General features: G+C 36.9%; 1 protein-coding gene, 1 long non-coding RNA gene and 1 pseudogene across 3 annotated transcripts; 2 read left to right on the top strand and 1 right to left on the bottom strand.

Moving 5' to 3' along the window:
• Nucleotides 1-15,942: 15,942 nt before the first annotated feature.
• LOC140806560 (ATP-dependent zinc metalloprotease FTSH 8, mitochondrial-like) lies at nt 15,943-21,190 on the bottom strand. Of its 2 annotated transcripts, none has more exons than XM_073163110.1 (4): nt 21,176-21,190; nt 21,040-21,094; nt 16,972-17,194; nt 15,943-16,856 (listed from the first exon to the last, which is right to left on the bottom strand). In XM_073163110.1, the coding sequence occupies exon 4, from the start codon at nt 16,633-16,635 to the stop codon at nt 16,186-16,188; it is 450 nt and encodes a 149-aa protein (XP_073019211.1). In that variant the 5' UTR covers nt 16,636-16,856; nt 16,972-17,194; nt 21,040-21,094; nt 21,176-21,190; the 3' UTR covers nt 15,943-16,185. The 2 variants fall into 2 exon arrangements, with proteins under 2 accessions (XP_073019211.1, XP_073019210.1); XM_073163109.1 differs by having other exon boundaries at nt 16,972-17,071.
• Nucleotides 21,191-21,537: 347 nt separating this feature from the next.
• LOC140808232 (uncharacterized) lies at nt 21,538-25,732 on the top strand. The gene is made up of 3 exons (XR_012112837.1): nt 21,538-21,802; nt 21,954-22,073; nt 25,530-25,732. It is a non-coding gene; the product is annotated as an uncharacterized lncRNA (long non-coding RNA).
• A 326-nt stretch (nt 25,733-26,058) lies between these two features.
• LOC140806675 (uncharacterized) lies at nt 26,059-46,117 on the top strand (annotated as a pseudogene).
• Nucleotides 46,118-72,089: the final 25,972 nt, after the last annotated feature.

The raw sequence follows: 72,089 nt of genomic DNA, 5'->3' as shown, positions 1-72,089 counted from the left end.
GGTATATCGTATCCTTAGATACCTCAAAGCTGATCCAGGGAAAGGCCTCATGTTTACAAGTCACCTAACAGATCTATAGAGGTATATACTGACGCTGATTGGGCCGGTTCACCAAGTGACCGAAAATCTACTTCAAGGATTTGTTCATTTGTTTGGGGCAACCTTGTTACTTGGCAAAGCAAGAAGCAACACGTGGTTGCTAGAAGTAGCGCGGAATCTGAATTCCGTGCTTTAGCTCAAGGGATATGTGAAGGAATGTGGTTGGATCGTCTCCTAAAGGAGCTGAAAATCTCAACATCAGGCCCTATTCATCTAATGTGCGATAACCAATCAGCCATTGCTATAGCCAAAAATCATGTTCATCACGACAGGACAAAGCATGTCGAGATTGACAGCACTTCATCAGTGAGAAGATCGAGAGTAATGTGATAAGATTGGTTTATGTTCCCTCACGACAGCAAGTTGCCGACATCCTTACAAAGGCTCTATTTCGTCCCAACTTTATCGAGCTAATGATAAAACTTGGTTTTACAAGCATTTATCGGCTAGTTTGAGTGGGAGTGTTGTTAGTCAAATTAGTGTATATCTTATTGTGTATTTTTTTTTTGTATCAGTCTTTATCATTTATTAGAATATATTTTTATGGAATCTTGTTGTATCAATTCCTATTCTTTAGGAATTAGCTGTACACTAATGTGTATTTATGTACTGTGTTCCTCTATCGTGAATAATACGATTAGAATTATTCTCTCTCAAAACTTCAATTTTCCTTTGTTCATGTCCAGTTTTTGCTGAGTGTCACTGGTGGAAGTTTCATCTTGGTTGCTGAACCCTAAACCAGTTTTATCAGTAACTAATTTTTGTTTATCTTTTATTTCAGCTAATGCAACAGATGATTTGTTACATGCTTTAGTAACTTAGTTTGCTTTGAATTTTCAAGCATCAACTGCTGAATAATTGATTGATTCTTGCTTCTTTTAGTATTGAGCTCAGCAATCTCTCTTTTAAGACTCAATAGATCAATGATTCATCAGTTTGAGTTTTATTGTCTTTGGAATCAGTTTGCTTAAATATGGCCTTCTCAAAAAATAGGGCAAGCTTGTGATACTCATTCACCATGTCGTGAAGTGTAGAAATGAGTTCATCTCGTGTGAAATCATTTGAGCTAAAGGAAAATACCTATTGATTAGTTGAATCCAGTTCTGTGTCATCAGCCATTAGACACTTAACTTCTTCATCATCATCACTGGAGCAGCTCAAGCTTTCAGATTCTGAATCATCACTGTCAGATTCTGCCCATTTTGACTTGCTTTCCTCAGCTAGAAGCACCTCATGCTTCTTTTTGTAAGATTTCTTATCATCTTTTGATCTTCTCTTGTACTCATAGGATTTCTTTCCTTTTTCAGTTGAGCCTCGACTGTCCTTCTTAGGCTTGGGACAGAAAGCAATGAAACGACCAGTTTTGTCGCACTTGTATTAAGCATTAGATTATTCTTTGGAGTGATTTTTCTAATATTTTATTTGAAAATTTCCTTGATTTCTTCTCATGAATCTTTCAAAAAATTTGACGCATAATGACATAGCGTCATTACTTAACTGATCAGCAGATTTGTCAACTAAACCAGTTGGTTCCGATTTGACAACAGTTAAGGCAGTTGTAGCAGCTGATGTGAAAGGTTCCTCTTCTCTGGTTTGCAACTCAAACTCGTAGGCTTTTAAGTTAGCAACTAAATCATGAAGTTCGACCTTGTTCAGATCCTTCGATTCTCGCATTGCCATGGTCTTAACGTCTCATTCCTTAGGAAGACCTCTGACAACTTTCAGTGTCACCTCTTTATTTGAATACAGTTTTCCGAGTGCATTCAGTTTGTTTACTATGCTGCTGATTCTCTCGTCATACTCATGCATGGATTCTCTACTCTTTATCTTGATATTGTTAAACTTTTGAACAACAACATATATCTTGTTCTCTTTGGCTTGCTCATTGCCTTCGCAGAGCTGAATCAGCTTCTCCCAAATTTCCTTGGCAGTTTTACACATTTTTATCTTTCTGAAAAGACTTTATCCAGCGTTTTGTATAAGATGTCTTTAGCCACGTTGTCCAAGTTGGCTTATCTCTTTTCTTCAGTTGTCCACTCATCTCGAGGTTGTTTAATACGATGTGGTACCCCGTCAGTTATGACAACAGTTGTGTTTGCTTTCATATCTTCATGGGTCCATATGTGATAACATACCACATGTCATCGTCTTGTGTAGCTAGATGAGCATGCATTCTAATTTTCCAAACATCAAAATCTTCTTTGGAGAACATTGGAATTTTGTTGAATGAAGACATATTGATCAGTTTATATATAGAAATATTCAGGAACAAGATTTAACTGCTCTGATACCACTTGATATGATCGGTTAAAGGTGGAAAAGTTTTTAAAAGGAGGGATTGAATAAACACTTACGATTTTCAAAACCTTTTCGACTGATGAGTCAGTTTAGTAATAAACTGATACTCCCGAATCTTGTAAGTCAATATCAATCCATTAACAAATAGTGTGCGGAAACAAACTGACTGATAGATAGAATATAAACTCAAATACGAGGACACAAGATTTTATGGATGTTCGGAGATTTCAGATACTCCTACGTCACCCATTCTATCTCAAGGATATGATATATACTAAAAGACTTTGATCGATACATTCAGTTGTACAGACCCACTTCACTTTTGGACTTAACAATGACAAACTGAAACTCTTAATAACAAACTGGTTTGTAGTACACCAAAGAACTGAAATAATCTAACACAATTGATCTCTTCAAGATCGAGTAATACAGTTTGTGTTTGAAAGCTCGAGGTATAGCCTGAAAGTTATGAATGTATACAATAAGCGTGAGTTTTGATGTTTGTAAGGATTTCAGCAGAGTAACCGAATCGTAAATCGATAGTTGTTCAAAAGTTCAAGAGTTTCAATAGTTTCTTCAGCTGCTCTTCTCTGATATTTATTGGCTTCCCTTCAACGGTAATATTAAATACAATTTGAACCTTTATATATGTTGCTTGCCACGTCAACATGCTTCTGACAGTCGTACACTGCAGCTTTTCTTAGCTTCTCCGATCCCACTACTTGTTGCAGTTAGCTTTTGTCGGTTGAATGTCTTAACTGGTGACGTGTACAGCTGAGGGAACGGCTGATTGATTGTAGTCGATAAACTCACAACTGTTTGTAGTAACTGATCAGTTCCAACTGATCAGTCAGCTATCTGCATAATTCAATTTAGTTGCTGGTTCAGTTGCCTTCCGATAGTTGCATATATTAGATCCGTTTCTATCATTCTTTTAAATCAGTTAGATGCTCAGTTTGTCAAACATCCGAAATTCAGTTGATCTACTAGCTCAACTGGTACCAGGATTACTGCCAAGATCTATATAAGTCCAGGAGGTCTTGGATTCTAATCCTGGGGAAGGCAAAAGCTCCGGTGCCTGGGCTGGAGAAGTTCTATGAGTAATGGGTAATGGGATAACTGTGAGGGGACTTAAGCCCAATCGGGAACAGCCCATGTGAATTACAATTTCTCAGCTGTCTGCACAACCAAATCTGAAGTTCAAAAATTGTAAAGATAATACCAGATTTTAGACTCCTAATTATAATGTTTGACTTGTGAAAATTATCTTGAGAGAGATTTTGTTATTTTTTATTCGAGAAATAGATATAGCATAGAGTTTTATTCCATAAAAACTCTATAATACTTTTTTGTAGTTTGAACACTAGGTTTTCTTTAATTGGTGGGCTTCTTTCCTTGACCTAACAAGCATACACATGTGAAGAAGTAGGGAGGCGCACAAACCAAGAAAAATAGATATCTCTCATCTCTCTCTACCCCTTCAACGTGAAACACAAGGAGACGTATGAATTTTTCATCTTTTCTCAAGAATTATAGGCTAAGTTTTTATTTTTCATTTAAGGAATATTTCTATTATTTCAATTTATCATTGTGAGAATTTTTGCACTTCAATTTAATATTCTTGTTTGTTCAAGTATTTGTTAGTTTATTATATATTTATATGAAATTTGTAAGTTGATTAATCCGAAAATTTAATTCGATATATAATTTTTTATTGTTATCCATGAATTCAGTAATCCGTAATTCTCATGAACGATTGGTACATGAATAGTGATATATTAGGTTTGTTGTACTATCATAGCATATTTAATATAAATAAATCGACGAAACAAAATTTATCAATTGCAGCTATCTCGGTTATTAGATTTTAGGATTAATTGTTTTCACAAAACGAAAATGCGATCTTTAATTAATATGAAACGCTATCGTGTACAGTTAGTTTTAACTAGATGTTGGTCAATTAAATTAAAAAAAACATAATGATTTTAGCGATTATCCCTATAATTCTAAATTTAATTAATTGTAACTGCATGAATAAATAATATGTTAGCCGATGAACAACGATACAATTGAATAGTGGAAACCTCTTGAATCACAACTCAGTAAGATTGAATTTTCTCATTCATCAATAATTTATTGCTGTTATTTAATTCTCGTTTAGATTTATTATTTTTATTGTTTTTTAATTTTAGTTTTACATTTTTATTTTGTTCTTATCAAACAAAATCCCCTTTTAATTGTCTTTTCTCGAAATACTAAATCTTCCATTCCATGTGGATTCGACCTTATTCCCTACTACACTAATTTAATTTAGATAGTCGAAATTCAAGTTTGGTGGCTCAACAACAGCACAATACTGTGTAAAAAAAAATGGTCCAACCCATGTGGGGTGCCAGACGCTATCATTACTCTTTTCATTTTTTATATTCGGACAATAATATTATCAATCAAATTTTAAAGTTATTATTATTTCAAATTTTAGATTAAATCTTTCGGTATTTGTTTTAGAAATAATGTCACTTTCAATAATAATGGTTCGAGGTAGTTTTTGTTAGAGCAGATGCCCTGTAAGCCAACGGTTGGCTAGAGAATTTATTGACTCAAGTGTAATAGACAATCTTTATTTTAATAAAATTAACTTTTTATGGTTTCATTTTACTTTATCTGTATACCCATGCAATCAACATAAATAAAGTCCTTGATTATACTTTAATACAAATGAATCGTAATTCGGTCTTGAAACTCATTTGTAAACACTGTATGTTCTAAATCTGTTCCTAGTCGATTCAGCCGCCTGAAAATAAGGATAAAGGCCACTTGAGCTTGAGACTAGCATATGTGACGTTGTGTACCATGTTTCATGGTAAGGACATAGAGATGTCCAAAAATACAGATGAGTAATCATACAATGCCAGTACCAGGATTGCTGCCAAGATCTATATAAGTCCAGGAGGTCTTGGGTTCTAATCCTGGGGAAGGCAAAAGCTCCAGTTCCTGGGCTGGAGAAGTTCTATGAGTAATGGGTAATGGGACAACCGAGAGGGATACAGCCCAATCGGGAACAGCCCATGTGCATTAACACACACACAATAACACACACCACACCCATAAGTCACACATACTTCATTTGCACATACACATTCTTCATTTTCATCTTTTCAAGAAAGGGGTAGGGTTCTTGGAGAGTAGCAGCCACCACCCTTTCTCCTTCATCATTTCAGCAATTCTCGATCATTTTTGTTGAAAGAAAAGCGCCGCAAGTCGTTCCGGATCGGCCTCGCATCCTCGCCGCGTTGATATCGTCGTTTCAGTATTTTTAAAGATCAAGGCACGTATATTCTGTTCTTTCTGCATCGATCTTGTCATATTATGTGTTGTGTTATTTTTATGCGTAAAAATTCATGTGTGACATTCGTCGTTTGAGCGGAAAATGGTTTGAATGCGTTTTGAAATACTTTTTAGATCTGAAATCTCGTAACTTACTGTTCTGTTGAAAACTGAGATTTTTCTGTCGGGATTTTGAGAAAACTTTCAATTAGAAAATTGTATAACTTTTCGATGCCTTCGATTTGATATAAAATTCGAGATTTTTGGACGAAAATTGAGTGAGTTATGATGATTTTCGTGGAACTTCTCAAACTGCGACTTTTACGAAAATTGTGTTCTTGAAGTTTTTGTGTTGCAGGATTCGTTTGAAATCGATGGGTGATCGCTGCTGCGTATAGGTACTTTGTTTATGATGTTGGGATGGTTATTAACGTGTGGGTTTGCGTCGTTAGGCACCAAGTTGAATTAAGCGTCGTAGGAAGAAAGTTGGTGTCGAAATCCGAATCATGTTGTTGGTTGTGGATTGTTACTCTTGGGGTTATTTTTAATGTTCACTTGGGTTTGACATAATGCCTTAGTGTTCTAAGAAGTGTCTCGTGGTGTCTATTCGTAGTCCGTACGATTGAGTTAGGTGTTAAGCATATCAGGTTCAGAATTTTCACATGTTGGCACGTCCCGTAGGTACACGGACCCGGGGACGGACCCTGACACGGGGTCCGTGCCTTTGTTCTTCCGAAGTGTCTTTTTACAGAGTCTAGACGGACCCTCAGACGGACCCTGACACGGGGTCTGTGTCCACCCTTTCTTTCGAGCCTTCTCACCTGAGTCTACACGGACCCCTACACGGAGGTAGGCACGGGGTCCGTGTCCTTCATATTTGGGAAAAATATTATAATATGTTTGAGGTTTGATGTCATGGTTTAGTGCAAGGATTATCAAGGTCGTGCCATGGGAAATTTTAGAATGTCCTAAGTAGTGACCGAACTCGAGAGTAAGTATGATTTCTACGTTAAGTTATGCAAGTTACGTATGCAAATTCATGTTAGTATGTGCAGCAACGCCCCAGTTGAAGTCCAACGAATCTCTCAACGCCAAGTAAGTATGTGGACGTGCAAAAGAAAATATTCTAAGTTTTTGAGGTATGCTAATTGTCTCGTGACCAAATTATGAATGGGTTTGGAAGTTGGTGAACGTGGCCGAGGACCTCTCCACCCCGTTAAATTATGAACGGGTTAGATCGTGGTTGGAAAGCGTTAAATTATGAACGGGGACCAACCAGCCCGTTAAATTATGAACGGGGATCTCATGAATGTGGCAGTGGATACGTCCCTGTCAGCCCAGTACTGTGGTTTGTCTGATCAGGCGTTTATTATGTATGGGTCACTTGCTTTGAAACATCCTCTGCGCAAAATGATGAAGTTATGTATGTTCAAGTATGCAGCATGCTTAAGAAAAATTTATGTTGATGGCACGTCTAAGTATGTATGTACGTATGTTCAAGTTTTAATACGCAAGTCAAGTTTTAAGTATGTATGTCCTATTTTAAAGTTGCATGTGATTTTATTATGTACTACTCGTTACTACCAGTTTATACGTGTTGAGTCTTTAGACTCACTAGACTTGATAGATGCAGGTGAGTATGTTGATGAGGAGACAGGAGGTGGTGACCAAGGGGCAGGCTTGGACTGAGCGAGAGGCTAACCCGAGGACCACAATGTTTATGTTTTTATGCAAATGTTAATCTACTCTGACTTTATGTTTTGAGGGAAACACTTTGAGAAAAACTTTTGTGAGCAAATTTTATTGTAGTAATTTGAACCGCCATGTCTTATGGGGGACTTGGTTGGGATATTTTTATGGCAAACTTTGAATGTTATTTTATGTTTAAGAAAATTTTTAATTTTTCCGCAAATTTTGAGTATGAAAAGTACGGTACGTTACACTTTCCAAGTGGTTATCATTCATCGAGAGGAAAAGTCTGTGGTTGTGATTGTACATGATAAGTCCTTACGACCCGAGACAACACTGAGGCTCTACATACTAGGATTGTGCTTTGACTCGTTTACCGACTCCGCGAGGGTCGCAAGGTGGCGAGGTTGGGTGCAATAGCAAAATGTGTAGGAGCCAGTACATTGTAGTCGGGGATTCACCGCTCACCTACGAGTGTGGATATCCTATGTGATCTAATGAAATAATAGTGCACGAAATCTCTGGCCAGAGTGTGAGATGTACATTAGGAAAAGAGTTCCCTAGATGTGTATGCGATGACACTATGAATATTTCATGATTGTATTTGTAACGTCCGAAAAACCAACCTACGTAAACCACATGCATGCAAAATTATTTTAATTGCTTAATTGTTTTATGTAATTGTTTCTAAATGTTTGCATGATATTTATAATATGATTAAAAGTATGATTGTATGATTAAATTGTAATACGACACAATTTCATGAAATTAAGGATTTTACTCGAATATTCGATAATAGGCAGGGAAAAAGAGACCGGGGACGACCAAGACAAGAACATTTATTTTTCTTTAGGCAAGGCTTCCTAATATGATTTAATTTTCCTAAAAATGTTGGAGTTCGAATTATTTTACGAGTCGAGCTCGATTTTTCTCGAGAAGCCGATTTTGGGCAAACAAGGAGTTTTAAAATATCAAAAAATATTATTTTATGGAAAGTTATTTTATAAACTTTTATCATTTAATTAATTAAGTGTTATTGGGCCCAATTTAATTAATTTAAGTAGGCTCAATTACCCTTAATCATGCAAGCCTAAAACCAAAGCCTATTTAACTTGCAAATTAAATTATAAATAAGACTCTAGGTCTTTTATCACCACAATTCCTTCATCAATCAGCCGCGCAACACCTCACACACACACATACAATTTTTGAATTTAAGGGAAGGAGAAAAGGATAGGAGTTTTCGTCGGTCATCCAACGTCGCTAGGGGCTGGTTTGAGCGAGCTAGGGGATGGTTCTTTGGGCTGGGCTTGGTCAGTAGGGTCCCTAGGTGGGTTTTCTAGGGATTGGCTTGACGTGGCTCGAGCGTGGCTCGAGTATTTTGGGAGATGGCTCGGTGTGTTCGATTATGTGTCAATTTCGAAAATTAAAGAACTAAAATTGAATCCATGGGTCCACGAGTGTGGCTCATGACTTGGAAGGGTAGAATAAATACTAAAAATTTTATATTTAAAATTTGGGATCAAAATAACGAGTTTTGGAATTATCCGGGATTTAATCGTCTCACGAAACGCTAATTAAAGAATAAATTGAAAAGTATAGTTTTATGCTTCATAAAATAAGGGAAAAAAAGGTTTAAGCTTAAATAATTATTAAAAGTCTAAGTTTTAAATTTGGGAATTTTATATTAAGGTTTGGTTTAATTCGGGATTAAAACGCGTTAATATGTCTTATTTAAAGATTTATTTAAAAGCCATCGATTTATGCCAAATAAAAATATGAGAAACTTCATGTAAGCTTAAATAATTATTTATAATAATTCCATGTCATTAAAAGTGAGAACAAGATAAATTCGAGAATTTTTACGTCCAGGGGCAAAATGGTAATTTTACACTTAAGAAAATACGAAAACGCTTGGCAGCATCCCGAAGGATCATAACACATGTTAAATGATATTATATGATTTAAATTGATGATTTTTATGACAATATGTATTTTTATGATTTATGTTAAAGATGTGTAATTTATACTGTCTAAAATGTTTTTTGGAAAGTTATGCTATTTTATGACTTTAAAAGAAAACAAAAAATATTTTGAGGGATGTGAATTGACTGTGACAAAAGATATAATTTATGATATATGATTTTATGAGATGTTGTGAGGGGAAAAGGCCCAGAGGGAACCCATTTGTGGGAAAAGGCCCCCAAGGGAACCCGTCTATGGGAAAAGGCCCCCGAGGGAACCCGACGATCGTATTTCCTTGATGGAGCCTAGTGCACACTCCCATGGATCATGTGGAGCTAAGACTGCAGTCGACCAAAGGATAAACGCTAGTCACTTTCAAGTATCAAACTTCACCCAAAATGATATATGATTGAAAGTTTATGATTAAAATGATTTTATGATATATGATTTATGATGATGAATAAAGCTATTTTTAAAAGATTTATGCTTAAAGTTATTTTAAAATGATTTTACGATTTATGGTTTAATTATGCTAAAATGATTTTTAATGGTTTATTTATGTTCAAAAGATTATTTTAAATAAAAATATGATTTTTAAATGCATGTGATTGTATATGTATTATTTGCTATCCATGTTGAGAACGTGCTGAGTCTTTCGACTCACTAGGTTTGTATGATGCGGGATTTGATGTTTTATGGGAGGTGCTGACGATTGAGTGGATCGAGTGTAGCAGTACACACCCGAGGGCCTTTATGTTTCCGCACTAGCTAGATAGATTAAAATTTAAAGATTAATTTAATGATTTTTATTAGAGATATTTTTATGCTTAATTTTATTGTTAGCTGATCTTTTAAAGTTCGATTTATGAATTTTGGTTAGTGGATGATTTAGGATTTTATTTTATGCACTTGAGATTTAAATTGCTAAATTATTATGATTCATGATTATGTTAAATTATTTTATTTAGTAATTTAGAATTTATGATTAAAGATTAGAAAAAAAATCGAGGTCGTTTCAGTATTACATAGCTATCGAATATAATAGGCAACCCTCGATAAACCAATGGTTGCAGATTCGATTGAGATATATGAGATGAAGGGACCGTACTGTACGTTAATCATAACCGACCGGTTCTTGCAGGCACTATCAGTGATACCTAGGGAATCATGGGGCGATGCTACTAGACGCTCTTACCATGATTAGATGGGTTTAATCAGAAAATGTTTCTGACATTCTCCTGATCAAATGTTGGTGCATGGAATGTTGGCAAATTAGGGTAAGCCCGAATAAAGAAAATTGTCCTGAATCACAAAAAGTTGTGAACTCATGGCTAGCTGTATCTCTGAACCATTGAGGGTCACACAAACACTGATTTACTTGTTCACGTTGAGATAATAAATTCAATGAGTTGAATTTATAAAAAAAAAAAAAATAAGTTTGATATGATCAATTCATTAGCTTATAAATAAAGTTTATTAAAGCTTATAGAAATTTTGAGAGCATGACTGCTAAAACAGTCATAGAGGGTGCACCTGCCTTATTTAGACATTGACGATCTCGAAATTAAAATGTGCATCATAATAACAAACAAGTTGAAATTTTCATATCGATGATATTTGATCTGCGTCGGGATTATGATGAGATTAATGCAATGAGAGCATGGATCATAGACTTGTAAGATTATGAGCCCATCATGCTAATTTATTTAAAGTTCAAATGAGCTTTAATAATCAAATTATATTTTAATTGAGTTAAAATATAGCTCATTAAGTTTTTTTAATATAAAATATGATATTGATTTATGTAATATGAAAATATTCATGATATCATAATTTTATAAAACTTGCACACAAAGCAAAATAATATTAATTCATGATATTCTCATAAATATATGTATTAAAAGAAAATCGAGATTGGCAAAAAAAGTTGGCATGATTTTAGAATCTCTAATTAATTTAATTAATTAGATTAATTAAGTAAATGAAGGATTATAAATAATAATAAGATTTTTTCTTCTTATTGACAAAACAGCATCCGAAAGCTTTTGAAAAGAAAAAGATTTTTCGGCTCTTTTTCGGCTCTTCCCAAAAAAATTTCGTGGGTTGCTCTCGAAATCCCAATTTCTGCAAGAAAAATTAGATTTATAGTATTGAGTCGATTTCTTTTTTATGTTTCATCTCTATACAAAATATTTTCTAATTCTCTAGTGCAAGTTAGAAGAGCAACAAGTAATCCGGTCGTGGACCTTATTCGGAGATCGAAGAAAGAGATTCGAAAAAAGTTCGTACTGATTTACAACAAGAGTTACTCCGCTAACACAGAAGTAGTTGGTGCTGAATGGATTATTCACTAAGATATATTTACCAATTCCCTATGAATGTTTATTGCATTTAAATCATTCGAGTGTCCAAAGAAAATTTTGAATGTCAAAATAAAATTTAAAACTTCCGCTGCTTTTTAGACACGAGAAAAACGGTACCCAACAGTTTTAGCTATTAATGAATTATAGGTTTCTTGTAAAATTGTTTCACATATTTATATTTAGGAGACGAGTCAACTCAATTTTTATCTACAACGAGAAACATAATTTTGGCATAAAATATAATTTTTTAAACTTCCACCAACTTCAACATTCTAGCCATTACTACATTGTCACAATCAATTTAAACAAAAGAGGTACTAAAGTTTTACTGAAAAGACTGCAATCGCTTGTTCGTTGTTGGGCAATAAAAGAAAAGGCTTTTTCAATGTGCCCGAAGGAAGTTCCGATGATATTTTGGAAAAAAAAAATCATGATTATCTATGTAAGACATAAAATTTGATCTTAATTTAGGAAAATTCCACACGTAAATTTTGGTTCACATTGGAATTGAAATTACAAAATTATTCATGTTTTTTATTTGCATTTTTTTTAGAAAAATCATTTATGATAATTGTTTGTAATTTCAAATATAATGTGCAACTAATGTATGTTTTTGTCTTGATTATTATTTAAGAAAAGAACAAACGAATGGTACTGTTGTACTTAAAAGAGAAATGTTTCTATTTCAGTACAAGTTTGTTGTGTTGTGTAACAAAAAAGTGGTCCAACCCATTTGAGAGGCCGGAACCTATCATTACTGATCTTTTCATTTTTATATTCGGCCAATTTCATTATCCATCACACACATTTTATAGTTATTATTATTTCGAATTTTGGATTAAATGGAAAAAATATTAAACTTAATTTTTGATGTAGAAATAATGGAATTTTCAATAGTAATAAATGATAGTTTTCTTGTAAGATTGTTTCACACTTTTATATTTGTGAGATGAGTCAACTCGATTTTTATCCACAACAAAAAATAATAATTTTGACATAAAACATAATTTTTTAAACTTCCACTTACTTTAATGTTCTAGCCATTACTCCATTGTCACAATCAAGTTCCACAAAATAGGTACTAAATTTGTACTGAAAAGCTGTTTTCATTTTTTATATTCGGACACTACCTTTATTTATCACATTTGAAAATTATTATTATTTCAAATTTTGGATTAAATGGAAAAATAAGAAATTGAATTTTTCATTTAGAAATAATGGAATTTTCAATAATAATGGCATCCGATGGTTGTAGCTATTAATGAAGGATATGTTTCTAATGAGATACATTTATATTTGTGAAACAGGTCAATTCGATTTTTATCTAAAATGAAAGTAATAAATTTAGCATAAAAAATAATATTTTTCAACGTATTAATTGAATAATATTTAATAACAGATCAAATATATTTATCACAAAATTGATTCGTAAAACTATTTCATACGAGTTTAAATGTATTAATTGAAGTTTTTATAGATACATACAACCTCCACCAATGTAAGAAATTTTTTTTATTGGATTATAAATCTGTTATTTAAAAAATATTCATGAAAGTTTCATATATGTGATCGAATATATATGCTTGAATTTAACATGTTCTCCATCTCAATCCTATTAAGACATTTAAAGCATTATGCATATTTTAGTTAATCGGAAACTGCAGATAACCATTTATGTTGTTATCTTCTCAGTTAATGCAAGCAGACATTTTCAGAGGAAAAAAAGTAATTCTTTTCACTATCATTTCTTATTTTTCCGTCCTGTAAATTGTCATTGTTTATATATATTGAAGGGAGGGCCTGGCCTATTTTTGGGATCTCTGAAAGAAACAGCAAGAAAGGCAGAGAAAAGATGCATACTTCTGTGATTAAGGAAAATGGAAACAAATTTAATTTCTAAATTGCTTTTATAGTATTTTGGAAGATGAAAAAATCTCATTGAATTATAATGTCTTTTATTATTTTCCAATCTGGTAACTGATAATAGCTCAAAATCAAACTTATTTAAGAGTGGATCTGGAAATAAATTTGTCCACAGATTGCTGCAAACTGTGGACCGCCCACCAGGAATAAAAACTCGGAGCCCCAAAAGTTTATTTTTCTTCATATATATATATATATATATATATATATATATATATATATATATATATATATATATATATAAAAGTGATTTTTGATATGATAAATAATTTTCTTGCTATTTAAACTTTAAATATGTTTATATTTAAATATAACGAATTTGTAAAACCATTCGCAATAAATTAAAATTCTCAAATATAAATCGGAAGCAATGCGTTGCTTTCAAGTCCTCCCATGAGGTAAATTTATGTTAACCGACGTATTGATGTCAATATATACTATTCTTAGTCTTTTTCTATATATAATAATTATATTCCATGTTCAAATTATCTTACATGTTATATGAACAAAATTAATATGATATCGTTGATGTAACGTCCAAAATATACAAAGAGGGACGGGGCTAGGGGAAGTGGTTTGCGCGTGCGGGTTTTCGTCTATGACAAATATGAGAAATTAATTTTAAGCTTATACAATGGTTTGGGATAGGCTTGAGTCGATAAAAGTACAAGAACGTCAAAATCGGTAATTTTTTATCCCAAGGACAAAATGATCATTTTACGTCTCGGGTAGTACGAAAAATTTGGCAATGTCCCGAAGAATCATAATACATGCTAAATGATATTTTAAAACGTTTATGATGAAAATATGAGATTATGATTTAGGATAAAGCTGTGCAATTTTTATTGTTTAAATACTATTTTACGAATTTGGAAAGGACACGATATTTTATGAAAATAAAGGAAAAAATATTTTGAAGGATGTGAATTGACTGTGACAAATATGATATGATATATGATGATCGGTAATATCGTGAGAGGGAAGGCCCCAGAGGGAGCCCGTTTACTGGAGAAGACCCCAGAGAGAGCCTGACGATCATATTTCCATTTACGGTATTGCCTAGTGCCCGTCCCCATGCGCAATGGTGAGCTAAGACTGATCAGCCGACCACATGATACAGCTAGTCACTTTCAAGGATCAAATTTCACCTAAAATGATATATTATGAAGGAAAGTTTTACGATTAAATGATTTATGATTTATTTATGATTACAAGCTTATTTTAAATAAAAGTATGATTTTAATGCTTGTGCCTGTATGTGTATTATTTGTTACATATGGTTAGAACGTGCTGAGTCATTAGACTCACTAGGTTTGGATGGCTGCAGGTGAGGTTGATATTGAAGGAAGCGCTGACGCTTGAGTGGATCCGAGTCCGACAGTACACTCCCGAGGGACATTTATTTTCCGCATTAGCTTGCTAGTTGAAGTTTTGAAATAAAGATTTTGAGAATGATTTATTTAGATATTTTTATGCTTTATTTTGAAGTTAGTTTCGATAATGTTAAAGGTTGACGTATGATTTTTGTTAATTGACGGCTTAGGGATTTTTATGCACTTAAAAATTTTAAATTTAAATGTTAAATTAAATAAATTTTTGGATGTTGGAAATGTTGAGTTATTTAGTATGCAAGTTTCGAATTTTACAAAAAAATAAATAAATAAAATTAGTAGAATTTTTAAGTTAAAAAGTATTAGACGTTTCAGTTGATGAGTTGTAATTCATTTAATACTAATTTTTTTTAATTTAAGATGAAGTATTTAGTTTGGGTGTACAGTGCTCCTCAACTCAAAAATAAAAAATAAAAAAAATAGCAATTTTCCATAATAATTAAATGTTTAGAAAGGGTTTGGAACATGTTATTTTTTATTTTTGAAAATGTTTGGAACATATTATTAGAGGATAATACCCATTTTCGTCCTTATTGTTTACCGCTTTTCCCATTTCAGTCCCTCTTCATTTTTGACTGCTTAATTAATCCTTCAAGTTTTCAAAACCTTTCTGAGTTGATCCATGTCGTTATCTTGACGTTAATATTAACGTTGACCAGGTCATGTGCCTCTCTCATGATCATTTCTTTGTAAACAAGAATATAATGGATTTGCACCACATATGAAAGAAATTGCTTTTAAATGAACCGATACAGAATCAGCGTTCAATAATAATGGGATAGGTATGGAAACTACATCTCCAGGAACATATTCCCAGTTCCATCCAAGATAGAAACAGAATGACTTCAGGAAAGCAATTTCGTGCTCAACGCCAAATTCAGGCTGTGGCATTCACAAGTAAAGAAAGAACCAATGTAATGTTTAAAATTAGCTATGGTGAACTCTAACCGATGATATACAGGAAATGAAGATCAGAGGATAAAATTTCATAAAATAAACTCATTTGTCTTGGACCAGTGCTATGCAAGCGGTAGAAAAACTAGGAACAATTATACCTAATAAACAAGAAGGTTCTAATTCATAATGAGATGCCTTTTTTTTCTTCTCAAAACCACCAATGTTTCGGTCTATCACTGAATCAAAGAGTGTTCCATTTTCACCAGTGTTTCCTCGCATCTGGCAGCTATCAAAGCAGCTTCGTTGCAAACATTTGCAATATCTGCACCAGCAAATCCAGGAGTGAGGGCAGCTAATCTCTGAGAATAGTAAGGAGGTTCGTGATCTAGTTTAAGCTTCTTCAAGTAGATCTGAAATATTTGTTCACGGCCTTTGATATCCGGTTTATCTATGCTAATTTGACGATCAAATCGACCAGGCCTCAACAAGGCCTTGTCTAAAATATCAGGTCTGTTGGTGCCAGCAAGGGTGCTTTCACGCTCATCATTAGAACCAGCAGAACCCCCACGTCCTCTTGCTCTGCCAATTGAATCAATCTCAACAATACATATAATACTAGGTGCACATTGCCTTGCCTCTTGAAACAAGTTTCTAACTCTTGACGGCCCAACACCAACAAACATCCATGAAATCAGAACCAGATATGGACGAAAAAGACAGCAGATTCACCAGCAGTCGCTTTTGCTAGAACCGTTTTACCCATCCCTGGATGTCCAACCAGTAGAGCACCTTTAGGAATTTTGGCTCCCAGCTCCTCATACTTCTTAGGGTTCTTTAGGAAGTGAACAAACTCCATAATCTCCTGCTTTGCTTCATCACAGCCAGCAACATCTTTAAAATAAACCTGAAAAAAAAGGAAAAAAGAGAAGACTTTACCTTTGGTATTGAGATTCATTTCCGTGGAATGGAAAATGGCTCAAAAAAAATTTGGATCAAACTGGTAGGATTTGATGACAAACCTTATTTTTTGCATTTTTGTCCACCTTCGTGGTGCGCTTTTTCCGATGTCGAAAATCTTACGTCCGCCATTTCCGACAGTACCTCCAACGCCAATTCCCCCTTGCATTTTCCGACCCATGTAAAAGAGGAATCCCAATAACAAAATTGTAGGAGCAAATCTCATTAATTTCTTTGTGAAGGCAGTCGATTAACACGTCTTTATTGTGGGTTTCGATTAATCCACTGCCATCACAAAGAAATGATCATGTGAGAGGCACATGATGTGGTCAACGTCAATATTAACGTCAAGATAACGACAGGGATCAATTCGAGAAGGTTTTGAAAACTTGAAGGATTAATTAAGCAGTCAAAAATGAAGAGGGACTGAAATGGAAAAAGCGGTAAACAATAAGGACGAAAATGAGAATTATCCCTATTAGTAGATACGAGTACATTGTCAGATGATTAAGAAAAAAGATATCGTTGAGTAGACAAATATTTCATGAAATAATTGTTTAGCTGGATATCTTAGAGATATATCCAATATTAGACCGTATTGAACCTACATTATCAAAATAGAGTAGGTCTCTTGTGAGCCGGTCTCACGAATCTTTATCTGTTAGACGAGTCAATACTACCGATATTCACAATAAAAAGTAATACTCTTAGCATTAAAAGTAATACTTTTTCATTGATGACCAAAATAAGAGATCCGTCTCACAAAATACGAACCGTGAGACCGTCTCACACAAGTTTTTGCGATCAAAATATTTATTTTTTTTTATTTTAAAAAACTATTCAAATGATGATGGATGGCTTAACGAAGTAGTGTTTTATCAAATATTTTTTAGACATTATTAACATTGAGATGTGGCCGACCCGAGCATACAATAAGGCCTTTTGGATTTGTGTTTCTTCCCGATTTTGTGCTAGTTCAAGCTACAGCTGAACCATAGAAATGGACGGTCAAGATCCCAATGCGAGCACTTTGTAATTTTCTCAGGTCTGTGTTTGTTCAGATTGCATTCGAACCGTTGAAATGAATGATTATGATTTGATCTGTGTGTTTCTTTATAAAACGTTGAGAAACACATAATGCGTTATATACTTGAACAGTTTCACGAATTTTACATATTAATCAACACGCAATCACCACTTTTTCGTTCTCTAGAATTTGATAAATATGGTAATTGTGTAGCAATTTTCAAAGTTTAAGGACTAAAAGTGGTGCGTTGAAATATTTAGGGATAAAAAATATTTAAGTATGAGAATAAGATGACTAAAATATATTTTTCCCGGAGGTAAGAATGTGACATTTGTACTTATTACTGTTATTGGTAACCATGTTCAGCATTCAAAAAATTAGACAAGGAAAATTCAAGTTGAAAAGGACTAATATGTATTATTTAATTGAGATCCGAGTAAAATGAACACGAAGATTCAAGATTGATTTTGAAGTTTTGATGCAATGTTTGTTACTTAGCTTTCTGATGTTATTTTTAAAGCAATATTCCTCGATGTAATTAAAGAAATATATACATTTTAATATTATTTATAAATAAATAAAAAGGTTTTTTTAAAAAACGTGGTGGTTTCCTCTATATAAGGTGAGGCTAGCTTGACAGATTTCCATTCTACGATCGAGAAGCATGGTGATGGTATGTTCCTTTTTCTCTCAAATAATAAATAATTATGTATCTTTTAATAGTTGATATTTAATCGTTGTAGGAGAGAATCCACGTTGTTCCCCAAGGTCCTACTGCGGTCGATAAAGATCTCTTGGATGCTGCACTCGCTAAAGAAGAAGAGATAAGAAACCTGGAAGCTGAAATTAAAGGCAATCGAAGAGAGTTGGAAAACCATGCTGCAATTGCTGCGCAAGGGCACGATTTTGAAGTGAGGCAGAAGAAGGACCATGTCAATTGTGTGCGCATTTTACTTTGATATGCTGTTTGCAAATGAGCCTCGAAACTAAAAGCTTCTCACGCATGCATAATATTATCATTAAGTCATTTATTCAAAGTGCGGTCCAGAACTAATTTTTGTTGTGTGCCTAACTAATTCCAACAAACTTCAGACAATGGTAATATTTTCAGCCCTCACAGTGTCATCCAGACGTGACAGTTTCAGACAAAAACTTTACCAGATCGTTGATGAGGCTGTGAGGGCCGAAAATATTACCATTGTCTGAAGTTTGTTGGAATTAGTTAGGTACGCAACAAAAATTAGTTCTGGACCGCACTTTGAATAAATGACTTAATGATAATATTATGCATGCGTGAGAAGCTTTTATTTTCGAGGCTCATTTGCAAACAACATATCAAAGTAAAATGCGCACACAATTGACATGGTCCTTCTTCTGCCTCACTTCAAAATCGTGCCTTGCGCAGCAATTGCAGCATGGTTTTCCAACTCTCTTCGCTTGCCTACAATTTCAGCTTCAAGGTTTCTTATCTCTTCTTCTTTAGCGAGTGCAGCATCCAAAAGATCTTTATCGGCCGCAGTAGGACCTTGGGGAACAACGGGGATTCTCTCCTACAACGATTAAATATCAATTATTAAAAGATACATAATTATTCATTATTTGAGAGAAAAAGGAACATACATGATTCTCAATCGTGGAATGGAAATCCGCCAAGCTAGCCTCACCTTATATAGTGGAAACCATCACGTTTTTTTTTTAATTTATTCGATATATAAATAAAAATATTAAAATGCATAGTATTTCTTTAATTATATCGTGGAATATTGCTTTTAAAATAAGAAAATTTGCATCAAAACTTCAACATCTTGTCAAAATCAATCCTAAATCTCCGTGTTCATTTTATTCGGATCCTAATTAAATAATATATATTAGTCGGCTTTTCAACCTAAATTTTTCCTTGTCTAATTGTTTGAATGCTGAACATGTTTACCAATAACAATAATAAGCACAAATGGCACATTCTTGCCTCCGGGAAAAATACATTTTTAGTCGTCTTATTGTCATACTTAAATATTTTGTATCCTTAAATATTTCAACGCAACACTTTTAGTCTTTAAACTTTGAAAATTGCTACACAATTAACATATTTATCAAATTCTAGTGAACAAAAATGAATAAAAATTAATAACTAAAAATATTATGTCATGACAAGAAAAAACTTGGGGATTTTTAAATTAGTGGGAAATAATCATATTATAATGCTACATAAAATTCCACAAAATCTAACCGAAATTATAAAATATTCTATTAAAACAAGAGAAAACTCACGACAAACACAAAAAAATAAGAGAAAATCTATAGCTTTGTTGTCAAATGATCGGATTTTATATCCCCTTGAAATTGGACACTTGGGTTAAAATCGGACAAAAACTTACAAGTTAAAGTATCAATATCTAAGTTTGACTAATTATAAAACTAATACAAAGAACAGTTAAAGTCACCGGATTTAAATGACTTTTTTTCTAGCAAGAATATACGAATGTAAAAGTTTGTTGGATAAATTTTTTCCACGTGAATTTCTCTTTTCACGTGACTTGCTAGTGTTTCGGATTGAATTAAATATTCCCCATTACAGTTTTTTTTTTTTTCTTTTTTTATGGTTAGGAGATTGCGTTTTCACTATAAAAAAAGGGGCTAGCGACGATTTGAACCGTCGCTAAAACGGTGAAGCGATGGTTGTAGCGACGGTTTGGTGGTCCGTAACCGGAGGTCGCGTCGCTTTCATATAGCGACGGTTTCTCAATAACCGTTACAAATAACGACGATTTTGTTGAACAACACCGTCGCTATTTAGCGACGATTTAGATAAAAAGACCGTTGCTAATTTAAACGACGGTTATATACAAACCCTCACTAATCTAAGCACTGTTTAACTTAATCGTCGCTATATTTAGCGACGGTTATTTACAAAACCATCGGTTAATAGACGGTCTATCAAAAAACCGTAGCTTAATGTAGAGACGATTTTTACTCTACCTAGTAAAAAACAACCGATGCATGATTTACAAAATTCATAATCTACTATGCTAAAATTCATAAATAAACTACTATGCAATAATTAAATATTAAAGTTTCTGTAAAGAAAACGCTTTAAAAACTTTACGTGGGCGAAGATATGCAGATCAACGAACACTTGAAGATCACACCGACGAGCACATCTACGAAATAAATACGAAAAAATGTGGGTACAATAAAAAAAACCGAAATTATGAAAAAAATTGATAGAATTTCACTATTACCAGAGAAGAAAGGCGAAAATCGCGTAAAGAAAATGCTCGTGAACCACGGTTTATATAGAAATGTAGCGACAGTTTTTTCCTAAACCGTCGCCATTAGCGACGGTTATCAGCTACACCGTCGTAAATAGCGTCTGTTTTTCAAAAACAGTCGCCGATTTATATTGGCAACGGTCTATTCTTACCCCTCGCTATTAGCGACGGTTAATGTACAGCCGTCGCGGTTCGCGACGGTAAAATAAACCTGCGCTATCCGCGACGGTTTTAGATAAACCGTCGCGATCTTACTTTAGTACGTATATCTCTACTATTCTCTACTATTTCATTAAAAATCTAAAACTGCTTTGCAGACACCAAATTTTTATTAACACTTTTGCCCTTTTGCTTCACCCAAAAAATCTTTCTTTCAAAATCACTCCCTATCTCCAACAAAATGTTCCACAAACCTGAAAATCTTCTCTTTCGAAAATCAATTCCCTGAAAAATCCACAATCGATTTGTTGGTTCCGACCTATATTCTTCGTGCGAACAGTCGGATCTTTCCTTGCATTTCTTAAACCACCATCACTATAATTTTCTGAGTTCTCAACAGAAGATTCCTTTCCATCTTCCTCAATAGAAGTTCTGCCTGTCCCCCACCAGCACGAGGTAATGAAAAGATAAAAACCATGTTCGTTATATTCTTGGAATTTGATGCTCAAGCGATAATGTTGTTGTTTAAATTTTTTTTTTTGTATGGTAAAGTTGATATATCGTGGATTGTATTGCTTAAAGTTCAAAGATTGCCAATTTTTAGGTGACAGAGAGCAATTCTTTAATCTCCACATCATTTCGATTTTTGTTTGCTCCTCGGGTAAATAGACAGAGGGAATTTAGCGAGAGAGATCTATACAAATGAGAGGTATGTTAATCTATCTCTTCTTCTCTTCGTTACCGTCAAATTCCTTTGATTTTATGTATTTATGTTTCGCATATTTTCGGTGAATTCCATGTGTGCGTGTTTTTTTAAAATTTTGCCCACGCTCATGCTGTGATTGGAACCTTTTGCATTTTTCCTTTTGATGCATATAGCTTGAAGTTTTATTTAAAGCTATGGCTGGGGGAATGACATTTAGAATTAGACTACATAAAATTATATGTATGTATATATGATTTACTTATAAACAGTAGCATCATCGTTAAATTAAAGGGTGTAAGATAGTCCTTTAAAAAGGGGGTGGTTGTTGGGAAATAATGGAGCTGGAGTGTTGTTCTTGGTTCATCATTACAATGGGAAGTAATGGATCTGGAGTGTTGTTCTTGGTTCTTCATTACAATTGTCTCAATCTTTGTTTGTAGCTTATGTAGAACCCGTAATTAGACTGCGTATAAGTCATGCATAATTCTAGTATTTTAAATTAAATTGACTTCATTGCATGAGTATTTAAATGCTTTCTTTGAAGTTAATTATTTTATTCAGTAGTTTAGATTTTATTCTTTTCAGTTAATTCAGTGAGACCGGACCGGAGTTGGAGTAAAGAGATAAAATTTATTGGTAAGAAAACATTTTCTAAAATTTATTTAAGATGAATAATAAGTAAATTTATTGTAAAAGAAGGTTTAAGTAATTATTTAAATAAGTGGAGATAAGTAGTAAATAGAGTTCAATAATTAATTCCTTAATTATTTTAAATATTTAATGAGTAGATAAAACACTAAAGATTAAAAATGCAATATTCAAGAAATATTTTCCCTCCTCTTTTATTATAATTTTCGGCCCCTTTAATTTGATTTAAAAATTTGTTGGCAACCCACTTAATTAATAGCTTTCCCTATCCATTCATGGTAAATAATTCTCTCAATTTAAATCCTCACTTAATTAATATTTAAGCAATATTCTACCATGTCTATCTAGCAATATTTTTCTCCCACTTAATTAATAAAAATCGATCCCCTTCTCCCCTCATTTAAAAGATTTAAATTAGTTAACAACTCAATTCCTTGATCCCTTCCTTATCCATTTTTGGGAGATAAATTCCTCACCATTTTTAATCCACATTTAATTGATAACTAAGCAATATTCCATCTCATTTGATTGATAATAAAATCGGCCTCTCCCCATTTTAAAAGATTTAATTATGATTTTCAACTCATTCTTTAATTATCTCCATTAACTTTTTTAGATAGATATCCTCCCCATCTTTGAAATCACTAGCAAGATTTAATTAAACCATTTATCCCTTTGCACCTAGACCTTAAAAGCGTCCATATGCACCTCTAGGATCCTCAAGAAAAATCTTTGATATCATTCTATTTCCTTATCACTCAAACTAGTAGATAGAAAGAATATTTCCCTTCCCTTTTATCTTGTATCTTCCCATTTAATTTCCTAGACTCCCTCCCACTCCATAATCCCGAAAATTTCAGTCTCCTTCACCACTAAAAATCGTGAGAGGCTAGGGTAAAATTAAGGAAGAAAAGCAAGAAAGAAAACAAGAGAAGCAACTCCGTCTCCTCCGCGCCGTATCGTCTATTCTTTTCGTTTTTCTTTCAAACGAAAACCAAGGCATGTATATGTTTTTATTGCTCTTCAATCAAGTCCTATTATCAATTATTTTTCATTACATGATCATCATTTCCCTTGTCAAAAACCGAAAATACATCAAAGAAATTTTCAGAAAAATAGCATGCAGATTTTTCGGTTTTCATGATGCTTCACGGGTTGGCTAGTTTTGGTTGTTGCAGGTATTGGTTCGACTTCCAGGCTCCCAAAGCTGATCCTAGGCATGTACTAGGACATGTTAGGAACACATTTGTCCAGTGGTTTGAGTCCCATGTCAGCCGAGACAAAGAAAATGACAGCAACTCCATTTGTGTCCATTTGTGTTTCAAAAAAATCTGATGTTGCTGTCATAAGGGAATGGATCGGATCATGGCTGCCCCAGGAGCCTATAGCCATGGTTAGATCACTTCCCTAGCATTTCTAAGACTTGACTACGTCGCCTTTTTGGTGGCTTGGTCCATGGTGCATCGATTTTTAAATCAAACGCAAGAACAGCCCCTCCCCTTCTCGGCCCCTTTGATTTTGACAGCATGTGTTGGTTCGAGTATGGTGGAATGGTGTGGAAGTTGGTTGGCCTAAAGCCCTTAGCCACGGTTCTCACCATGCCCCATGAAGTCTAGGTCGTGCCATAGTCAATCAAATGGCCACTGGAACGAGTCGAAACAGCAAGCGAAGCAAAACACACCTCACGCGCGCAAAGGTGCTCTCGGGTGAATCTTTTCGATTTTTGCTGGAATATTTCGAATTGTGGCTGGTCTAAAGCCCTTAGCCACGGTTCTAATCATTCCTTGGGATGTTGGTAAGAGTCTCTGGTCGGTGGTTCAAGCCCCAATGGCCGGTAGTCTCGAAAACGACGTAAGGAAACCAAGCGCAGCTGCTGGAATTTTCTGGACAGCAACTTGATGCGTCGGTTCGGTGGCTCGTTCGAGTTCTTGTTTGGCTTTTAGCCTATGGCCTTGGACTGGATAGTACCTCATTGAGTTAGGAAGGCCACGTTTTTGGCCGTTTGTGATTCGGATCATTTTTGAGGGCGTACGAGAATTTACGGTACGATGTGCCAAATTGACTCTCGAAAGAGCGTTTCATGTTTTGGCCTCCATTCACCTAGATTTCGGCCCTCACCATTTTAGGCACATAAATTCATAATTTTAAGTGTATTTTAATCATGACTATACGTTGGTTCAGTGTTGGTTCGGGTTGGCTCGAAGTCATGATTAAATACGAAGTCGTTGAGCGTCATCGTCGCAATTTTGAACTTAATTGCATAGTGTGGTCAAGTAAAAGCTATTGCATATTTTTCATGGCATACTCCATGTGAGAAAATAATACAGGACACTTCTTTTTGCCATTTAATTATATTACGTGCATAAAAATAGAAAATACTTATTTTTGAGATTTATGAAATATTGCTTGTGGTCAATTCACTATCATGGGAGCATTATTTTATCCGGTTTCCAGTTACCGGTCAGTTCAGTTTGGTACCACCCGGTCGCCAGTGACCGGTCAGTTCAGTTTGGTACCACCCGGTCGTCAGTGATCGGACATTTCAGTTCAGTGTAGGGGCCACTTGCGTAGACCATAATCTCAACAGAAAATTATTACATTTTATTTCAGTACAGGGCTCCAAGGAGCAAACATTTTTACTATGATTTTTCAGTTCAGTTATGCACGTATTATAATTGCTCAGTTCAAGTTATTTTCAGTATGCCCCATGACACGATATTTTATCCCATGCAAGTTTTAATATAGTATTTACTCGTTACCTACGATATATGCATGCTGAGTCTTTAGGCTCACTAGACTTGATTGTTTTAGGTACTGATGAGCATGAGGCCGAGGGCGGGGACCAGTGAGCCAGCTTGGGTCGGCAGTAATGGCACCCGAGGACCTCATTTACAGCCCTTACCACTTTATGCAAACATTTTTATCAATTGTTGGATATTCTTAAATTGTTATTTTTGCAAACAAATATTTCCTTCCGCTGCCATTTTTGGATATCAAACTTTGTTTATCGGTTTAGTTATGAATCAGGCATTTTATTATTTAAAAAGAAAATTTTTAATTTTCCGCAAATTTTCAAGCACAAACTTTCGGGCCGTTATAGTTGGTATCAGAGCCAGATTCTTGTAAAGGGTTACACTACTACTGACCACGAGAAGCTCACGAAGTCACGTATTCGGTCTGTAAGTTTTACATTTCAGCATTTTATTTAAAGAATGGATTATTCAACATCATGTCTTCATGAAATATATATTACGTTCAGATTTTCATTGTTCAGTATTTGGATTTAAATAAATTATGGAATTATGCATGTTAGTTACGTATAGGTTATATATGGAATAGTATGCCCCCTAGACGCCAATTTGGACGCCCGAGAGGTGGCGAGGAGCGCCGTCATGAAGACGGTGAGGATCGTAGGCGGGAGGAAGACTTACCTCCACCCCCTCCGCCTGATATGAATGCCCAGATGCTGGCTGGGATGAACAGGTTCTTCGCACAGTTTGCGGGGAACAATGCCGTTGTCGCTGCCGCAGCCAGGCCGACAGGGCCCGAGGCTGTCTATGAGAGGTTTATGAAGATGCGTCCGAAAGAGTTTTCTGGGACGTCTGACTCCATGATTGCCGAGGGATGGATCAAATCCCTCGAGGTTATCTTCGAGTTCATGGAACTTGGAGATGCACACAGAGTCCGATGTGCCACCTACTTATTCAGTGGAGATGCCCGCTTATGGTGGGAAGGAGCGTCAGTAGCCTTGAACTTGGCTACGCTGACATGGACGCGTTTCACGGAGGTTTTATACTCCAAATATTTTGCCGAGGAAGTGCGCACCAGGTTGACCACCGAGTTCATGAGCTTGAGACAGGGTGATACGACAGTTACAGAGTTCATCCGTAAGTTCGAGAGGGGCTGTCATTTTGTGCCCCTGATCGCGAACGATGCTAAAGCCAAGATGATGCATTTCCTGGTGGGTCTATGGCCGATCTTGCGCCATGATGTTAGGGTGTCTGACCCTACTACTTATGAGATCGCAGTCTCCAAAGCTCTAGCCGCAGAGCAGGATCTGCGGGATATCGAGAGGGATCGCCAGGGCAAGCGCCCAGTCCAGGTACCACACCCTCCTCCTCCTCAATCAGCATCAGAAACAAAACAAGAGGCCATTTCATAGGCCTCCTAGAAGCAGAGGCCAGCAGCAGCAGCAGCAGCAGCAGGGACGGCCCAGCCACGAGAACTTTTGAGCACCCAGTCTGTCCCAGGTGCTCATGCCGCCATCCTGGAGCATGTATGTCTGGCTCAGGGAAGTGTTTTAAGTGTGGCAGTTCAGACCACATGTTGCTGCAGTGCCCTCAGAGGAATCTGCCTACTCAAGGCAGAGTTTTTGCTCTCCATGCCACGAAACGAACCCGGAGACTATGTTGATGACAGCTACCTTTAAGCTTTAAGTTATTATTCGAATTTCAGCGTTTTGGGAACCGGAATTAAGATTTTTGAACTTAGAACTGTTATAGGATTGCATGCTCTACTCAGAATTATTTTGGGGATATAATTTAGAAGAACTTTGACCTTTGCATGTCTATAAGTTTAGTCCTTGTAACTATTGGATTCAACTTAGAGTTCCGATCTTTCAGGGAGAATTTTTATATCTGGTTCCGCTACCAAGGCCTTGATAGATTCAGGGGCCACTCACTCGTTTATTTCGGAGGTCTTTGCGAACTTTCTCAAGATCAAGACCATTGGGCTAGACCTAGCCTTTTCAGTAGTGTTGTCGTCAGGCAAGGAGATGGCAGCTACCAATGTTATCCGAGATATAGATCTTGAGCTGCACGGTAATCTAGTTTATGCGGATCTGATCGTGCTACTGATGCCAGAATTTGACATCATCCTGGGGATGGACTTGCTATTGAGGAACAGAGTGTTGATAGACTTCCAGCGGAGATCAAGTCTAGTCCGACTGCCTGGAATGGAGCAGTTCTTATTTGAGCCGGACAGGTACTTTCCTTTACCGCGCATTATTCCGTATGTTCAGGCTAGGAAGCTCATGCATAGAGGATGTCGGGCGTTTCTAGCAACCTTTGTATCGGTCCCAGAGGAATCCAACAAGTCAGCCTCAGCTGTTCCGATTTTCAGAGATTTCTTAGACGTTTTTCCCGAAGACGTCTGTAATAGCCGAGCTTGGTGTACGGTACGGTTTAAGTTTTCATAAGTTTATTGACTACTTGGTCAAGTTTAGGTATAGTTTAGATGTTAAGAGTTTCGATTTATGATTTATAGTATGGTTGGTGATAGATGTTGTGTAGTTCGATTGTAGCGTCGTTACGATTTAATTCATGATAATTCGTATGTTGAGCCAATTGGTATGAGGCCAATTGGAGTGGTTAGATAAGACATAGAGGTATAACTTTCCAATTTTGAGCTTTGTTCAAATCATTGTGGAAGGTAAGCCAAAAGTGCCCCGAAGTGTGTCGTGTGTTTTGACGTTCCTCCAGTGACACATGTTGGGAGAATGGGCATAACTTTTTACTCAGAGCTCCAAATGATCTGAAATTTTGAGGGATTGAAGATAAGACATAGGGCTACAACTTTGTCGTTCACCACTTTTTCTAATTCGGACGGGAAGAGGCGGTTATGAAGCGATCTTTAACGTGGCAGTGCGCAGAGTGGCGCCCGAGCGGTAATTTATGGCCGCCCGAGCGCCACTGCTTCTGGAATTTCGGGTTTGGACAGAATCATCGGTGCCCGAGCGGTAATTTTTGACCGCCCGAGCGCCAGGCACAGTACCAAAAGCGTGTTTTCGAGATTTTAATGATATAAGGCATAGATTTGTTCACTTTTCCTCATTCTTTTCTCCTCCTTCTCGATTCTTCTTCCCTTGGGAGACTAGGGTTCCAATTTCTCTCCTTTCTTTTCTTTAATCCAAGCTTCTTGTTGGTTATTTGTTGAGAGAACAAGTTTATTTTGGGATCAAGGAAGCTAAGGTAAGCTTTTGGTGTAATTTATTCTTGGTTTAGTGTTGGAAGAAATCATGGGTTTGGTGTTGGTGTTGGTTTTATGGATTGATTGATATGGGTTTTTGATTATTGAGTTGTTGATGGTTCAATACTTGGTTTATTGTGTAGGAATTCAACCAAGGGTTTAGATTCAAGGTTCCAAGTGGTTGTAAGTGGAATTTCATCCTTTGTGCTCACATGATATTATATGTATGGTGTTCTAATGATTTTAAAGTGTTATTCCCTTCATTTGATTCATGGTTATGTATTGATACACTTGTTATACATATTGGAGGCATTTTATGTCTCAATTATTGAAAAGGGAATACAAGAGCTTAATGCTTTCAAAGTGTTTGATGAAATGTCAAAGAGAGAGTTCAAATGTTTTATGGATTGATAGATACATAGTCAGAGATTGCATGCAATTAGTTGATCAACGACCATAGACTTATATCCCTCAGAGTTGTCGATTTATATCGATGGGATATAGGTAAGAGACAGAGATACTATATAGATGTCAATCCATACCTAGAGAAAAGAGAAATACCATCGTTATTATTATTCATGCTATGATATTCATATTTCAGAGTTGATGGTATTTAATGTTTTCAAAGTCATGTTTTCAGAGTATGATATGTATCATTGCTATGTAAGAGTTCCACTTGCTGAGTTTTATACTCATTTCAGTTATTTTCATGTGATGCAGATAAGAGCGACGGGCCGGGACGTTGATTGTGGGCCGGAGTCATATGCATACCAAAGATAGAAGGAAGAAGTTATTTTGCTAGCATTTTGACATGATCACAAGAATGATATTTTGCTTTTTGTTGTATCATTTTATTGATCATGTGTATACTTTTGAATATATATATGAAATGTATTTTGAATCCTTCTTCCATTTTAAAGAAAATTTTAAATTCCGCTGTTATTTTATTAAAACGGGTCAGAGGTGTCACATTTAGTGGTATCAGAGCACCGTTCTTCGGACCAATGCATATGACTTCGTCTACTGTCAACGGTCCGGGTATGTCTTCTTCTACATCTATTCATTGTTATCTATTGATATGTATTATGTGAGCACATTGTAGGAGTATGTCTCCTAAGAGAAAAGCCGTAGAGGGTGAGGATAGTTCTTCCTCTAGAGTTGTCGATGAATTCGGCAAGTTGTTGAAAGAGCAAGCCAAGGTCCATGGTGAGCAGATTCAGCAGTTGCTCCGTATGCAAGGAACAGGTCAAGGTAGAGGACAGGGTAGAGGCCAAATAGCTCAAGCCGTTGGTACCGATAGCAACTTTTCTGCTTTCAAGAGGATGGATCCGCCTGAGTTTGCAGGGAGCACCGATCCGTTAGTGGCTGTGGAGTGGATCAAGGCTCTTGAGACTATCTTTGATCATCTCAACTACGAGGACAAGGACAGAATCAGTTGTGCAGTGTTCATGTTAGTCAAGGCTGCACGTATTTGGTGGAATGCGACCAAGGTTGGTGTTGATCTACCGGCTTTGAAGTGGTCAGAGTTTACTGATCTGTTTTATGACAAGTACTTCCCTGACGCACTTCGAGCTAGAAGGTGACAGAGTTCTTGGAGCTTCGACAGGGAGGTATGAACGTTGATGAGTACATTCTCAAGTTCGAGGAGGGTTGTCTTTTTGCTCCGTATATTGCTTCCAACGACAAGGACAAAGGTGCTCATTTCATTCGAGGCCTTAAAGCGGAGATCCGGAGGGATATCAACATGTCGAAGGCTGTGACGTTCAAGGAGATTGTGTCTAAGGCTTTGTTGGCCGAGCAGGACGAGAAAGATATTGCTATAGAGAGGCAAGCGAGACAGCAGGCCATTGCTCAGAGAGGCCAGGGTTCGAACCAAAGAGGCAAAGATCGTTTCAAGGGGAAAGGCAAGATTGAGCCGAGTCCTAAACCACCGGCAGTTCCATTTGATTCTGAGAAGCATTTGTGTCCCAAGTGCAATCGACATCATAGAGGAGAGTGCAGATTTGGCACTCATACTTGTTACCGTTGTGGCACTGCAGGCCATATTGCCAAAGACTGTCCAAGAGGATCGAGTAAGGAGAAGGTTCAGGGACGCATCTTTACCATGACAAAGGAAGGTATAAACAATGATTCTTCTGTGATCTCTTTTTTAATTTCAGGCAGAGTAGCTACGACTTTGATTGATACTGGTGCTACTCATTCTTTTATGTCTGAATTGTTTTTGAGATCTTTGGGTATAGTTCCTTCTGTTCTTCCCCTCCAGCTTAATGTTGTTTTGCCTTCGGGGGACGTGTTGTGCCCGACATCTATTGTTTATGCATGCCCTGTTCGTATTGAGAAGCGAGTTGTTTTTGCTGATTTGATTGTTATTCCGATGGTTGCCTTTGATGTTATTCTTGGCATGGATTGGCTGTCGACCTATCGTGCTGTTATTGATTGCGTTGCTAAGACGGTGACCTTTGCAGATGATAGCATTAAGGGAGGAGTTCTCGCCAGTGCAGGTACTTCGCTGGTCCTTCCTTTTATTTCTTGTCTTGAGGCTGAGAAGTTGCTGTGTAGAGGTTGTGATGTGTTTCTGGCTTCGATTGTGGATGTGTATAGATTGATTAAGTTGAATATAGATGATATTGATGTGGTGAGGGAGTTTGCTGATGTGTTTGAGGATGATGTTCCGGGTTTGCCGCCGGACAGAGATGTGGAGTTTGTGATTGATCTTGCTCCAGGTACGGTTCCTATTTCTAAGGCTCCGTATAGGATGGCTCCTACTGAGATGACGGAGTTGAAGAAGCAGTTGCAGGATCTATTAGACAAGGGTTTTATTCGACCGAGTTCTTCTCCTTGGGGAGCTCCGGTTCTTTTCGTCAAGAAGAAAGATGGGTCTTTACGGCTGTGTATCGATTACAGAGAGCTCAACAAAGTGACTGTCAAGAATAAGTATCCATTGCCACGGATAGATGATTTGTTTGATCAACTTCATGGTGCAACTGTATTTTCGAAGATTGATCTTCGGTCTGGCTATTATCAGTTGAAGGTTAGGGAGTCCGATATCCCTAAGACGGCGTTCCGTACCAGGTACGGTCATTATGAGTTTCTTGTGATGTCTTTTGGTTTAACCAATGCTCCTTCAGTATTTATGGCACTTGATGAACCGAGTGTTCAAGCCGTTTTTGGATAGCTTCGTCATTGTCTTCATCGACGACATCTTGATCTATTCCAAGACCAGAGAGCTTCATTCAGAGCATCTCAGAGTTGTTCTTCAGTTATTGAGGGAGAAGAGGTTGTTTGCCAAGTTGAAGAAGTGTCAATTTTGGTTGGATCAGATTTCTTTCTTAGGCCATGTCGTTTCAAAAGATGGTATTGCTGTTGATCCAGCAAAGATAGAAGCAATTCAGAAGTGGCCTATTCCTACTACTGTATCAGAGGTACGCAGTTTTCTTGGATTGGCAGGTTATTATCGTCGTTTTATTTCAGATTTTTCCAAGATTGCTCTGCCATTGACCAATCTGACGAGGAAGACTGTGAAGTTCGAGTGGTCCAATGATTGCCAGAGTGCATTTCAAGAGTTGAAGGATAAGTTGACGACATCTCCTGTTCTTTCTTTGCCCAGTGGTTCAGAGGATTTTGTTGTGTATACCGATGCATCGAAGAAGGGTCTTGGTGCAGTGCTGATGCAGCGAGGTAAGGTTATCGCCTATGCTTCTCGCCAGTTGAAAGATTATGAGAAGAATTATCCTACGCACGATTTGGAGCTGGCAGCTGTGGTTTTCGCCCTGAAGATTTGGAGACACTACTTATATGGCGAAAAGTGTGAGATTTTCACAGACCACAAGAGTTTGAAGTATCTATTTTCCCAGAAAGAGCTCAACATGCGACGGAGGAGGTGGTTAGAGCTTGTCAAAGATTATGATGTGACGATTAGTTACCACCCAGGGAAGGCGAATGTTCTAGCGGATGCTTTGAGCCGTAAGTCGAGTTCTTCCTTGAGTTTGATGATTCAGAAGCCGTTGTTGATGGATTTGGAGAGAGAGGAGATTTCTTTGGTAGTTCCGGGGACCATTGCTCGCTTTTCAGCGTTGGTCGTTCGGGCTACAGTGACGGACAGGATCCGTAGAGAGCAGGCTGTTGATTTGCAGTTGGCAGAGTTGAGGGCTAGAGCAGAGGAGAGAGGTAACTCAGAGTTTGGATTGAATGGAGACGGTTTGGTGACTTTCAGAGGCCGTATTTGTGTTCCTGTTGGCGATGATATTCGGCGAGATTTCTTGACAGAGGCTCATACCGCGCCATATTCGATACATCCAGGCAGCACCAAAATGTATCAGGATCTTCGTAGACTCTATTGGTGGCCAGGTATGAAGAAAGATATTGCTATGTTCATTTCTCAGTGCCTAACTTGTCAGCAGGTGAAGATCGAGCATCAGAGACCTGCTGGGACATTGCTATCTTTGCCGATTCCTCAGTGGAAGTGGGAGCATATTACGATGGATTTTGTGACTGGTCTTCCCAGAACGCAGAAAGGTTTTAACTCTATTTGGGTTATTGTTGATCGATTGACCAAGTCAGCGCATTTTCTCCCAGTCAAGACGACGTATTCCATGAACCAGTATGCCGAGGATTACATAGCAGAGATTGTTAGACTTCACGGTGTCCCTGTGTCGATTGTGTCTGATCGTGACCCCAGATTTACTTCAGAGTTTTGGAAGAGTTTGCACAGAGCTATGGGTTCACGGTTAGCTTTCAGTACAGCATATCACCCTCAGAGCGACGGTCAATCAGAGAGAGTTATTCAGATTCTAGAGGATATGCTCAGAGCTTGCACTATTGATTATTCTGGTAGCTGGGATTCCAAGTTGCCTTTGGTTGAGTTCACGTACAATAACAGTTACCAGGCGACGATTGGGATGGCACCGTTCGAAGCACTTTATGGCAGGAAGTGTAGATCTACCTTGTATTGGGATGAGGTTGGTGAGAGGAAGATGTTGGGACCAGAGTTGGTCCAACAGACAGCCTACGTTGTTTCTGTTATCCGTGAGAGGATGAAGACTGCGCAGTCGAGACAGAAGAGCTATGCAGATGTTCGTCGTAGACCTTTGCAGTTTGAGGTTGGCGATCACGTGTTCCTGAAGATAGCACCTCTCAAAGGTGTGATGCGATTTGGCAAGAAGGGAAAGTTGAGTCCGAGATTTATTGGCCCATTTGAGATCTTGGACAGAGTTGGTGATCGAGCCTACAGGTTAGCCCTACCGCCAGATCTTGACAGAGTTCACAATGTTTTTCACGTATCGATGCTCAGGAAGTATATTTCGAATCCTTCCCATGTTCTTCGCCACGAGCCATTGGACTTGACGCCGAATTTGACTTACAAAGAGATTCCGGTCCAGATTTTGGATCGCAAAGTCAGAGTATTGAGGAACAAAGAGATCGGCTTTGTTAAAGTTCTTTGGAGGAACCATTTGATCGAAGAGGCTACGTGGGAACCAGAGGATGAGATGAGAGAGAAGTATCCTGAGTTGTTTGCGCAGTGACGTCAATTTCAAGGACGAAATTCCTTTAAGGAGGGGAGATTGTAATAGCCGAGCTTGGTGTACGGTACGGTTTAAGTTTTCATAAGTTTATTGACTACTTGGTCAAGTTTAGGTATAGTTTGGATGTTAAGAGTTTCGATTTATGATTTATAGTATGGTTGGTGATAGATGTTGTGTAGTTCGATTGTAGCGTCGTTACGATTTAATTCATGATAATTCGTATGTTGAGCCAATTGGTATGAGGCCAATTGGAGTGGTTAGATAAGACATAGAGGTATAACTTTCTAATTTTGAGCTTTGTTCAAATCATTGTGGAAGGTAAGCCAAAAGTGCCCCGAAGTGTGTCGTGTGTTTCGACGTTCCTCCAGTGACACATGTTGGGAGAATGGGCATAACGTTTTACTCAGAGCTCCAAATGATCTGAAATTTTGAAGGATTGAAGATAAGACATAGGGCTACAACTTTGTAGTTTACCACTTTTTCTAATTCGGACGGGAAGAGGCGGTTATGAAGCGATCTTTAACGTGGCAGTGCGCAGAGTGGCGCCCGAGCGGTAATTTATGGCCGCCCGAGCGCCACTGCTTCTGGAATTTCGGGTTTGGACAGAATCATCGGCGCCCGAGCGGTAATTTTTGACCGCCCGAGCGCCAGGCACAGTACCAAAAGCGTGTTTTCGAGATTTTAATGATATAAGGCATAGATTTGTTCACTTTTCCTCATTCTTTTCTCCTCCTTCTCGATTCTTCTTCCCTTGGGAGACTAGGGTTCCAATTTCTCTCCTTTCTTTTCTTTAATCCAAGCTTCTTGTTGGTTATTTGTTGAGAGAACAAGTTTATTTTGGGATCAAGGAAGCTAAGGTAAGCTTTTGGTGTAATTTATTCTTGGTTTAGTGTTGGAAGAAATCATGGGTTTGGTGTTGGTGTTGGTTTTATGGATTGATTGATATGGGTTTTTGATTATTGAGTTGTTGATGGTTCAATACTTGGTTTATTGTGTAGGAATTCAACCAAGGGTTTAGATTCAAGGTTCCAAGTGGTTGTAAGTGGAATTTCATCCTTTGTGCTCACATGATATTATATGTATGGTGTTCTAATGATTTTAAAGTGTTATTCCCTTCATTTGATTCATGGTTATGTATTGATACACTTGTTATACATATTGGAGGTATTTTATGTCTCAATTATTGAAAATGGAATACAAGAGCTTAATGCTTTCAAAGTGTTTGATGAAATGTCAAAGAGAGAGTTCAAATGTTTTATGGATTGATAGATACATAGTCAGAGATTGCATGCAATTAGTTGATCAACGACCATAGACTTATATCCCTCAGAGTTGTCGATTTATATCGATGGGATATAGGTAAGAGACAGAGATACTATATAGATGTCAATCCATACTAGAGAAAAGAGAAATACCATCGTTATTATTATTCATGCTATGATATTCATATTTCAGAGTTGATGGTATTTAATGTTTTCAAAGTCATGTTTTCAGAGTATGATATGTATCATTGCTATGTAAGAGTTCCACTTGCTGAGTTTTATACTCATTTCAGTTATTTTCATGTGATGCAGATAAGAGCGACGGGCCGGGACGTTGATTGTGGGCCGGAGTCATATGCATACCAAAGATGGAAGGAAGAAGTTATTTTGCTAGCATTTTGACATGATCACAAGAATGATATTTTGCTTTTTGTTGTATCATTTTATTGATCATGTGTATACTTTTGAATATATATATGAAATGTATTTTGAATCCTTCTTCCATTTTAAAGAAAATTTTAAATTCCGCTGTTATTTTATTAAAACGGGTCAGAGGTGTCACATTTAGTGGTATCAGAGCACCGTTCTTCGGACCAATGCATATGACTTCGTCTACTGTCAACGGTCCGGGTATGTCTTCTTCTACATCTATTCATTGTTATCTATTGATATGTATTATGTGAGCACATTGTAGGAGTATGCCTCCTAAGAGAAAAGCCGTAGAGGGTGAGGATAGTTCTTCCTCTAGAGTTGTCGATGAATTCGGCAAGTTGTTGAAAGAGCAAGCCAAGGTCCATGGTGAGCAGATTCAGCAGTTGCTCTGTATGCAAGGAACAGGTCAAGGTAGAGGACAGGGTAGAGGCCAAATAGCTCAAGCCGTTGGTACCGATAGCATCTTTTCTGCTTTCAAGAGGATGGATCCGCCTGAGTTTGCAGGGAGCACCGATCCGTTAGTGGCTGTGGAGTGGATCAAGGCTCTTGAGACTATCTTTGATCATCTCAACTACGAGGACAAGGACAGAATCAGTTGTGCAGTGTTCATGTTAGTCAAGGCTGCACGTATTTGGTGGAATGCGACCAAGGTTGGTGTTGATCTACCGGCTTTGAAGTGGTCAGAGTTTACTGATCTGTTTTATGACAAGTACTTCCCAGACGCACTTCGAGCTAGGAAGGTGACAGAGTTCTTGGAGCTTCGACAGGGAGGTATGAACGTTGATGAGTACATTCTCAAGTTCGAGGAGGGTTGTCTTTTTGCTCCGTATATTGCTTCCAACGACAAGGACAAAGGTGCTCATTTCATTCGAGGCCTTAGAGCGGAGATCCGGAGGGATATCAACATGTCGAAGGCTGTGACGTTCAAGGAGATTGTGTCTAAGGCTTTGTTGGCCGAGCAGGACGAGAAAGATATTGCTAGAGAGAGGCAAGCGAGACAGCAGGCCATTGCTCAGAGAGGCCAGGGTTCGAACCAAAGAGGCAAAGATCGTTTCAAGGGGAAAGGCAAGATTGAGCCGAGTCCTAAACCACCGGCAGTTCCATTTGATTATGAGAAGCCTTTGTGTCCCAAGTGCAATCGACATCATAGAGGAGAGTGCAGATTTGGCACTCATACTTGTTACCGTTGTGGCACTGCAGGCCATATTGCCAAAGACTGTCCAAGAGGAGCGAGTAAGGAGAAGGTTCAGGGACGCATCTTTACCATGACAAAGGAAGGTATAAACAATGATTCTTCTGTGATCTCTAGCACTATTTTAATTTCAGGCAGAGTAGCTACGACTTTGATTGATACTGGTGCTACTCATTCTTTTATGTCTGAATTGTTTTTGAGATCTTTGGGTATAGTTCCTTCTGTTCTTCCCCTCCAGCTTAATGTTGTTTTGCCTTCGGGGGACGTGTTGTGCCCGACATCTATTGTTTATGCATGCCCTGTTCGTATTGAGAAGCGAGTTGTTTTTGCTCATTTGATTGTTATTCCGATGGTTGCCTTTGATGTTATTCTTGGCATGGATTGGCTGTCGACCTATCGTGCTGTTATTGATTGCGTTGCTAAGACGGTGACCTTTGCAGATGATAGCATTAAGGGAGGAGTTCTCTCCAGTGCAGGTACTTCGCTGGTCCTTCCTTTTATTTCTTGTCTTGAGGCTGAGAAGTTTCTGTGTAGAGGTTGTGATGTGTTTCTGGCTTCGATTGTGGATGTGGATAGATTGATTAAGTTGAATATAGATGATATTGATGTGGTGAGGGAGTTTGCTGATGTGTTTGAGGATGATGTTCCGGGTTTGCCGCCAGACAGAGATGTGGAGTTTGTGATTGATCTTGCTCCAGGTACGGTTCCTATTTCTAAGGCTCCGTATAGGATGGCTCCTACTGAGATGACGGAGTTGAAGACGCAGTTGCAGGATCTATTAGACAAGGGTTTTATTCGACCGAGTTCTTTACCTTGGGGAGCTCCGGTTCTTTTCGTCAAGAAGAAAGATGGGTCTTTGCGGCTGTGTATCGATTACAGAGAGCTCAACAAAGTGACTGTCAAGAATAAGTATCCGTTGCCACGGATAGATGATTTGTTTGATCAACTTCATGGTGCAACTGTATTTTCGAAGATTGATCTTCGGTCTGGCTATTATCAGTTGAAGGTTAGGGAGTCCGATATCCCTAAGACGGCGTTCCGTACCAGGTACGGTCATTATGAGTTTCTTGTGATGTCTTTTATTAAAACGGGTCAGAAGTGTCACAACGTCTCTGGTATGCCACCCGAGAGAGAGGTGGAGTTTTACATTGAGCTTATGCCAGGTACGGCTCCGATCTCCAAAGCACCGTACCGATTAGCAGCGACAGAGATGGGAGAGCTTAAGAAGCAGATTCAGGAACTACTCGACAAGGAGTTCATTCGCCCGTGTTTTTCACCTTGGGGCGCGCCAGTCTAGTTTGTTAAGAAGAAGGATGGCACAATGAAGCTTTGCATTGATTACCGGGAGTTGAACAGGGTTACAGTGAAGAAAAAGTACCCACTTCCTAGGATAGAAGATCTGTTTGACCAGTTGCAGGGAGCTTTGATTTTCTCCAAGATTGATCTGCGTTCAAGTTATCACCAGTTGAGGGTGAAGGACGCCGATGTTTCGAAGACAGCTTTCAGGACTCGTTATGGCCACTACGAGTTCTTTGTGATGCCGTTCGGTCTGACGAATGCGCCAGCGATCTTCATGGATCTCATGAATCGCGTATTTCAGCCGTATATTGACCATTTTGTGATAGTGTTCATAGAAGACATTCTCGTCTACTCCAAGAGTCAAGAGGATCACAGCAGGCATTTGACTACAGTGTAGCAGACCTTGCAGAAGCATAAGTTGTTCGCAAAGTTCAGTAAGTGCGAATTCTGGTTAGAGAAGGTGGCGTTCTTAGGCCACATCGTTTCTAGCAACGGTATTGAAGTGGACCCAGCGAAGGTGGCAGCAGTCAGAGATTGGGTTGTGCCGCAGAATGCATTTGAGATTCGCAGTTTTCTTGGGTTAGCAGGATATTACAGGAAATTCATTCAGGGATTCTCCTCCATTTCCGTTCCACTTACATCATTGACAAAGAAGAATGTGAAGTTTTTGTGGAGCGATGATTGTCAGAAGAGCTTCAATACTTTGAAGCAAGCTCTTATCTCAGCACCAGTTTTGGCCATGCCGTCAGGGTCCGGTGAGTTTGTCCTTTATACCGATGCTTCGAAGCTCGGTTTAGGCGCAGTTTTGATGCAGCATGGGAAACTGATAGCGTATGCTTCTCGACAGTTGAAAATCCACGGTAGAATTACCCCACCCATGATCTAGAGTTGGCCGCAGTAGTTTTTGCCTTGAAGATTTGGAGGCATTATTTGTATGGAGAGAAGTGTCAGATCTTTACCGACCACAAGAGCCTCAAGTATTTCTTTACGCAGAAGAAGCTGAACATGCGTCAGAGGCGTTGGTTGGAGCTTGTGAAAGACTATGACTGTGACATTAGCTACCATCCGGGTAAAGCTAATGTAGTTGCGGATGCATTAAGCATAAAAGTCGCAGTGATGGCTCATTTGACGATTCAGAAACCTCTTCAGCTTGAGATGCAGAGGTTTGATCTAGAGTCATATCCTCAAGGTAGAGTTCCTCGTCTATCTACTTTGACGATTCAGTCCTCTCTTCTTGACCGTATTCGCAGCGGTCAGTCAGCAGATGAGCAACTAGCACAGTGGAAGAAGAGAGATGAAGCCAAGGGCAGTGTCTTGTATACAGTCAGCGACGGCATTGTGAGATACCGAGACAGGATATGGGTTCCTAGCAGTGATTCTATCCGAGCAGACATCTTATCAGAGGCCCATATGTCGCCGTACTCTATTCACCCTGGGAGTACGAAGATGTACAAAGATCTGCAGTTGTTGTATTGGTGGCCTGAGATGAAGAAAGAAATCAGACGTTTTGTGTCTGAATGTCTGACTTGTCAGTTAGTGAAGGCGGAGCATCAGAGACCAGCAGGTTTGCTCAAGCCTCTCCCTATTCCCGAGTGGAAGTGGGAGAATGTTACCATGGAATTTGTGACCGGTTTATCGAAGTCAGTCAGAGGATCAAATGCCATCTGGGTGATTGTAGATCGTCTTACCAAGTCAGCGCACTTCTTGCCTATTAAGACGACTTTCACCATGGTTCAGTATGCAGAGTTATATCTCCGGAAGATAGTCCGACTTCATGGTATTCCAGTTTCGATCGTATCTGATAGAGACCCCAGATTTACTTCCTTGTTTTGGAAGAGTTTGCATTCGACCATGGGTACGAAGTTGCTGTTTAGCACAGCTTTCCACCCTCAGACAGATGAACAGTCAGAGCGAGTTATTCAGGTCTTAGAGGATCTTCTCCGTGCTTGCGTCATTGATTTCTCAGGGAGTTGGGAGTCGAACTTGCCATTGGTTGAGTTCACCTATAACAACAGCTTTCAGTCGTCCATTGGTATGGCTCCGTAAGAAACACTATATGGCCGGAAGTGTAGATCTCCTATTCATTGGGACGAAGTAGGAGAGAGAGCAGAGTTGGGTCCAGAGATTATTCAGCAGGCTGCCGAGGTAGTAGTCAGGATCCGTGATAGGATGAGGACTGCTCAGAGTCGACAGAAAAGCTATGCAGATCAGAGAAGGAGAGATTTAGAGTTTGCAGTGGGCGACCATGTTTTTGTTAAGGTAGCACCTATGAAAGATGTCATGAAATTTGGGAAGAAAGGGAAGCTCAGTCCAAGATTCATTGGACCGTTTGAGATCCTTGACAGAGTTGGGATGCTAGCTTATCGCGTTGCTCTTCCGCCGAATCTGGCTGGAGTACACAATATGTTCCACGTCTCCATGCTAAGGAAGTATAGGGCGAATCCTTCGCATGTGCTGAACTTTGAGCCATTGCAGCTTACTCCGAACCTGTCTTATGAGGAGAGACCAGTGCAGATCCTAGACAGACAGGAGAAGAAGCTTCGGAACAAGTTGGTTAAGCGAGTCAAAGTCAAGTGGCTCAACCATTCTGAGGAGGAAGCTACATGGAAGTCTGAGCCAGAAATGAGGAGTCGGTACCCCGAGTTATTCGGTGAGTTCTAATTTCGAGGACAAAATTTCTTTTAAGGGGGGAAAGTTGTAGAGCCCGTAATTAGACTGCGTATAAGCCATGCATAATTCTAGTATTTTAAATTAAATTGACTTCATTGCATGAGTATTTAAATGCTTTCTTTGAAGTTAATTATTTTATTCTGTAGTTTAGATTTTATTCTTTTCAGTTAACTCAGTGAGGCCGGACCGGAGTTGGAGTAAAGAGATAAAATTTATTGGTAAGAAAACATTTTCTAAAATTTATTTAAGATGAATAATAAGTAAATTTATTGTATAAGAAGGTTTAAAGAATTATTTAAATAAGTGGAGATAAGTAGTAAATAAAGTTCAATAATTAATTCCTTAATTCTTTTAAATATCTAATGAGTAGATAAAACACTAAAGATAAAAAATGCGATATTCAAGAAATATTTTCCCTCCTCTTTTATTATAATTTTCGGCCCCTTTAATTTGATTTAAAAATTTGTTGGCAACCCACTTAATTAATAGCTTTCCCTATCCATTCATGGTAAATAATTCCCTCAATTTAAATCCTCACTTAATTAATATTTAAGCAATATTCTACCATGTCTATCTAGCAATATTTTTCTCCAACTTAATTAATAAAAATCGATCCCCCTCTCCCCTCATTTAAAAGATTTAAATTAGTTAACAACTCAATTCCTTGATCCCTTTCTTATCCATTTTTGGGAGATAAATTCCTCACCCTTTTTAATCCACATTTAATTGATAACTAAGCAATATTCCATCTCATTTGATTGATAAGAAAATCGGCCCTCTCCCCATTTTAAAATATTTAATTGTGATTTTCAACTCATTCTTTAATTATCCCCCTTAATTTTTCTAGATAGATATCCTCCCCATCTTTGAAATCACTAGAAAGATTTAATTAAACCATTTCTCCCTTTGCACCTAGACCTTAAAAGCGTCCATATGCACCTCTAGGATCCTCAAGAAAAATCTTTGATATCATTCTATTTCCTTATCACTCAAACTAGTAGATAGAAAGAATATTTCCCTTCCCTTTTATCTTGTATCTTCCCATTTAATTTCCTAGACTCCCTCCCACTCCATAATCTCGAAAATTTCAGTCTCCTTCAGCACTAAAAATCGTGAGAGGCTAGGGTAAAATTAAGGAAGAAAAGCAAGAAAGAAAACAAGAGAAGCAACTCCGTCTCCTCCGCGCCGTATCGTCTATTCTTTTCGTTTTTCTTTCAAACGAAAACCAAGGCATGTATATGTTTTTATTGCTCTTCACTCAAGTCCTATTATCAATTATTTTTCATTACATGATCATCATTTCCCTTGTCAAAAACCGAAAATACATCAAAGAAAATTTCAAAAAAATAGCATGCAGATTTTTCGGTTTTCATGATGCTTCACGGGTTGGCTAGTTTTCGTTGTTGCAGGTATTGGTTCGACTTCCAGGCTCCCAAAGCTGATCCTAGGCATGTACTAGGACATGTTAGGAACACATTTGTCCAGTGGTTTGAGTCCCATGTCAGTCGAGACCATGAAAATGACAGCAACTCCATTTGTGTCCATTTGTGTTTCAAAAAAATCTGATGTTGCTGTCAAAAGGGAATGGATCGGATCATGGCTGCCCCAGGGGCCTATATCCATGGTTAGATAACTTCCCTAGCATGTCTAAGACGTGACTACATCGCCCTTTTTGTGGCTTGGTCCATGGTGCATCGATTTTTAAATCAAACGCAAGAACAACCGCTCCCCTTCTCGGCCCCTTTGATTTTGACAGCATGTGTTGGTTCGAGTATGGTGGAATGGTGTGGATCTTGGTTGGCCTAAAGCCCTTAGCCACGGTTCACAACATGCCCCATGAAGTCTAGGTTGTGCCATGGTCAATCAAATGGCCAATAGAACGAGTCGAGATAGCAAGCGGAGCAAAACACCCCTCACGCGCGCAAAGGTGCTCTCGGGTGAATCTTTTCAATTGTTGCTGGAATATTTCGAATTGTGGCTGGTCTAAAGCCCTTAGCCATGGTTCGAATCATTCCTTGGGATGTTGGTAAGAGTTTCTGGTCGGTGGTTCAAGCCCCAATGGCCGGTAGTCTCGAAAACGACGTAAGGAAACCAAGCGCAGCTGCTGGAATTTTCTGGACAGCAACTTGATGCGTCAGTTCGGTGGCTCGTTCGAGTTCTTGTTTGGCTTTTAGCCTATGGCCTTGGACTGGATAGTACCTCATTGAGTTAGGAAGGCCACGTTTTTGGCCGTTTGTGATTCGGATCATTTTTGAGGTCGTACGAGAATTTACGGTACGATGTGCCAAATTGACTCTCGAAAGAGCGTTTCATGTTTTGGCCTCCATTCACCTAGATTTTGGCCCTCGCCATTTTAGGAGCATAAATTCATAATTTTAAGTGTATTTTAATCATGACTATACGTTGGTTCAGTGTTGGTTCGGGCTGGCTCAGAGTCATGATTAAATACGAAGTCGTTGAGCGTCATCGTCGCATTTTTGAACTTAATTGCATAGTGTGGTCAAGTAAAAGCTATTGCATATTTTTCATGGCATACTTAGGTTGCAGCGAGCCTGGGAACGATCTAATCCATGTGGGAAAATAATACAAGAAACTTCTTTTTGCCATTTAATTATATTATGTGCAAAAAAATAGAAAATACTTATTTTTGAGATTTATGCGATATTGCTTGTGGTCAATTCACTAACATGGGAGCATTATTTTATCTGGTTGCCAGTTATCGGTCAGTTCAGTTTGGTACCACCCGGTCGCCAGTGACTAGTCAGTTCAGTTTGGTACCCCCGGTAGCCAGTTACCGGTCAGTTCAGTTTGGTACCACCTGGTCGCCAGTGATCGGCCAGTTCAGTTCAGTGCAGGGGCCACTTCCGTAGATCATAATCTCAACAGAAAATTATTACATTTTATTTCAGTACAGGACTCCAAGGAGCAAACATTTTTACTATGATTTTTCAGTTCAGTTATGCACGTATTATAATTGCTCAGTTCAAGTTATTTTCAGTATGCCCCATGACACGATATTTTATCCCATGCAAGTTTTAATATAGTATTTACTTGTTACCTACGATATATGCATACCGAGTCTTTAGCTCACTAGACTTGATTTTTGTAGGTACTGATGAGCATGGGGCCGAGGGCGGGGACCAGTGAGTCAGCTTGGGTCGGCTGTACTGGCACCCGAGGACCTCATTTACAGCACTTACCACTTTATGCAAACATTTTTATCAGTTGTTGGATATTCTTAAATTGTTATTTTTGCAAAAAAATATTTCCTTCCGTAGCCATTTTTGGATATCAAACTTTGTTAATCGATTTAGTTATGAATGAGGCATTTTTATTATTTAAAAAGAAAATTTTTAATTTTCCGCAAATTTTCAAGCACAAACTTTCGGGCCATTATAGCTTAGTTTTCTTTGATCATCCAGAATGAAGAACAAAAGCGAGAATGGAGTGGTGATGAGATCAGTGAAATGCCGGACCATATTCTTGTGGACATAATCTTTGGTTGACATGACGAGAAGCTATAGTCACCAGCATCCTGTCCAATCGTTGGTGACACCTCTACACTTACATCACTCGTATCTCCTTCAGCACTCGACATCCCTCCGAACAATCAAAAGACAAAGATGTTCAACAACTAATGGAAAAGGAATTTCGTGAACACATGAAGGAGATTTATGATTTCTTGGCTTCAAACATAGGCTGTCTATTTTTGGAAGAATTCAAGTTGCATATACCCAGTCTGAAGGGAACCAATACTCATAGGTGGCTGTCGTTGGTACTGGAAAAAGATGTAGAAAGCATCGACATACGCATGATTTATCACTCCAAAGTAGGGGTGAGCAAGATATCGGTTAAACCGAATTAACCCATCGAACCGAGCTAATTCGGAAATTCGGTCCGATTATTTCGGAAATTCGGGTTTCAAATTAAAAAAATTCGGTTATATCGGTTAATTCGGTTCGGTTACGGTTTTCAAAATTTTGAAATCGGTTAACCGAATTAACCGATATAATAAATATTATTATTTAATAAATTTTTTTATTTATCAATTTTTATAAATATTTTAATTTTTAATTTTAAAATCGATATAATATGTATTAATTGTGTTCAAATAAAACTTATATATTTGAGATGTGTGTGATTTTATGTTTTTATGCATTTGTGTAAACTATAGTATTGAAAAAATGCATATATAATTAAAGTTAAATCACAATTTTTTTTAAACTAATCGGTTAATTCCGTCACCGACCGAATTAACCGATTTTAATTCGGTTCGGTTTTCATCGGTTATGAAAAATAATTCGGTCAGTTTAGTTATGGTTAAAAATTCGGTTCGGTTATGGCTAATTCGATTCGGTTGGTAACCGAATTAACTGAATGCTCACCCCTACTCCAAAGCCATGTCTGGCTATTACAGTTTTCCTCGTAGAACTTTGATTAAGAGAAAAGGTTGAGGCTTAGGGTCATTTCAGGGCCTCAAATCACTTAGGCAATTGTCTCTGCACTCCCTTCACGTGGAAGATCGAGATGTCGAGATTTCGTTTCAAATTGTACTGCTCTCGAACACTTGTCCATCGTGGGTTCTTACAGGTTTAAAAAGTGACGTTTGTCGGACATTCGAAGTTGAAGCGCTTGGAGATTTCTATCTCTAAGAATGTCGTGTTGATTGAGGTTCGCGACATGATCAACCTTGTATCGTTGACCTGTCTTAAGTTGCAGCCTAAGTATTCACTGCACCTCAACAACGTCCCAAAGCTTGTTGAGTTTAACTCATCGGATCAGTTTCACTTACTTGACCGCGTCTTCCTTGGAAATTTTCCTTCTATTCTGGATCAATTAGTGTGCATCAATGTCCACTCAACTGACTTTGAGGTACGAAGTACTAAAATCAGTATCACTACTCCTTTTACGTATTATTATTATTATTGGTGATATAATTAATATTTCTGTTTTACATAGGACGTCTGCTCAAGAGAACCCCGCATATTCTTAAATCTAAAGCATCTCAATCTTCAAATGAAGTGTTTGCGTGGTGGCAGACAGGGGCGGATTTAGTGTAGGGCGAACGGGGGCCACGGCCCTCCCAAAAAATGTAAAAAAAAATTTTAGTATATATTAATTTTTTTTAAACTAAATATATAAACAGATATATATATACATGGCCCTCCCAAAATGAAAGATACGTCCATGTATCGCAGTGGTTTAAGTCAATTATAACGTTTGCTCCACCCGATTTCGAAACCTGATCCCGTTTTTTTTTTGGATTAGCGACAGTTGTGACAGAAACCGTCGCAAAAGCCGCGACGGTTTCTTATAATCGTCGCCATATAGCGACGGTTGTTGAAAAACCGTCGCAAAATAAACTAAGCGGCCCCCCCTCTGTCGATATCCTAGATCCGCGTTTCTGACAAAAGGCTAAAGCTCTTGTGTGGGAGCATATCCGAGAAATCATGCCACCCTCGGTCAATCTTGTAATTATTTAGCTAATTAAATTATTTTTAAAATAATCAAGTACCACCATATGCACGATTTTGGTCGATATATATTTTAATTTATTCATATGCATGGTACATGATATTTCCAACGTTACCAAGTTTTGTTGGGCCATTTTGTCCGGACCCGATGGGAACAAATAACTAATTGTAGGCTTTTTCCTAAAGGCTATGAACAATTAATCGATCGTGATAACAAAGAAAACTAATTTTTTTTACACTACTTGTTAATTGTACTCTTTTTCTTTATAGTTATTATTATAGAGAAAGTGTTATTTGGATTGTGATTTTATATTTTTATACCCGAATCCAAAATAATCTTCAACTTTATACTATCAATATAGATTTTATATAAATTGTTTGCTTCACTCTTCAATATCAAAATGAGTATCCGATATATGATAATCTAGGCACATCGACTTTGTAGTGATCCTGAGTATGTAGTTAATTGAATAAATAAAACATAACCAGAGTTCAATACGGCAACTAAAATAATCTAGGCACATCGACTTTGTAGTGATCCTAAGTTATTCAGTTATTCTTTGTTTTTTTTATTAATATTAGTGGCATACATGATGCTTCTATTCCGTAAAAAATAAAGTATATTTTTAAAATTTTAAAATAGAAATTATTAATTTTTAAAATTAAAATGACATGATAAAATAAAATATAAAAAAATACTATTGTAAAATAAATTTGATAAAATAAAAACAGTTTTAAACAAATTTAAAATTACACCATAATTATTATATATAACTAAAAATATATAAATATAATGATAGATATTTGGATTCTGCTGTGTGTGAAATGCGGCGGCGGCCTAGGCCCCTTTTATTTATTGTAGTATAAATGGACAAATTGTTCATTCTATCGTAAATTCATGAATAGTGTTAACTCCTAAATCTAAACACGATGAATCACAATCCTTACACTTCATCATCTTGCATGGCCTGAATTTCAAGATTGATGCTAAAATCGAGAAATGTGTCAAAACGCAATAGGAGCTCGACGATCTGAAGGTGCTATTGGCTGGGAGAAACGACATCCTTGAGGAAACCCCACAGAAAATGAGATTTATCGGAGAACTCGTGGAATTTGGATTCACAGGAGATGATGGATTCTTTTTTGAGATGATGTCTGAAGCAATTGCTGGTTTTATCAACACTTACAACTTTAAAGGATGGGTGGTGAGTCCGATTGAGATAATCGGAGCAAATTGAATTAAATCACAGGTTCAAAATTTTAAAGACGTAAGTCGCATGTAGAATTCGTAGTTGATCAGATATTGAGATTCGTAAATGAAACAGTAAAACTTTGTCACTTGTTGCTTGCAATTTTTCATACATGTTAATTTGAGGATGAATGAGTATTAGAATATGTTCATTTGCCATTGGATTTTTCTAATTCCAACTTTGGTTCAACGTGAAGGAAAATGCACAACTACATAATTTTCTGGTTTCGGGCATGCTGCTTTTTTCTTGGTTGCGAGTTCCAGAGCCAAAGTTAAAATTAGAAAAATCCAAGGACATATGAACATATTCTAATACCAATTCATTTTCAAAATAAAATGTATGAACAATTGCAAGCAACATGTGACAAAGTTTTACTGTTTCACTTACAAATCTCAATATCTGATCAATACGAATTCTAAATGCGACTTACATCTTTAAAATTCTGAACTTGCGATTTCATTTAATTTGCCCCGATGATCTCAATCGGACTCACCACTCGTCCTTTAAAGTTGTAAGTGTAGATGAAACCGGCAATTTCTTCAGGCGTCATCTCAAAAAGAATGCAACATCGCCTGTGAATCCAAATTCCACGAGTCGTCTGCTAGTTCTCATTTTCTGTGGGGTTTCCACTAGGATGTCGTTTCTCTCATCCAATAACACCTTCAGATCGTTGAGCTCCTGTTGCGCTTTGTCATGTTTCTAGATTTTAGCATCAATATGAGAATTCGGGCCTGATGAAGGAAGTGCAGGGGTTGCGATTCATCATGTTTCGAATTCCACACATCTAGAAAGTTAAACTCATTATAGCATCTAATTCTTGTTAAATGCTTGCTGGGGATGTCCGACGAGCGTCAGACTTCAATGTGTTTGAATGACTGAACATCATTCGTTGTTGCAGTTAAGTAGTTATTTCGACATAACTTTTGACTAGAACAAGAGTGTATTCATAGAATGGTTTCCGACTATTGCTAGAAACTTCATAAGAGAAAAAACAGCTGCTTGGGAAGTCAAATAGTAGGGGGGTTCACTAGGTTCTGCTACCACAAGGAAAACGATCATGAGAGAGTAGACACGTCGTTTATGATTCCAATGATAAGTGCAATTTATTCTACTTTTATTACTTGTTTTTAACTTGGAATTTTTTTATTCTTGAGTAGGTTTTATTCGATTTGTTGTTGTTTTTGTTATTGTAGTTTGGAAGCTTAGAAATGAGAGTTTGGAGTGGTATAGTGATGAATTAGAAGGTGCAAAGGACAAAGTTTTACGAAGCAGGACCGCACCCGCGCTCCCTAACTGGACCGCACCTGCTCTACATGCCGAAGCATGACCGCACCCGCGGTCATGCTAAGACCGCACCCGCGGTCTCACACGGTGGACATGAAGATTTCTCCCGAAAGCCAACCGCACCCGCGGTCCTTGCATTACCGCACCCGCGGTCGTGCACCAACAGCATTCCGGAAATTCTGAAACTTTGTGGACTTTGAATAAAAGTAGAGGAAAATGGTGTGCTACGTGGGGAATCTTGTCTGGACTATAAAAGGATGCTCTTATTCATCATCTAGGTCATATTGAGGAGCAAGAAAAAGGGTGGAGGCTACAAGGAAAGGATTGAAGATCAAGCTCATCTTCTTCAACAAAGTTCTTGCACACTTTTGGACAAAAACTTCATACACTCCAAAACTCTTGTTCTAAGTTCTTCTTCTTTATTTTTACTTTTATTTGATATGTCTTGTTTAAGATTTATGTGTTGTTGTGTTATTTGTATTATTATGAACTAAATATTAATTCTAGAGGAATGATGGAACAAAACTAGAAACCATGTGTTGAAATTTATAATTTATGCTATATAAGTTTCCTTTCTTGTTCATTTATATTTTTCCAATCTTAATGCTTTCATTTTATTGGCCATATCTTGAATGATTTGTATGTTTATAAATTATCACTTGGAAAAGAGAATTTATAAACAAGAAAGGGAAAAATACATCGATGATATTTATATAGTTCGGGAGGACATATCTTGCTATTGAAGCCATTAAAAGACTTTAGTGCTTATTGTGTTATTTAATTATAGATTGTTGACAGGGATGTTACAATCTTTTGTTAGATAATTAGTATCTACTTAGCACTCGGGAGAGGTAGTAGATAATTATAGAATTCTTGGTTAATGAATAAGAAGGACAATTATAATATAGCTACACAAAATAGCACATGGTGGATAGTTGCGTGAAGTCAGATCTCTAGATGTTTTATTCCATTGTTCAACTTTGTTTGGTACTACAATTAAATTTATTTTCAATCTAGTTATTGGTATAAACAAATCTATCAATTGATTATTCTAAATAAAATCGAAACTATTTTAATTACAAGCATTAATATAAATTTAGAAAGACATTCCTAGTGGGATCGACACTTGTACTCAAAATTACATTTTACTATAACTTGACGTCGTGCACTTGCGAGCAATCAAGAAAACACGCAACAAGTTTTTGGCGCCGTTGCCGGAGAGTGTCAAATTTGAATTTATATTAGTATTGTTACCAATTAGTCTAGATTTTAATTTAGAGCTGTTTTTATTGTATTACATTGAACATTGATTTGTTTATTGTCTTTGTTTGACAGTGCATGCGAAGATCGCAAAATCCTGACTTGCTTATCTTTGATCCTGAAATCGAAAGAACCGCAAGAAGATTAAGAAAGACAAGAAGAGAAGAGATTCGAGCAATGGCTGAAAACAGAGATAATGAAAATCCACCCCCTGCAATACCCATCAGAGATCATTTTAGGCCGGTACTGAATGCTCATTACTCGGGCATAGCACGAGGAACTATTAATGCAAACAACTTTGAGCTCAAGCCCGCATTGATAAACATGGTTCAACAGAATCCGTTTGGGGTAGCCGCTACTGCAGATCCTCATTTACATCTCAGAACATTCCTTGAAATTACTGACACAGTAAAAATAAATGGTGTTTCTGATGATATAATTCGATTTCGTTTGTTTCCTTTTTCTCTTAGGGACCAAGCAAGAGGATGGCTCCAATCGCTTCCTTTGGGGAGTATTACTACATGGCAGGATTTAGCAACCAAGTTTCTTGAAAAATATTTCTCACCTGCAAAGTCTGCACAGTTGAAATTGAGATCAGTACTTTTAGGCAGACTGATTTTGAGCAATTATATAAGGCATGGGAACGGTATAAGGAGTTGTTGAGGAGATGTCCAAACCATGGTTTTGAAGATTGGGTACAGATTGAATTATTTTACAATGGTTGGAATGGACAAACAAGAGGCACTGTTGATGCAGCAGCTGGTGGCACAATATTTGCCAAATCACCCGATCAAGCATATGATTTGCTTGAACAAATGACCATTAACAGTTATCACTGGCCGTCTGAAAGGTCAGGAGTAAAGAAGCAAGCTGGAATTTATGCCATAGATCCTATTACATCACTCACCGCTCAAGTTTCAGCTTTGACAACTCAAATTGCAGCAATGAATAAGGCTAGTACATCAGAGGTTGAAAATGCATCGGTTGTTACTGAAGAACCACATATTCCTGATGAGGCTCATTATATCAACAATAGGAATTTTGGTGTTTATGGAGGATATCGAGGTAACCCTCCCCCTAACACTTATCATCCTGGTTTGAGAAATCACGAGAATTTTTCATACGCTAATAATAAGAATGTGTTGAATCCTCCACCGGGGTTCAATGCATCAAAGGGGGAAGGAAAACCTTCACCTGAGGATTTAGTTGGGACATTTGTTGTTGAATCGAGTAAAAGGATGGCTAGGACTGAATCTCGTCTTGATGGCATGGAAACTCACATGGGAAATATGGGAGCCACAATGAAATCATTGGAGACACAGATTGGTCAATTGGCTAATGCTTTGAAAGATCAAAATAAAGGTCAGTTCCCAAGTAACACTTAAGTGAATCCAAAGGAGCAATGCAAAGCTGTAACTTTGAGAAGTGGAAGAGAACTTGAAGTTAAAAATTCCAACGAGAAGGATGAAAATGAGGTGACTGTTGAAGAAGTTGAAACTGAGGTTTCCAAAGCTGAAGTTGAAGTTGAACAACCTCCGGTATTTAAGCCAATTCTTCCATATCCGCAGAGGTTCAAAAAGAAGAAATTGGATGATCAATTTGCCAAATTTTTGGAAATTTTCAAGAAGATTCACATCAACATTCCATTTGCTGATGCTTTAGAGCAAATGCCAAACTATGCAAAGTTCATCAAAGATGTGATGTCAAAGAAGAGGAAGTTGCATGAGTTTGAGACAGTGAAGTTGACAGAAGAGTGTAGCGCCATACTCCAAAGGAAACTACCACAGAAACTCAAAGATCCAGGGAGTTTTACTATTCCTTGTGTTATTGGTGGTTCTAGAATAAATAAAGCTTTATGTGATTTAGGTGCCAGGTATTAATTTAATGCCTTTTTCTATTTACAGGACTTTAGAGCTTGGCGAGGAGAAGCTTAGCACTATTACCCTGCAGCTAGCGGACAGATCACTTACATATCCACGGGGTATAGTGGAGGATGTTCTGGTAAAGGTAGACAAATTTATATTTCCTGCTGATTTTGTCATTCTAGATATGGAAGAAGATCAGGACACTCCGCTTATCTTTGGAAGGCCATTCTTGGCCGCCGGAAAAGCTTTGATTGATGTACACAAGGGTGAGCTTACATTGAGAGTAGGTGGAGAAGAAGTTATGTTCAACATCTACAACACAATCAAAGAACAAAATGAGGTAAGTACTTGTAATAGTATTGATGTAATTGATTCATGTGTATCTCATGTTGGTGCAGGTAGATTGACAAAAGATTCATTGGAGAGATGCTTGTTGGAATCGGTGTCTACACTGGATGAAGATGATTGGGATGTGCAGGAGGAGTTACTTACTCTCAATACAATGCCTAAAGAAAAGATTGATGTGCATCATGTACAGCTACTTGAAGATGCAAGTATAGAGGTACCAAAAGTATCCCCTGAATTGAAGGAACTTCCAAGTCACCTTTGTTATGCATTTCTAGGTGAAAATTCAACATATCCGGTAATCATCTCTTCTTTTCTTACTTGTACTGAAAAAGAGAAATTGTTGAGAGTGTTGAGAGAATTTAAATCTGCTTTGGGATGGACAATTGCTGATATAAAGGGGATTAGCCCTACTGTTTGTATGCATAAAAGTTTGATGCAGGAGTCATATTCACCCTATGTTGATCATCAGAGAAGGCTTAATCCAGCAATGAAAGAGGTTGTGAGGGCTGAGGTATTAAAATTGTTAAATTCTGGTGTTATTTATGCTATATCTGATAGCTCGTGGGTTTCACCAGTAAAAGTTGTGCCTAAGAAGGGAGGAATTACTGTAGTGAGAAATGAGAACAATGAATTGATTTCAACTCGTCCAGTGACTGGTTGGCGAGTATGCATAGACTACATGAAATTGAATGATGCTACTAGGAAAGATCACTTCTCTCTTCCCTTTATTGACCAGATGCTTGATAGAGTAGGTGATTATCATTATTATTGCTTTCTAGATGGTTATTCAGGTTACAATCAGATTGTCATAGCACCGAAGGATCAGGAGAAGACTACCTTCACTTGTCTTTACGGTACATTTGCTTTCAGGAGAATGCCATTTGGACTGTGCAATGCACCTGCTACTTTTCAGAGGTGTATGATGGCCATATTTCTGACATGGTTGAGGAAATAATGGAGGTTTTTATGGATGATATTTCTGTGTTTGGTTCATCTTTTGATCACTGTTTGCAAAATCTAATGCTTGTTTTGCAGAGATGTCAGGCGAAGAATTTAGTTTTGAATTGGGAAAAATGTCACTTCATGGTTCCAGAAGGTATTGTGCTTGGGCATAAAATTTCGGCTAAAGGAATAGAAGTTGACAGAGCCAAAGTTGTGGCAATTGAAAATCTTCCACCACCAAAGAATGTGAAAGGGATCAGAAGCTTCTTGGGACATGCCGGGTTTTACCGTCGTTATATCAAAGATTTCTCTAAAATTACTAGACATTTATGTAATTTGTTAGAGAAAGATTCGACATTTATTTTTGATGATGATTGTTTTCAGGCGTTTAACAGAATCAAGAAAGCACTGATTTCTGCTCCCATTATGATAGTGCCTGATTGGAAGGAGCCATTTGAACTCATGTGCGATGCTAGCGACTATGCTGTGGGAGCAGCATTGGGACAGAGGCGAGACAAGATGTTCAAGGCTATATACTATGCAAGTCTTACACTTAATGCAGCCCAACAGAATTATACAACTACTGAGAAAGAGATGCTAGCAGTGGTGTTTGCATTTGACAAGTTCAGAACATATCTCATTGGCACCAAGGTAACTGTTTTCACTGACCATGCAGCTCTTCGCTATTTGTTTGCCAAAAAGGATGCCAAGCCCAGGTTGATACGATGGATATTCCTACTTCAAGAATTTGATTTTGAAGTCAAAGACAAGAAAGGTTGTGAGAACCAGTTGGCAGATCATTTGTCACGACTAGAGCTTGAAGAAAGAACTGATGAAGGAGTCATTAATGAGTTGTTCCCAGACGAACAACTGTTTGAGGTAAATTCTAAACTTCCTTGGTTTGCTGATATAGCTAATTTCTTGTCTTGTGGTACTTTTCCTCCAGATCTGAATCATCACCAGAAAAAGAAGTTCTTCCATGATATTAAATTTTTCTTCTGGGATGATCCTTGTGTGTATAAGAGATGTGCTGACCAAGTGATTAGGAGATGTGTTGATGGAGAAGATGCACACAAAATTCTGGAACAATGTCATTCATCACCTTATGGTGGACATTTTGGAGCAACACGAACAACAGCTAAGGTATTGCAATCATGTTTTTTCTGGCCTACTTTGTTTAAGGATAGCTATACCTTAGTGAAATCATGTGATAGATGCCAAAGGTTAGGAAACATTTCTAGGCGTCACGAATTGCCACTGACAAATATTTTGGAAGTGGAACTTTTTGATGTCTAGGGCATAGATTTCATGGGACCTTTTCCCCCTTCTTTTGGTCAATCTTACATATTATTAGCTGTGGATTATGTTTCGAAATGGGTGGAAGCAATCGCCACCAGTACTAACGATGCTCGTGTTGTAGTTAAGTTTGTGCACAAGAATATTTTCACCAGGTTTGGAACACCGAGAGCCATCATAAGTGACGAAGGTACGCATTTTTGCAATAGAATTTTTAACTCACTGATGGCTAAATACAATGTGAAGCACAGAGTGGCATTGGCATATCATCCTCAGTCGAACGGACAAGCTAAAATATCCAACCGGGAAATCAAACAAATCTTAGAAAAGACTGTCAATACAAATCGGAAGGATTGGCCTATAAAGTTGGATGATGCACTGTGGGCTTATAGACAGCGTTCAAGACGCCTATAGGGATGTCTCCCTATAGGTTGGTTTTTGGTAAAGCCTTGTCACTTACCACTGGAATTGGAGCATCGAGCATTTTGGGCAATTAAGAAGTTGAATTTTGACTTGAAAGCCGCTGGCGATGAAAGAAAACTACAGTTAAATGAAATGGAGGAGTTCCGCAATAATGCTTATGAAAATGCCAAGATTTATAAAGAACAAACCAAAAAGTGTCACGATAAGCTCATTGTACGAAAGGAACTAAAACCAGGACAACAAGTACTCTTGTTCAATTCCCGTCTAAAGTTGTTTCCTGGTAAGTTGAAATCGCATTGGTCAGGTCCGTTTGTGGTGGAGACAGTGTATCCTCATGGGGCGATTGAGCTAAAATGCAGTGATGGGAGGACTTTCAAGGTGAATGGACAGCGAGTTAAGCCATACTATGGAAATGAAGTAAGGCACCTTGACAACATTCCTTTGGGCGGATCAACTTGATGAAGACTGATGGTAGTCAGGCTGAAGACATTAAACCAAGCGCTTATTGGGAGGCAACCCAAATTTTTGTTTCTCTTTTGCATTTTTATTTCTTTTTTTATTTTATTTTTGTATCATGATTATTTTTGGTTGTGTGTTTTTAAAATAGTGTGTGCTTATATCCTCCCAAATTTAATGAATCCCAATTGTTTCTTTTCAGGACTGACAATTTGAGAAGAAAATAATTTTGACGAAGCAACACCGCACCCGCGGTGCTAACTTTACCGCACCCGCGGTCGTGCAATGGTTAATAATGCAAGAAATGCCGAAACATCACCACACCCGCGGTCGTGCAATGGTTAATAATGCAAGAAATGCCGAAACATCACCGCACCCGCGGTCCCTCCTAGCACCGCACTCGCGGTCGATGAATTTTGAAAAATACAAGAACTGCCGAGAGAGCACCGCACCCGCGGTCTTGATAACACCGCACCCGCGGTCGCACAACGTGGAATAAAAAAATAAATCGAAGCAGCACCGCACCCGCGGTCCTGATTTCACCGCACCCGCGGTCGATGATTTTTAACACAGATTTGGGCAGAATTTGACACAATCGAAGAACACCTATCACAAAACCCTTCCTCCATTTCGAAATCCTCACTCAAACAAACATTTTTCACTCTAAATTTTTGTCATTCCTTCAACAAATTTACCACTACAACCTAAATTGCTTCACTCATTTCCTCAAATATCACTTTCTTTCAACAAGAATCAACAACAGACCTAGGTTTTGAAAAGGGGATCGAAATTTTTCTTCAAAATTTTGTTGGAGCTTTGATTTGTTCTTCAAGAAACAATTCAACACACTCAATGTGAGCAAATTCATTGCATATTTGTTGAAAAATTGAAATTATTGGTGTTAGTTGTTATGGAAGGAATTTAAATTTGGTGAAGTACAATCTTGGTATTGTGGATATTGTTGATTGATTGTTGGGTAAATTGTTGAGGTGTGGATATTGTTTGTATTGAGTTTGGGGGAGTGCTAGAATCATTGAAGTTTGAGAATTGGATTGAAGTAAATTTGGTGTTTGAAAGGTGTTCGACACAATGCCTCTAAGAAGAAAACAATCTAAGGGTGCATCATCCTCACCAACTGTGAATTATGATGCAAGTCGGTTTTATGATGAGAGGGCGGAGGAGCAATATGGCAAGATTTTGAATAGAAGCATTATAAAAGAAAAGGGATTTGATCTTAGTGCCCCTCATACGGAAATTGGACAAATGCTTAGGGCTCGGCAGTGGGAGGAGTTTGGCAGGCAGCCACTGGACGCTGTAATTTCATTGGTGAGAGAGTTCTATGCTAACCTCAAGGTTAGGTATGATCGGTTGACGGTGTTTGTGCGAGGAAAATGGGTAGCCTTTGATGCACATACAATTAACACGTTATATGGTATCCCTGCAATCATGCACGACGAATATGAAGAATACAGGAACGAGCATGTTGATTATAATAGTATTCTTCAAACAATTTGTATACAGGGAGCTGAGTGGAGAATGAGGAACAATGTGCACATCAGCCTAGCGAAGTCTGATCTGAAGACTGTTGCGAAACATTGGTATTCATTCATTTCTGCTAGGATCAAGCCTACCGAACACACCACTACCGTCATCAAGGATAGGGATATCCTCACATTTTGCATTATGACAGGGAAGGCAATTGATTTAGGTCAATTGCATCAGCATTCGATACTTGATTATGCAAGAGGTAACTCTCCGAGTGAACTTCTCCACCCCTCTCTCATCACTGTTTTATGCCAACATGCGGGAGTGACTTGGGCAGCGAATGAAGAATTGTTGAAGCCAAAGAATGAAATTTTGGTTATTCAACCATTTGTGGGAGTCAGAGGTGATCAAGCTGCAGCACGTAGAGCTGAAAGGGAATTCAATAGGAGAGCTGCAGAGAGACGTGCCCAAGCTCAGGCTCAAGAACCACCACCGCAACACAGGCAGAGGAGAGATAGATTGACTCAGTTGGAAGAGGATATGCGAGTTCAACGCCAAGAGATGGATTCTTTTCGGTATAGGACCGATACATTCATGGGGTATATGATGGATTTCACATCGGTCTTGGCTCAGCAATTTCCATCTGCTTCCACTTCTGGCCATCCATTTCCACCTCCTCCACAGTGGCCACCCGTTTACCACCCGCCGGAGTTCCAACCACCCCACGACGACGAAGATGAGGATGATGGCAATGACCACTGACGGTCGTTGCCCAGTGTATGTGTATTCTCCTATTTATCATGCTTATTTACATCGAGGACGATGCACATGTTTAAGTTTGGGTGAGATTTGGTTTAGTTCATTTTATTTTATTTTTGTGTTATTTTATTTGGTGTGTTTATTTTTCTTTTTGTGTGATAATTTTTGGGTTATTTTGTGTGTTTGTAGTATTTTAGTCATGAAATTTTTTATTTCGAAATGGCCAATGATGAAAATATTTTTTTTTTGTATTGAAAAGAAAGGTCATGCATTACATTCATGTTAATCGATAAATTTGAAAAATTTAGAAAATAAGCATGACACTTGGTAAGTTTGAGACTTATAATTTCTATAAAACTTTGTGATGTTCATTGGACATTGAAATAAATTTTTTGCAAACACATAGATGATTGAGGCAATCTTTAAATTTATTTGGGCCAATTATATTGTTCATAAACATTCATTTGAAGCCCTTTTGAGCCTACATGAGAAAAGAATTGTGTTTTTTTTTTGAAATTTCTTGGAAGCCAAGCACTTTTCGTTTTAATATATATGTATTTGAATGATGCATTGAGACACCATTTTCACGATGATTAGATTCTACTCTTTGATGGTGAATTGAGATTTTGTCTAGAACTATCCAAACATCACTCGAGGCGAGATACGGACAAATTATGATTTAGGAATGATTTAGGTGATTTTTGGATCGATTGAGCCTTTCAAGCTACCAAATAAAAATAATTTATCATTTGTCACCTCTTTGAGCTTATATGAATTTGAATGGCACACGTAAATATGTGTAAAAGACCCCCATTCAAATATTTTTTTCAAGTATCCCACAATTACCAACTTTTTGAATATCTTATACAATTATTTCCTACCTTCTCAAGGGAGTAAGAATTCAAAAGATTAAAGAAAGTGATATTCTCCTACAAAAAGAAAACAAAAAAAAAATGAATAATGTTACATTGATGAAGTTGGAGAAAAAGGGGAGAAAAAGAGATGAAATGAATAAAGAAAAAAATGGAGATATAAAAGAAAAAGTGGAGTTTGCAAAAGAGAAAAAATTCAAGTTACTCCCTTATTTGAACTCCTAATCTTTATTTGTAGCCATGAACCGAGGCCTAACATTACAACCATTTAAAATCCTATTAACCTAGTCATAGTTGTCCAATATACTAGTGGAGAGTGATTGGGGGGATCTAGCCTATGGACAATTGATAAACACTTTCATTGAGTAAGAATCTTGATCAATTTTACACACACCTCATTGCATCAAATATTTATTGGGTATCCCTTTCTTGAATGAATATTGCTTTGAACCTAATCTTTAACGAAAAAGACCTTGTGATATGTGTTTGTAAAAATTTGAAATCAATTGAGAATGATTTGAAACATGGTTGAAGAGATTTAAAGTTAGAGAATTAACCAATCACATGATTTTATCCTGATGACCAAGTGGTTGAATTGATGTGAATTGTGAATGCATAAAAGGTTTTAAATTTATCTTGAGGCCAAAGTTTTTAAAATATTTCATGACTTGTTTGTTTGTTTGTTCTTGTTGTTTTGTTTTGCTCGGGACTAGCAAAATCTTAAGTTTGTGGGAATTTGATAAGTGCAATTTATTGTACTTTTATTACTTGTTTTTAACTTGGAATTTTGTGATTCTTGAGCAGGTTTTATTTGATTTGTTGTTGTTTTTGTTATTGTAGTTTGGAAGCTTAGAAATGAGAGTTTGGAGTGGTATAGTGATGAATTAGAAGGTGCAAAGGACAAAGTTTTACGAAGCAGGACCGCACCCGCGCTCCCTAACTGGACCGCACCTGCGCTACATGCCGAAGCATGACCGCACCCGCGGTCATGCTAAGACCGCACCCGCGGTCTCACACGGTGGACATGAAGATTTCTCCCGAAAGCCAACCGCACCGGTGGTCCTTCCATTACCGCACCCGCGGTCGTGCACCAACAGCATTTCGGAAATTCTGAAACTTTGTGGACTTTGAATAAAAGTAGAGGAAAATGGTGTGCTACGTGGGGAATCTTGTCTGGACTATAAAAGGATGCTCTTATTCATCATCTAGGTCATATTGAGGAGCAAGAAAAAGGGTGGAGGCTACAAGGAAAGGATTGAAGATCAAGCTCATCTTCTTCAACAAAGTTCTTGCATACTTTTGGACAAAAACTTCATACACTCCAAAACTCTTGTTCTAAGTTCTTCTTTCTTTATTTTTACTTTTATTTGATATGTCTTGTTTAAGATTTATGTGTTGTTGTGTTATTTGTATTATTATGAACTAAATATTAATTCTAGAGGAATGATGGAACAAAACTAGAAACCATGTGTTGAAATTTATAATTTATGCTATATAAGTTTCCTTTCTTGTTCATTTGTATTTTTCCAATCATAATGCTTTCATTTTATTGGCCATATCTTGAATGATTTGTATGTTTATAAATTATCACTTGGAAAAGGGAATTTATAAACAAGAAAGGGAAAAATACATCGATGGTATTTATATAGTTTGGGAGGACATATCTTGCTATTGAAGCCATTAAAAGACTTTAGTGCTTATTGTGTTATTTAATTATAGATTGTTGACAGGGATGTTACAATCTTTTGTTAGATAATTAGTATCTACTTAGCACTCGGGAGAGGGAGTAGATAATTATAGAATTCTTGGTTAATGAATAAGAAGGACAATTATAATATAGCTACACAAAATAGCACATGGTGGATAATTGCGTGAAGTCAGATCTCTAGATGTTTTATTCCATTGTTCAACTTTGTTTGGTACTACAATTAAATTTATTTTCAATCTAGTTATTGGTATAAACAAATCTATCAATTGATTATTCTAAATAAAATCGAAACTATTTTAATTACAAGCATTAATATAAATTTAGAAAGACATTCCTCGTGGGATCGACACTTGTACTCAAAATTACATTTTACTATAACTTGACGTCGTGCACTTGCGAGCAATCAAGAAAACACGCAACATCCAACCTGGAAGGAAGAGTAGTACAAATCAAGAATGTAACGCCCCAAATTCGACGACTGTCCTCACTGTACCAAGACGAGTCTTTCCAGCGTGCTTATGTCCTCACTCACACGCACCCTGGGAAACTTCCAGGGGGTCACCCATCCCAAAATTTCCCCAAGTCAAGCACGCTTAACTTTGGAATTCTTATGTGATGAGCTACCGAAAAGAAGATGCACCTTCTTGCATGGTTGTCCTTCTGCAGGCTTTGGTGCTGCAGGTGGTGGCTTTGGTGGTCCTGGCTGCTGGTTTTGACCTTGGGGATGTTGGGGCCCTTGAGGTCTAGGAGGACCCGTATAAGGCTTCTTGTTAGGCTGGTTATTATTTTGATGTTGTTGCCTCTTACGCTGTAACTCAAACTCGATGTCCTTCAAAGATTGCTCAGCCTGATATGCATAGGTGACTGCAGTAGCATAATCTAAAGGACGCATCATCATAACATTATTCCGTATGGTGGGTCGTAATCCATCATGAAATGTCTAAGCTTTTCTTCAGCATCCCTGGCAATAAGGGGTACAAAGTGACAACCCCTATCAAATTTTTTTACAAACTCAGCAACAGACGAGAATCCTTGACGGAGGCTCATAAACTCTCTCTTCAGTCGTCCTCTAACATCAGTAGTGAAATACTTCTCGTAGAATATCGTCTTGAATTGAGCCCAAGTAAGAGTAGCGAGTTCAACACCGTGCTCGGCTGCTTCCCACCATAAGGAAGCATCATCTCTAAGTAGATAAGTGGTACATCTCACACGGTCAGCATCTCCCATGTCCAGATAGCGAAAGTGTACCTCGAGTGACCGAATCCAACCCTCAGCAATAAAAGGATCGGTAGTGCAGAAAATTCCTTCGGCCCTAGCCTCCGGAACTGATCATATATGTCATGCTGTGGCCTAGGTGCATGCTGCATCTGTTGCAACTGCTGCTGATGTATCTGTTGATCGAAGAGACGAGCCATTCCTTCTAGTGCTCGAGTAGCAGCATCCCCTGGAGGAGGTGGTGGGGGTGCATTCCCTTGATGGTTCACACTGTTCTCTGCTCGGTTCTCATTACTAGGGGCACGTCTAGGAGGCATTTTATCTGAACGTTTTCCAATTTCTAACGTAACCAACATGCATTTAAATCTAGGTTTTCTAATAATGTAACATATCCTAATTCATTTTAGCAATTTAAGCATGCAAAGCATATATACTCAAAAACCTATTATACATGTAGCGTAAACATATTATTCATGTCATCATGCAGGTAACATCATATAAAATCATATAAAGCATGTAAAACATACAAATTGAGGCTTGACGACTGATCTTTCCGGCGCTGATGGTGGCACAACCCTTTACAGGACCTTTGCTCCGATACCAACTGAAACGTCTGCTTATTCGTTTTCTTAAAAAGTACTAGAATATTTTTTTTTGGCCAAATACATAAACCTCATGAAAATATTTTTACCCTTTAAAATAAAACATCATCCAACTAGCATTTTAAAAATCAAGTGAAATAGTCATAAAAAATGAAATCGTCGCATGTTTTACCAAACCTAAAAAGCAATAAATGTTGAAAAGTGTAGCTCATACCAAACCTTTCAAAATCTCTCAAAAAGCATAAATAAAATGTCGTAAAAATCTTTAACTTAAAATCATAAACTTAAATGCGGAAAATAGAAGCGCTATTCCTCGGGTTATGTGCACCGACAGTCCAGCAAAGTCACCCATCAAGACCTCCCATGTCATAATTATTAATATCACCTACATCATACACACCTAGTGAGTTTAAAGACTCAACACATCATATCCTTGATAACAAGTAATACGTAATACAGTTAACATATAACAGTGAAAAATACTTGTACTTAAAATATCGTTTTCATGAAGATGCATAATCTTAAAACATAACATTTTCGTAAACATTTTCATGATGCATAAAACTTTAAATAAAAACGTTTTTTTTCATAATCTTATGCATAAACGTTTTCATATAAACATAAACATATTCATATTAATATCCATATTCATATCAACATATTCATATTCATATTCATATTCATATCAACATAATCATATTCATATTCGTATTCATGTTCGTGTATGTTGAATTCAGATCTTGATTGTGACTCGTATTCTTAATCGTATTGGGCAATGGATCCATCTACATGTAACCACAGTACTGGACGGCGGGGACACCAGCGACACTTTCACCCGTCAATAGGGCCTTGGCCAACGTATTAACATATTCGTATTCATATCACGTATTCGTATTCATATCACGTATTCGTATTCGTATTCGTATCCGTATCTGTATCCAAGAAAACACGATCGTCGGGCTCCCACTGAGACCATAACCTTCACGATATTTCCAATCATAGTTAGTCACAATCCCTTCACATCCTTCAAAATGTCATATTTCCATCACTTAATAAAAACATGCATAATAATATCTTTTTATTTTGAAACCAAGCATGCAACATGTCTTTTAAATCTCCATATTTAAATCATAACAATCACAGACATTTAAAAAAAAATCATAATTTAACATATTAAAAATCATAAACCTCCATGAATAAAATAAAAATTTTAACATCGTAAACATTTAAATCATAAACATTTAAAATAGACGTTTTATCATATTATCATAAATCAATAAACATATTATCTTAAAAATCCATAAACATTTAAAATAGACATTTTTGGCATATTAAATCACAAAAACATCAATAAATATTTCAAATAAGCATATTAGCATAAAACAGCATTCACGGCACTTGCCATGACGTTTACTAATTTTTTAGGTGTAAAAAGATCATTTTACCCATATGCGTAAATTTCCCGTTTTTGACATTTTCTTAATTTCATTGACTCTAACATGTCCCAAATAATTATTTAAGCTTACATGAATTTTTCCATATTTTTATTTAGCTTAAATCGAGGACTTTTTAAATTAATATTTAAATGCGATGTATTAGTGCGTTTTAATCTCGAATTAAACCAAACTTTAATATAAAATTCTCAAATTAAAAAATTAGGCTTATAATAATTAGTAAGCTTAAACCTAATTTTTCATAATTTTATGAAGCTTAAAACTAGGCTTTTCAATTAACTCGTTAATTAGCATTTCGTGCGTCGATTAAATCCCGATTAAATCCAAAAAGCGTTATTTTGATCCCAAATTTTAAACATAGCATTTTTATTATTTATTCTACCCTTAAAAATCATGAACCACCCCCGTGGACCCATGGATTCCATTTTCCTTCAAAAATTTTCGTTTTTGACACAACGACAAACACACCGAGCCATCTCACAATTTACTCGAGCCACGCCCAAGCCACCTCGAGCCAAAACCTAGCCAACCTATCTAGGGACCCTCTTGACCAATCCCAGCCCGTAAAAAAGCCCTGGCCCGATCAAAACTTGCTGGAAACTCAACCCAATATTCTGCTATGTTGTGTGTGTGTTTCCTTGTATGTCTAGGACTCCTAACCCAACTAAGACTCTATCAGCCGACCCTCCACCGAGCCCACACGACCCTAACCTTCCCTAGACCACGCCCAGACCAAGCCCAGACCAAGCCAAGCCCCTAGACCCCGCGCACGAGCCGCCTGAACAGCACAACAGCCTCGCGCGTTTGATGCCTCCCTCACGATTTCCACTTCCAGCTGAGCCAGCATCAAACCCAGCCGCACCACGCCCTGGACCGACCCCTACCCATCACACTAGGACCCTGATGGACCACCCAGATCGTCCCCAGACTGAGCCGCGAGCCCCTCTTCTCTCCTGAACAAATCATGCGCGTGAATATGGGAGGAGTCCCACTTCGGGTGGACTCCTTCCCCAAGCCTAAAACTCGAACCCTAGCCACCCTAGGACCCAAACCAGCCCTAGACCGAGACCACCCCTAACCCTGGACGATCCCTGGTCGAGCCCCCTAGCCCCATGCATAGGAACCGAACCCTTGCACCTTGACACACCAAAACAACTCACGGTTCCCTCCATACTCAGGCCCACGGCCCCAGCTTCTGTCATTGTTTTGTGCAACATTATTGGTGGATTTCGGTGACTCTAAAACATGTGTAAATCATCCTTAATTATATCCTAGCCATGGCAGCCCCTTTAGCAACCATATAAACATGTTTTTGGTACAAAAATCAAGCTTTAAAAATCACCTTTGATGTATGAACGAAAATAAAACAAAGTTTCCCTTATTTTTCATGCAATTTCAAATATAAATGCATAATATGGTGTGATGATGAGTAAGGGAGAATATGGCGTGCCTTTGCGTACTTAACGCACGAAAAACTGTTGACGATTTGCGAAGAACGGACAAGAACCTTGGCTTGAATTCCCTTGAGCTTTACCGAAAATTTTCTTCTAATTTGTTGTGTTGTGTGTCATGTGATATGGTGGGGTTTGGGAGATAAAATTATGATTTGAGGCGTGTGATAGTGGGAAGGGTTTGGGGTGTTTAACATTTTAAATACTAATAAAATCTCTAAGCAAGGCTTTAGGCCCATTAGGTAGATAATTAGGCCGAATAGTTCTTGATTAGACTTTAATTAAAATATAAAAATAGTTTTGTTAAAATAACTTTGTGAATTTATTAGCTGGATTGTCAAGAAATTCGTATTTTTGTTGAAAAACCAACACCGATAAAAATTACGTCACGGCGTATAAAATCAACTAAAAACCTCTTATTTTAAAAAATAAGAAAAACCAACACCCATATTTTAAATAATTAAAAACAATTATTTAATAAAAACATTTTACGTTTTTCAACCATCGGTCTCCGTTCTTCGATTGAAACTTGAATAATCCTTAAAAATAAAGTTTTATGCATAATAACACTAAAATCATATTTAACATATAAACATGCATATCACATAATCAATTAAGCAATTAAAATAATTTAATTAACGATTTTTCAGAATTCCTAGATTTGTATGCTGTTGGATTACGTCATCTTAGTTTTGGACCTTGCAATTCCTCCTCCCCTTAAATAAAATTTCATCCTCAAAATTCGCTTATACCTCTAACCCTAAGTTTAGATTCTAATATCCCAAAATCCATGCTTCCGTTGCTCTACGTACTCTGGTCAAACTGAAGTTCTAATATGTTCTCATGTCTTCTTGATCCCAATTAATTTCTAATAACCAATTTAACATTTTATGCAGTAGTAAGCAATATAAAAATGTTAAATGACTAGGTTACCCGCAATAAATGTAGTGTAGCATTCATAGCATATGCTCGTCCCATAGTAGGTGCACTCTTCTTTGGGCAATCAAGGGCCTTGTGCCCTTCTTCTTTGCATATTAAGCACTTAGTAGCATATGACTGCTTGGGAAGTCAAATAGTAGGGGGGGTTCACCAGTTTCTACTACCACAAGGAAAACGATCATGAGAGAGCAGACACGCCGTTTATGATTCCAACCTGGAAGGAAGACTAGTACAAATCAAGAATGTGATAGATATATATTTAAGGAGTTAACAATATTTACTGGCTCAACAAAAATTTATTGAATTGGACTTAAGGAGGCCATAGAGCTTCGTTATCAGTTAGGTATTCGTGGGGATTAAGTATTAGATAGCTAAATTGAATTCGTAGACTGGTGTAATTGCATTGACATGGACAGTTTAAAGAAGATATGGAACTTGAATATATTATTTGGTGTAATTATCGGTATTTTTAATTACCAAGGAGTCGGATACTGGTCACGAAAATGTGGACCAGAATACAGCCCCATCACATCAGCTAAATCTCTAAATCTTTGTACGAAACTATTATTACAATGTTTTTAATATTATTACTAGAAATCATAATTATATCATATTTCAAATATGTAGCACAATTTTTAAATGCTTGGTTTAATTATGATATAATTATTCTAAAAATTGTATTTAATGAGTTAACATTTATTATTTCATCCTACATTGATCAATAACCTACTTCAACCTAAAAACAAATATTATTAAATTTAGAATACTTTATATATATATATATATATACAAATGTGGTCATTTTGATGATAAAACAGTGTGAGGAAATTAGCAAATGAATTAAAGAATCATTTTAATGATATTCCTCGAAGAACTGAAATGCTTACACAACAAAATCACGAACCTAATGGTAAATTTTAATTAAACTTTAAATTTCTTCCTCAAAAGATGATATTATTATTATTATTATTATTATTATTATTATTATTATTATTATTATTATTATTATTATTATTATTATTATTATAAAAATAATTTATTATAATATTTTTATCGAACAGTATGCTTTAAGTAAAATTTGTGATTCAATATGTAACACAAAATAGAAAAAAATGCATTCCTAAGATTTTTAAATCGTGATACTGTTAGAGTTGGCAAGGAAATGGGTTGGGTAAAAAAATATAAATAACAATAAAAAAATATTGATTTATTTTTTATTATTAGTTCGGCAGGATCAAATAGAGTCAAAGTGGATATATGGAAGAGACACAATCGGCATTTAATTTATATTCAAGCCAGACATTGACATGTTATTTTATATTATTTGCAATTAGTATTCTTCTCTCGTATTAAAAAAAATTGAACTGTGAATGTCGAATTTAATTTATTAGTAGCAAGATTTCATTGTTTCCGTAGATGTTTTCTTGAAATTTAAGTAATGCTTCCTCTGGTAGAATTGAAGATCCAAAAACATAATTAATAGATGGTCGAAAAAAAACCTTATAAAGATTACTCTAGAAAAAAGAGAAACATAATTAATATATATTTCGTTTTAGAAAGGATAAACAATATATCAATATATGAATATAGTTTTAGCAAAATTTGTTACAAGATTATATAATATATCAATACAAGAATATATTTTTAGTAAAAAAAAAATAATGATTCGGTTATGGACTTTTGGATAGGGAAAAAGAGGAAACATTAAAGAAAAGAGGAAATAAGAGGAGAAAGAAAGTATTTTTCTATTTGAAAATTAAAGAAAGAAAAAAAAAAGAATTTTTGTTTTGTTTGGGAATTGTACAGAAGTGGGAGGAATTTCCTTCCATTTTTTCTCTTTTGGCCGCGGAGGAGAAGATTTTCCTTGCTATTGCTTTTCTATTATCTTACTTTAAAACTCCTATATAAAACTTTTTTAAAATTTTCTTTCAAATCTTTTATTTTCTCTCCATTGTGATCCTTGCAAATGAGAGTAGATCGGGCGACCTAATTCATATATGTAATTCAAATTAATACTTTCAACATAAAAGTAATAATTTTTTCATTAATCGGGTTGGATCAGAGTTCTATCTAAAAATATTGATTTATGAGACGTTCTAATAGGAATTTTTGTACGAATACGAAGTCTGTTTTTCTTGTGATTGTGCTTATAGTCTATTTCCCTTATTTTCTAATCACCTCATCACTCTTTCCAGCGTAGTACATTTTGTCTAATTTTGTTATTTAGAAAGAGTTTTATTAGCTTTCAATTTCAAGTGATGTTGAACAATATATTTTCCTGCATAGATAAAAGGCAAGATGAAGCTTCTTGTTCTTTACCTCTTGGGAAGATACAAGGTACCCCTTCTTGATTTCGTGGCATCAGCTATTTTTTTCTTTGTTTTTTTTTTTGGGACAAAAGCAAGAAATTTTGAGTCTCATAATCCACGGTGATGAAGAAACAGTTTCTCAAAGACTAAGACAATTAGAAGTAATTCTAATCCCTTTAAGAAAAATAACCGCTTTTCAAATGCGAAAAAACTCACTTGTATATTTGCTTTAACTTGATAAAGTTGGGTGGTACGTTTAAAAATAAGAGGTATAAACCTATTTATACTACTCATTCTACTTTTCAGAGTATTTTACAATTATATACAAGGGGAAGATTATAGAATGTTCCACTCTATATACAATTACACGATTCTAGAGTGTTCCAAGTTGCTACATTACTCTAGATTAATTTAGTACTAACTAGTCATGTCTAGAATATTCCGTATCTTCCTACAAGATTCTAGGATGCTCAAGACTCTTTACGAACAACATAGATAATTCCACAAAACTCTCGAGTGATCCGGAACCTTATGAAGTTTTCTTTGATCATGTGTGGTTAGAACATGATGGATCTTTCTGGATTGAACTTTGCCTCTTGAAAGCATTTTCCTTCGACTCTTGTGCCAAGTTCCGGTCAGTGACACAAGACTCTTGTGAGGTTGTGAAGTAAAAATTTCACATAGAAACAATATCTAAATTTAATTGGTCACATGTGAATTAAATTATTTTTTTGAAAAATTAAATGAAACACACCATTTGGTCTTCTCATGATCAAAAAATAAAATAAAATTTAAAATCAAATGAAAAACACCGTTTGGTCTTCTCATGATCATGGTCTTCTCATGATCTTAAGATATTCTAATTAAATATATATATATATATATATATATATATATATATATATATATATATACACACTTAATCAGAATATCTTAAGATCATAAAATGAAGCAATCCAACGATACCACCGTTTTACGGTCAAGTACTTGTTGATTTCTTTGACTAGTTTTATTATTATTTGATTAAGTTAGTTTTCATATTTGATTGGTCATAACTGTATTTACAATATAATCAACCACCCAATGAAATTTTATATATGTCAGTCCAAATGCATACTATCAAAACAAAGTCATACTATCAAAACACAGTCCAAACGTAAGCAGCAGGTGATGACAATATTGAAAAGATGAGTGAAAATTTGTTTGATTTTCAATCAAATAGCCAAGTGAGAAAAATGTCGGCAAAATAAATTACAACATGAAGCATTAATGATGGTAGGTATATATTTGAAAAAAAGGAAAGAAAACACGTATGTTTTCACACAGACAAAAATCTCTATAAATAGAGTTCCCTTTCCTCATTCAGAAATCATCCCTTTATCGAGTTTTCTCTCATCTCATAGAATTTGAGTGCTTAATTTAATAATATTTATGAGATGTTTGTTCTCATTTATTAAGAGAGTATGTGTTTTCTTTGAAAATACAGTGAGTGGTTGTACACTATAAAATATTATAGAGAATTTTTTTCATCTTGCCAATGGTTTTTACCCTTATAATTGTTAGGAATTTTTCACTTAAATCTCGTTATACAAGATTTAGAGAAAATTACCAGTTTAGAATCACAAGTTGTGGGTTATAGAGACGCTCTTGAGCGGGTTAAAATTAAAATGAATGAAATAAAGAAAGCTGGGGATGAAGAGAAGCTTACCCGTGTTTTTGAGGGAATGATTTTTGAAAGGGAGAATAAAATTGAGGAGAACGCCAAGACAGCAAGAGAAGAGGAGGGTAAGAATGCTGCAACATAATGTTGGTGTGGCATTGGAGTTAATGAGATTTTACCACTCCAGGAAATAATCCTAATTCCAGGCAGCAACCTTGTATTATTGTCCGAGGCATAGATGTTGAACTATTTCTTTGCTATTGTTTAATCTTCAAAACATTCGAAATTTTGTCAAGGAAGTTTTACAACTGTTGATATAAAATATACTTCTAACAAAGTATAAATGATTTATCATATTTATATTTGTTGGATCTCGGTTTTCTACACGCCCAAACGCAGAGGAAGTTTAAATTTTTTTTATTTATTTTGACAATCAAAATATGATTTGCTTTGGACGTTCGTGTGATTTTAATATAAACATTCATAGGGCGATATAATTTATACCTTTGGTGAACAAGTCACTTGGCTCCAACTATTCCAGGGTTAGCGTAGATAGCTCTTGATGAATCCCTGCGTACTTTTTTCAAGGAACTCCTTCTTTATTCTTCTACTCAGGTCCACGACTAAATGATTTATTTCTCTTCCAATTTGCACTAAAAAATTGGAAGATATTTTGCATAGAGATAGAACACAAAGAAAAATCGACCCAATCCCTATCAACTAAGGTGGCCGAAACTTCTTTGCGAAAGAAACAAAATATCGAGAGCAGCAATTCCAATTGAGAAGAAGCCGAAAGTCCCCTTTTAAAAGCCTTTTGGATGCCATTCACGTAAATAAGAATGAAATCCTTATTAATATTTCTAATTGTAATTTCCTTAATTAATAATATTAATTAAGTTAACAAATTATATTAATTAAGTTAACAAATTTCAATAAAAATATTACTCACGAGAATTGCAAGTCATGGAAGCTAGGGTTTAGCTCATCAACCATTATTTATAATTAAGTGATGACCTAATTACCATAAAATAATACATGGGCTTTTTAATTAACATTAATGGGCTTGATTAATTAATTGGGCTAGTAGAACTAGTTTAATTAATTAATCAAGGTCCATTAAAGTTTAATTATTTAGTATATTGGACTTGTACTTCTACAAGCCCATTAAACATACTTCCCACTATATTTAATTTAATATTTAATAAACTCAACCTTTGAGCTTTATTAAATACATTATAAATTCAATTTAAATTTAATATTTAAATTATAAATTCAACTCCTTGAATTTTATCACCTCCAAAATTTAATATTTAATAAACCCAACTTTTGAGTTTAATAAATTAAATTATCAAATTTTATAAATTCAACTCCTTGAACTTATTCTCTCCAAATTTCATAAATTTAATTTTTTGAATTTACTATCTCATAAATTCAACTCCTTGAATTTATTTTCTCAAAATTTAAATATCATAAATTCAACTATTTGAATTTACTATATCATAATATAAATTCAACTCCTTGAATTTATTCTCTCCACGGGAATAAACGATCTAGTGCTTGTGTGACCCTCAATGGTTCAGGGATACAGCTAGCCGTGAGTTCACAACTCTTTGTGATTCAGGACATAATCTTTTATCCGGGCTTACCCTAGTTAGCCCCATTCTTTTCATCAACACCTTGATCAAGAATGTCAGAACTCATTTCTGATTACACCCATCGGATCATGGTAAGAGCGTCTAGTAGCATCGCCCCATGATCCCCTAGGTATCACTGATAGTGCCTGGAATAACTAGTCGATTATGATTAACGTACAATATAGTACCCTTCATCTCATATATCCCGATCGAATCTGCAACCATTGGTTCATCGAGGGTTGTATATTAATTCGATAACTATGAGATAACTATAATAGTGGCATCGCGTGTACTATTTGAGAACTCCTTCTCTAATGTACATCTCATACTCTGGCCAGAGA

This window comes from Primulina eburnea, chromosome 12 (genome assembly GCF_022965805.1).
Source record: "Primulina eburnea isolate SZY01 chromosome 12, ASM2296580v1, whole genome shotgun sequence".
NCBI classification, from domain to species: Eukaryota; Viridiplantae; Streptophyta; class Magnoliopsida; order Lamiales; family Gesneriaceae; genus Primulina; species Primulina eburnea.
The sequence above is the reverse complement of the archived record's forward strand: the minus strand, read 5'-3'. Positions and strand labels throughout refer to the sequence as shown.

Excerpts from the sequence above, each read along its gene's own strand:
- LOC140806560 (XM_073163110.1), bottom strand. The coding sequence starts at position 16,635 with ATGTTTGTTGGTGTTGGGCCGTCAAGAGTTAGAAACTTGTTTCAAGAG.